The sequence below is a fragment of the Astyanax mexicanus genome, chromosome 17 (assembly GCF_023375975.1).
Source record: "Astyanax mexicanus isolate ESR-SI-001 chromosome 17, AstMex3_surface, whole genome shotgun sequence".
Classification (NCBI taxonomy): Eukaryota; Metazoa; Chordata; class Actinopteri; order Characiformes; family Acestrorhamphidae; genus Astyanax; species Astyanax mexicanus.
The window spans coordinates 34,482,258-34,554,346 of record NC_064424.1 but is presented as its reverse complement, the minus strand read 5'-3'; the positions used below and the strand labels follow the sequence as shown (position 1 = coordinate 34,554,346).

The following is a 72,089-nucleotide window of genomic DNA, read 5'->3' as shown; positions in this document are numbered from 1 at the left end:
CAGCGCCACCAGACTGTCTTTCAAAGCCGTGAGTAATGCCCCCAAGGTCCGCAGACAGAGAATGTGTGAATGAGGGGGTTTGCCATGCCCTGCTCTAAGTCTGCAGTCTGGTGTAGCTTTAAGTTTCCTGATCACCCTGTTAGTATACCCTGCTCTGTATTTTATACAGAACATATTTCATTTCAGAACAGTTTATCACAGTCTATCACAGGCACGTTTGCAGCTCAATGTCACTCCTGAACCATCCAGTGTTTCTGAAAGCCTTAAACACACTGGATCTTTAATTCAGGTTCAGCTCAGAGGTAAATCCGGGGTCAGCGTATCTCCTCTGAGTCACAGTGAGATCTGTTCTGTCCCCTCTGGTTTGGTGCAGATCACTTGGACATGTGTTTCTAATGACAATCAACTTCAACCTGGAATCAAAGACAGACAGATCACAAGTACAGGAGAACAGTGTAGCTCAGAATAAATAAACAAATAAATAAATAAATACAGACATACATACATACATACATACACTGCCTGGACAAAAAAGAAAATTTGCCACAAAAAAATCACACACTAATATTTAGTTGGACCGCCTTTAGCTTTGATTGCTGCACGCATTCACTACATTGTTTCAATAAGCTTCTGCAGTGTCACAAGATTTATGTCAAACCAATGTTGCATCAATTTTTCACCAAGATCTTGCAGCAGCATTGATTATAGTAGAGTCTGATCGCTGCACAAAACCTTCTCCAGCACATCCCAAAGATTCTCAATGAGGTTAAGATCTGGACTCTGTGGTGAACAATGTATGAAAATGATGATCTCATGCTCCCTGAATCACTCTTTCACAATTCCAGCCCCATGAATACTGACATCTTGGAATATGCTCATGCCATCAGAGAATAAAAAAAATCCATGGATGGAATAACCTGGTCTATATTCAGTATATTCAGGTAGTCAGCTGACCTCATTCTTTCAGCACATACTGTTGCTGAACCTAAACCTGACCAACTGCAGCAACCCCATATAATGTTACCTACATACATACCTACATACAGTGCACCCGGAAGTATTCACAGTGCTTCACTTTTTCCACATTTTGTTACGTTACAGCCTTATTCCAAATTGTGTTATATTAATCTCTTTCCTCAAAAATCTACACAAAATACCCCATTATGACCATGTGAAAAAAGTTGGTAACACTTTACTTGGATGGTCCATTTTTGACACTAAAGTAAGTGTAAACTAACTATCAAAAACATGTCACTGAACTGTTCCATGAATATCAGGTTCCATTGTCAATAGTGGCATCACATTATATCATATAGATGATCAGGTGAGTGTCATCTGCATCTCAACAACATGTCAACTGCATGTCAACAACATAAAAAGTAAATTCTCAACTACATCTACCAAAGATTTATCTACTAGCACCTTAGTGTAACATGACATCTCTATGTTTTGCACCACCTAGCAACAATTAGTGAAATTAAAACATAGACTGTCAACTGCATGTCAGTTGACTCTCAATTGAGTTTGTTTGTCCACTGATGTGCGTGTATGTTGAATACATGTTGAAAGTCAAGGACATACCTTTTACATGTATTTTAAGTATCATTTGGACCATCCAAGTAAAGTAAAACCATGATGGTCAACTTTAACTAAGTTAAATAACTTCTTTGTGTCAACTGCATGTCACTTGACTCTCAACTTCATGTCCATTACATTACCATAGATATGCAATGAGGAATAAGTACAAGTGATTTGAAAAAGAAGAGTTATTACACCTTTTTTTCACATAAACACAAATGTTATATGAAACATTTTTTTCCAGGTAATTGTGAATAAAAATGGCTGATATAAGTGACCGTTCAACAGGTCATTAACGTAAGTTAACATTTTGACACAAAATCCAACAAGCAAATGATTTTGGCTACTATGCTAGAGATTCTTACTGACAAACCTAAAAAAAATCTACCAAAACAGATTTTAAAGAAAAAAATAAATAAATTTAAATGTTTGGGCCGGCTCTTCTTATGACTACATTCACCTATTGCTGACCCAGATGTGCAAATTTACACATGCAGCTTGTTTAGTCCCCTTAGAGAAATAATGCCAACAAAAATATCTCCCTAGGGCACATTAATAAACAAAGCTATTGGAACCATTTATTGCCAGGTGTGGGCTAGAGGGGTATAAAGTTCTGAATAAAGATTATAAACACAAAAAAATAATAATAAATAATATATATATATATATATATATATATATATATATATATATGAAACTATATAGAAGTATTAAGAGTGATATATTTTAAGTGTTTATTTATTTTATTGTTGATGATTTTGGCTTACAGCCAATAAAACCCAAAAATCAGTGTCTCAGGAAATTAGAATATTATATAAGACCAATTGGTACTTTTGTCAGTGTGGGCAGTGTGCCAAGTCCTGCTGGAAAATGAAATCCGCATCTCCATAAAAGTTGTCAGTAGCAGAGGGAAGCATGAAGTGCTGTAAGATTTTGTGGGAAAACAAAACTGCACTGACTTTAGACTTGATAATAAAACACAGTGGAGCAACACCAGCAGATGACATGTCTCTCCACACCATCACTGATCATCAGTAAATTCTACATTTAATTTGTAAATCAAGAGACCAGAGTCTGGAGGAAGAGTGGAGACACACAGTCCAAACTGCTTGAGGTCTAGTGTGAAGTTTCCACAATCAGTGATGGTTTGGTGAGACCTGTGCAACATCTGCTGCAACATCTCCTCCAAACTCTGGTCTCTTGATTTACAAATTAAATGTAGAATTTACTGATGATCAGTGATGGTTTGGAGAGACATGTCATCTGCTGGTGTTGCTCCACTGTGTTTTATTATCAAGTCTAAAGTCAGTGCAGTTTTGTTTTCCCACAAAATCTTACAGCACTTCATGCTTCCCTCTGCTGACAGATTTTACGGAGATGCGGATTTTATTTTCCACACTGCAGGACTTGGCACACTGCAGAAAGTACCAATTCGTCTTATATAATATTTAAATTTTCTGAGACACTGGTTTTTGGGTTTTCATTGGCTGTACGCCATAATCATCAATAATAAAATAAATAAACACTTAAAATCACTTTATGTGTAATACATCAATATGATATATGAGTTTCACATTTTTAACTGAATTACTGAAATAAAGTAACTTTACAAAGATATTCTATTTTTTTGAGATAATATATATATATATATATATATTACTATAATTACATTACTACATACATTACTAGTCATTTTTATACCATGTGGCCTTACATGCAGACCATGCCTTACACCACTTCTTCAGTATTCTTTATCAACATTGAAAGGGATCAGTTTTTCTCTCTTTTCATTGTGACCACCTTTGCAGCAAGAGCATCATCTCCTTGAATTTTGGTGGCACAAAGGTGGGCCAGGCCTCTGAGTGTCTTGTATTGTCCTTTAAAACCACTGAGAAGTGGCCTTTCAGTAAGATACAACTCTGCAATGGCTGCCATCCCCTTCACAGCATTCCTCGATACTGCAACCTTTTTGAATGCATGAGCCATTTTCATTCCCTTCTGGATGCAGCGAAGAACCTTTCTGTATCTCCGGACAACTTCTTTTATGCTGCTCACTAGACAAAACAAAACAGAGATTAGAGATAAAATGGGCAAAGTGTTTCTTAATACCAATACCAATATCCACACAACTAAATGTCTTTAAAAAATTGGTTATGAAAAAAGTTATGGTAGGCTAACAATCATATAACATCCAGGGTTGTTGGTAACACACTGTATGAACTGTGCCCACATAACCCTTTTATAACTCCTTATTTAAAGACTGCATTATGTGTCCCTAAATGTGTAAAATATTCAGCTCCAACGAAAGGCCTGTTATTTCCCCTTCACTGCAACAGCATGTCGATTACTGACCAAATATTCACTCATGATCCCCTGAAGATGAGGAAGTAGGCCTGTCGCAATAACTTCCTTATCGACTTTTTGTACTTTCCTTTTTTTTAATCGTGATCATTTTTGCCGATGTCGATAACAGCCAGTAGGTTTCCATGTGAGCGAGGATAACCATCAATGCGAAACAGCCAGTATGTGGACTTCGTTTCAAAACAGTGGCAACAAAAGCTGGCAACACTACTAACCTGAGATCTTATTTAAAGCACAACCATCCAGCCCAATTAATCCAGCTGAATATTAAATACTGTTCCCCCAGAGAAATCCTGCCTCAAGCCCCTCACACTAAAAATGTTGGTGTTCCTGCTCTTAATTTGTCCGACAGTTACATAAAAAAATACATTTATAGCAAGAGCTCTGACCTGCTGTGCTATTTGTGTCTTTGATCATATGGACACGTGTGTTAATGTGTGCTAATGTGTGTTTTATAGCATATACATATATAATCAGAAAAAGGTGTCTGCAAGTGCCTTTGTGTCAAGAGTAAAAAAAAAAAAAACGCTTACTTTATTTTTTTTTATAAAGGTCTGTTTTATATTTATTGCCGTTTTCTTAGAACCAACAGAGCACCAGGGTGGGTGTACTTTATTTGTTTTATTTATTTAGGATATTAAAATATTTTTATATTAGAAGCCCAATATCTGCTCTTAATATAAAGTTAGTTTAACTGTAAAATGGTGTAATTGTATTATTATGCTAGAATGTTATTAGTGTGTCACATTGTCTTAAAGCTCCTTTGGGGAGCCCAGAAGCAGAAAAAAACATTTTCTTAAGTGGCATTTAGAATGACAATATTATCGTTTATCGCAATAATTTATGGGACAATATATCGTCCTGAAAATGTTGTTATTGTGACAGGTCTACTGCCAATTCATCGTGGGGCAAACACAAACTAAATATGGTTCATAATTTAAATATGTTAAGTAGTTACACATTAATTTATTCTTACATTCAGCTGTTCCATATTTCAGGTTGTTACATATGTTACAGGTTTTGATACGGACAATTGAAGCAGTATATCCAGTGTGACCTGCTATACTGTTCAAATCAGTACAAAAAATATATGCCAATAATGTGTAATAATAATAATAATAATAATAATAATAATAATTCCAAATAAAAATAATTTTCACTAACATTGTTTTACTGAAAATAGTATAGTGCAGTTGTACTCAACCTTGGTCCTGCAGTTACACTGCACAGCAGGTTTTAGAGTTTATACTAATTACAGCACTCCTTACAGACTAATTACGGAACTTAGATGTGTGACAGCAGGAAACACTAATACCTGCTGGCTAGTAGTGCCCTGGACCAGGACTGTGAGCCATTGATACAGACTCTGGAGCTTTTAATTAATTATTTTTTTAAAAGAATCAGTCAGTTTTAATGTCATGTAAAATCTGGATGCTTTATGATTTTTGTTTTTTAACAGACATGTGTTGAAGTAGTTACATAAGAGGCCATTAATGCATAAAAAAACATTCAGTGTTTCTGTATTATCTCTGACAGAGCTATTATCACATTATGATACAATGTCAGAATATATTACCTACCCTTTTCTTTTGGGAAGGTTTTTTTCTCCTTTGTCTTCTTCTTTTCTTTTTTCTTCTTCTTTTAATCCCTGCCCCTTTTTATATGCTTCCACTTCATATGCTTTTTTCATCTGAGCTTGAGTCAGATTCCAGGCTTGATTCAAAGTCTGAAGTAGTCAGAGAATCAGAGGTAGATTCTGAGCCAGAGTCTGACTCTGTCATGGAATCCTCACCAGAGGGTCCTGTCTCTCTGTTGGCTTCATCAGCTGAAAGACAGGCAGGAAAAAAACAGCTATAAAATGTACAATAAACAGTTACTTTCAATTTTCAGAAATAGACCACCTACAGCTGCACTGATAGGGCTTGATATGAAACCCTAATCAAATGAACTATACTGTAGTTCCCCAATGGTACCACCAATCAAAATATGAATATATTCTCATTATAAAACCACAAAACATGAATACTGTTACGCCCTCGCTATGTTTTCTGGTGTCTTCCCCGTTTCCTAGTGTGTTTCTCTTGTACTTTTCCATTACGTGTGTCTAATTTGTAACTCCGCCCCTTCCCAGGTGTTCTGTGTTTCATGTTTAGTATAAATAGTACTTGTTAATCTATGTTTGCTGTCGGTCTTTGCACCTTCCCCTGTTGTCTGTCTCGCCACGTTTACGTTATTGCTCTAGTTCTCGTTCTTTGGTTGTATGTAGTTTCTCGCTCTTGTTTATATTCTAGTCACGTTTGGTTCCTGTTTGTTTCCTTTGTGTATCTTGTATATATTTACGTATTATTCCCTGTATATATATCCCTAGCCCTGTTTTGTACTTGTCTGTTTAGTTTAGCTCTTTGTTTGTTTTCCCTGTTTGTTTATGTACATATATTTATTCGTTATTCCCTTGTTTGTTTACTTGTTTATTTGTTATTTATTAAAAGTCATGTCTTACCCGTTTAAACGTCCGCCTCCCGTCTCACCACGCGTTACAGAAAGACCGACCGCCAAGGACGTTTATTCGGGAAACCCTTGGGTTGGATCCGGGCTGGCCATCCGTCATGCCCCCTTTGGGACCTCGGCGCAGGAAAATCCGAGGCCTCGAGGCCGGAGAAGGCCTCGGGCTGGGCGTTCTAAGAGGTCCCAAAAATCGGAGGATTTTCTTGGGGGGGGGCTAACGGTTGGGGCCATCGGCCTCGCTCCAGACCGCGAGGTAGGCAAGGCGGGCAGAAACGCGGACTGCGAGGACTATTTCTGGGATTACGTGGACCTCCTCGCAGCCGCGTCCAGTTCGGAGGACGAGTTCTACCCTCCGACGAGAGCCCGCTTGCCGCCGCTTGCGGAGGCTATCCTCCACCCGCCTCCCAGGGCGCGCTCCACCTCGTCGGCTCCGCAGCTAGCTTCTGAGGCTAACCAGCTAGCTTCTCCAGCGGCTGCAGCTCCAGGCATCTCCACGGCTACGCGGCTAACGCAGTTAGCATCTCCAGCGGCTGCAGCTCCAGGCATTCCCACGGCTACGCGGCTAACGCAGTTAGCATCTCCTGATTCCACGGGTCAAGTTTCTCTGGCTGCTTCGGTGCTCGCATCTTCTACGGCTGCAGACCCAGCTTCCACGGCGACCGCCGAGCAGCGCTTCCAGTCACCCGTAGCGGCAGCAGATCTTCGCTCCGGGGTTCCCATGACAACGGCGCTACACTGTACTGCCACTGCCACCCCGGAACCTGAATACGCTGCGGTGAAATTAGGTCAAGTCTCCGTGCAGTCTTCAGCAGCCCGAGTCGTCACACAGACACCTACAGCCCAAGGGTCCAAGTCTGTTCATGTGAGTGTTCCTGTGTCAGCGGTGCCCGCCACCGCCAATGTTCCTGTGCCAGCGGTGCCCGCCACCGCCAATGTTCCTGTGCCAGCGGTGCCCGCCACCGCCAATGTTCCTGTGCCAGCGGTGCCCGCCACCGCCAATGTTCCTGTGCCAGCGGTGCCCGCCACCGCCAATGTTCCTGTGCCAGCGGTGCCCGCCACCGCCAATGTTCCTGTGCCAGCGGTGCCCACCGCCAATGTTCCTGTGCCAGCGGTGCCCACCGCCCATGCTACGATGCCAGCGGTGCCCACCGCCAATGTTCCTGTGCCAGCGGTGCCCACCGCCCATGCTACGATGCCAGCGGTGCCCACCGCTCCTGCTACGATGCCAGCGGTGCCCACCGCCTATGTTCCTGTACCAGCGGTGCCCACCGCCCATGCTACGATGCCAGCGGTGCCCACCGCCTATGTTCCTGTGCCAGCGGTGCCCACCGTCCATGCTACGATACCAGCGGTGCCAGACACCGTCCATGTTCCTGTGCCAGCGGTGCCCACCGCCCATGTGCCGATGCCAGCGGTGCCCACCGTCCATGTTCCTGTGCCAGCTGTGTCCACTGCCCATGTGCCAAAGCCAGCAGTGCCCACCGTCCATGTTCCTGTGCCAGCGGTGTCCACTGCCCATGTACCGAAGCCAGCAGTGCCCACCGTCCATGTCCCTGTGCCAGCGGTGCCTACCGCTCCAGCGCCGACCACGCCGCCAGCCCCAGCTGCTCAAGTCACCGCGCCGTCAGCTTCTGCTGCCCGAGATGCCGCACCGCCAGTGTCTACTGCCCGAGTCGCCGCACCGCCAGCTCCTGCTGCCCGAGTCGCCGTGCCGCCAGCTCCAGCTGCCCAAGATGCCGCACCGCCAGCTCCTGCTGCCCGAGTCGCCGCACCGCCAGCTCCTGCTGCCAGAGACACCGCACCGCCACCAGCTCCTGCTGCCCGAGTCGCCGCGCCTCCAGCTTCTGCTGCCCAAGCCGTCGCGTCGCCAGCGAGGCCCGTCACCACACCCATGCCAGTCCCGGCGCCCAGGACTAAGTTTTGCCCCAAGCCTCGTGTGCCCAGGTCTGCCCCAAGGCCCCCGGACCCCAGCCCAAGAACTTTGCCCAGGCTGGCTCCACGAACTACCCCTATGACTTTAGCCAGTCCTGGGCATCCCCAGGTCTTTCTGGTCCCCATGTCGCTCCCCGTTATGGTTCCTGTGTCGGTCTATGTTCCTGTTCCTGTCTTGTCTGGTTTCTGTGTACCTGTTCCTGTCACCGTCTTCGTGTCTGTTCCTGTCAATGTTTTGGTTCCCGTTCCCATGTCTAGTCCTGTCCAGTCACCTGTCATGTCTCACGTCCAGTCATCGTCCCCTGTCCAGTTCCCCGTCCAGTCTCGTGTCTCGCCCAATGTCCAGTCTCCAGTCACGTCCCCGGTTCAGTCTCCTTTCTTTGTCCAGTCTCCTGTCCAGTCTTCAGTTCAGTCTCCAGTTCTGCCCCATGTTAAGTCTCAGGTCTCGTCTCTTGTGTTTCCCGGCCTCTCCCCGCCGCCGGCCCCCGGGGTTCGTTTTTACGCGCCTCGGGAGCTGCGCGTTTAGGGAGGGGCTTCTGTTACGCCCTCGCTATGTTTTCTGGTGTCTTCCCCGTTTCCTAGTGTGTTTCTCTTGTACTTTTCCATTACGTGTGTCTAATTTGTAACTCCGCCCCTTCCCAGGTGTTCTGTGTTTCATGTTTAGTATAAATAGTACTTGTTAATCTATGTTTGCTGTCGGTCTTTGCACCTTCCCCTGTTGTCTGTCTCGCCACGTTTACGTTATTGCTCTAGTTCTCGTTCTTTGGTTGTATGTAGTTTCTCGCTCTTGTTTATATTCTAGTCACGTTTGGTTCCTGTTTGTTTCCTTTGTGTATCTTGTATATATTTACGTATTATTCCCTGTATATATATCCCTAGCCCTGTTTTGTACTTGTCTGTTTAGTTTAGCTCTTTGTTTGTTTTCCCTGTTTGTTTATGTACATATATTTATTCGTTATTCCCTTGTTTGTTTACTTGTTTATTTGTTATTTATTAAAAGTCATGTCTTACCCGTTTAAACGTCCGCCTCCCGTCTCACCACGCGTTACAAATACCTAACAATGTCATATAAAGTATATAAAACATTTAATTATTTAATTTAAATGCACATCTACAAACAATCTCCTACAAACCTACATCAAATTAAATTAATTGTTTCAGTTATTTTACAGAAGCAAGCCCAACTAATAGAAACCAATTTGCATTACATTCTTAATTCTTGAGTATGAGGTTACGAAGTCCTTATTATTAATAACTGGACACTGAACTGCATTCTTCCATCATAGTCAAAACTGCATTCTTCCATTTAAGAAATATAGCTAAAATCCGCAGTATACTCTCTCTGGAAGATGCATTCATAACCTCCAGGCTGGACTACTGCAACACGTTGTTGGCTGGAAGTCCACAAAAATTACTCCATAAACTCCAGCTAGTTCAGAATGCAGCCGCAAGAGTGCTTACCAGAGCTAGAAAGTTTGATCACATTACACCGATTCTTTCATCCCTACACTGGCTACCTGTTAAATTCCGTATAGATTATAAAATACTTCTCCTGATGTATAAATCCCTCAATGGTCTGGCCCCGCATTATCTACAGGAACTTCTTACACCTTACAATCCGCCACGTTCACTCCGCTCCCAAGACGCTGGCCTGTTATTAGTCCCGCGTATTAGAAAAAACTATGCAGGAGGAAGAGCGTTCTTTTATAAAGCTCCCCAACTTTGGAATAACCTCCCTATTAATATACGGGACTCAGACACACTCTCAATCTTTAAATCTAGACTCAAAAAATTTCTATTTGCTCAAGCTTTTGAGTAATGTCTCATTACAATTTTCTTCCTCTTACAGCTTATCCAGCAAATATAAACCCTGTCCTAATCATCTGCTTTCTCTTTCTCTCCCCATGTCCTGAGCTGCTGCTACCAGTGCCCATCCCACTCCAGCAGAATTTTATTAAACCATTCTAACCCCTTTTTCTTCCCTCCCCTCTCTGTTCTCTCTCTCTATCTTTCTCACATGTGCTGAGATGCCTGGCCGGCCGGTCGGCCTGGATGTGTCCGTCTGTGGTTCCAGCTTTCCGGAATCAGCCCTGTCCTTCTACTCATCAGAATTATTACACAACCCTTCTAACTTCTGCTTTTTTGTTTCTCTTCCTTTCCTTTCTGTTTTCTCTATCTCTTCTACATGTATGGGGATGCCCTGTTCCTGATGTTCCCAGCCTGGCTCTCCACTGCCCGCTGTGTTGTTCTCCAGCTCTGCAACCCTGCACTGATTACCATTAACACACTCAGTATCTGTTTCTGTATTAGCCATAGCTCTATAGTTTGTGCCCATCACATTCTTATATTCATAAATTAGTACCTGTTATATTAGCCATAGTTCACATTAATTCTCTGTACTGTTTTTGTTCTGTTATCTGTTTGTTGTTTGTTTGTACTGAGCAGGTCAACCCGAGTAAGATGGGTTCCTCTGACTGAGTCTTGGTTCCTTCCAAGGTTTCTTCCTCTTAAAGGGATTTTTTTTTAAATTGGCATCTCTGTGGGGCTGCTCATAAGAGGCGTGGACCTGTTTTTCCTGTAAAGCGGCTTTGTGACAACCTTTGTTGTAAAAAGCGCTATAGAAATAAAATTGAATTGAATTGAATTTAATTCATAAACACTGTGTCACCATTCAAATACTTATGGCCTGGCAGAATTTGTGATTTATTGTCCATTTTTAGACTAAGAATGTTAATGATAAAAAAAAAAAAAACTTTTATTTTATTCATGGTTTATGGTTGGGTGAAGCTATTCATCCAGCCAATTGTAGTTGTGTTGGATATAATTATATTTTATAATAAGTAATTTATATGTAATTATATGTTAATAATGACACTGCTTTCCACCTTTAGCTCCTGAAGCCCCACACTCTCTACCCACTGCAGATCAACATCATGGCCAGAAACCTGCTGATCTCACCTGGAGGGGTTTTCGATAAGGTATGAATGTTCATGAGTAATACACTATATTGCAAAAAATATTATATCTGTGCAGAAAGTTGGTGATCTCTGCACACTATGCTACTCAGCATCCGCTGACCCTGCTCTGTTATTTTACGTTGACAGAGTGATTTGCTGTCATTTCTAGTCACTTCCACTGTAAAACTGAGAGTTGAGTGTGGAATATTTAGCATTGATGAAATTTCTAGACTGGACTTGTTGCACAGGTGCTGCATCCTATTACAGTGCCACTCCGAAATTTACTGAGCTCCTAAGAGGCTCATTCTTTGTTTGTAGAAGCCATCTGTATGCCTAGATGCTGCTTTTACTCCTAAGGCCATGGAAGTGATTGGAATACAGAGTATAGTGTATGTAAGAAGAGTGCCCACCAACACATTGTAAGGGCTCTGAGGACTGATTGGCTGATTTCAAACACCTACTTATACCTGTACTTAAGGGAAGCCGTTTAGTCACTCAGTGCTGAATTTTTGAAGCTTGTGAAAGCAAATCTATACCGTTTTCTCAAGCAAGCCTCTGCGCTTTCTTTTCCTACCTCTCTACCACGGCAAATTTCATTTTCCTGTCTGCCCTTGGAGCAAGACTGAGCGGCATTGCTGTCACACCCTTTTTTTCCCTTTCTCTCGCTTACGTTAGGCATGATTTTTGTTTTCCACCCATTTTGTTATGCTGCCTGTTTAAGTTTCTCCGACCATTCTCGGCGGCTCCTTATAAGGGTGCTTAGCCCTTCGATCCTCCCTGGGGTGTTTTTTTCCTTTTTCTTGGGTTTACCTTCTTAAGGATCTGCTGTTCTGCAATTGGATTCAAAAATCCTTTGGACTGGAGAGCTCCTTGTCAGTAACCCTCCTCCCCATTACAGAAAGATCCAGCCCAAGCATGGATCCAGCAGAGCAGTCAAATCTCAAACAGGTAAAGGCCTTAGGGAATCAGAGGGCGGCCGTTGGGAGACATGAACAGACCCTCCAGCATATTGTAGCTAAGCTGCAGGGCTTGACTAACATGCTGACCCAGAACCATCCGCAACCCATACAGCTACCTTCTTCGGGGAGGTTCTTCTTGGGGGGTGGGTGATCAGTCAAAATAAACTCCCTCCAGTACCAGACCCACCAGTCAGTCGGGCCCCACTGACGTCCGATCAAGAACCCTCCTTGCCAGCCCCAGAGCGCTATGGTTGTGAACCCGGGTGCTTGTATTGGGTTCCTTTTACAATGCTCACTAGCATTTGAGCAACAACCATCCCAATTTCCGTCCAAGTGTGCAATGGTGGTGTACATCATCTCCCTTCTCTCCAGTCAGGCGTGAACGTGGGCCACACTGATGTGGGACAACCACCCTTATGTCTGCACATCAGCTGACATGACTCTTGTATCTTTGACCTTCCAGTTCTTGGAGAGGAGGCTGGGTCCCGACTGTTGCACTTGCGTCAGGGAAGAAGATCAGTTGCGGATTACGCCATTGACTTTCGCATCCTTGTGGCGGACAGTGGGTGGAACAGCAGCGCTGCCATTTACGCTTTCACATCATGGCCTCAGTGAGGACTTTATGGATGAACTAGCCTGTCGTGACCCTCCCATCTCTCTTGACTTGATAGACGTGACACAACAGGTGAACAATCGCCTCAGAGAGAGATGGAGGGGCAAAGACACTCTTAGCCAGTCAACCCACAGTGCTAATCCCTCCTGGGCTCATGATAGAGTTGATGAACTAGGGGTGCAACCCATGCAGTTAGGACACACTCATGCCTGTTGAGGGCATAAATGGACAGCCGCTGGAGCCCAAACTGGTCTTTTTTCAGACCTCTTACACTGCGAGTCAGGGACCACGTGGAGCAGATTATACTGTAGCTAATCAGGACTCCTGACTTGTAGTTGGTGTTGGGCTTTCTTTGGCTCCAGCAGCACACTCCCATGTAAATTGGCTGTCCCGATCAGTGCTGACCTGGGGTCCCGCCTGTCAACATGGGTGTCTGAAGCCCTTAACACCTCCAAGGACTTGGATGCTCTGTCTGATGACCAGATGCATTGGAAGGTCCCTAAGGCCTTTTGTGATCTCCAGGCTGTTAGTAAACAGCAGGGCAGCTGCTACCCCCATTGCCTATACGACAGGTACCTATCCCCCTAGGAGGAGCCTGTTTTTCTCTTTCTGGGCCTAAATGATGGGCGATTAAGGAGTACATACAGGAAGTGCTAGGAATAGGTTTTTTTCTTCGTTGAGAAGAAAGACAGTGAGTTAAGGTCCTGTATAGACTATCCCCTCCTGTCCTCGGCATTCAAGGCACTGCAGCAGGTGTCCATCTTCACCAAGTACTGTGTCGCCCTGCCTACTACTCTTCATGTCCACCCGAAGTTTCACGTGTCCTGCCTTAAACCATACCTCCGTTCCTTGGGTCACTCCAGTACAGTCGGTCAGTACAGCCCAGGTTACTTCTCTGTATAGTTTTGAAGCCCCTTCTGTTAGGTTTCACCTCACCATGTCATTAAGGGTAACTGTGCTTTCCAGGGAGCTTTGTTTACCCTTTTCACTCTCTCTCTCTCTCTCACTCTCACGCTATACATGATTTTTGTTTTCCGCCCGTATTTGTTTCGCCACTCATTCTCAGCGGCTCCTCATAAGAGTGCTTAGCGCATCCCAATCCACTAGCTGGTTCAGGGGGTAGAGCATTGGGCCGTGACCGCGATGGCCAGGGTTCAATCCTCCTTGGGGTATTTTTTCAGTTTTTATTTTTTCCCTTTTTCTTGGGTTTACCTACTTTGAGATCTGCTGTTTTACAATTTGATTCAGCAATCCTTCGGGCTGGAGAGCTGCTTGTTATATGAGACATGGTGAAATACTTATGCCAGATTTTTAGCTACCATACCAAAAAATCAATTATTTTCTTTGCTTGTTTCTGCCAGTTCACTTCAATAGGTCAGAAAGATGCAGTCGGGGTATGCCTGCCCAAAGCCTTCTCCACCCTAACCTACAGCTCCCTTTGCCTTCCGGAAAATATCAAGGAGAGAGGTCTGGAGGACATCCCCAACTACTTCTATAGAGATGAAGCCCAAAAGCTCTGGAACATCATCAACAAGTACAGCAGAATACAATGCCTGTCCAATTAAAGTATATAGAGTATATACACTGCCTGTCCAATTAAAGGTCTCCATCTGGACTTAAATAAGCAAATATGTAGAAACCTTCTATTGGATAATTATTGCATGGGTAATTTATGGTCCTGCTGGCAATAAGTTCTTTAACCCCAACTAATGCAGTAAGTAGCTTGTCATTTGTTAAGCAACCATGGAGAAAAGCACATCCTGTGGTAACATCTGGAAAAGATGTTAATCTTAATATTGCTAAAACTACTAAAATCTTGAATGATCGTGATGAAACTTTTGGTGAATTAAAAAAAAAAACAACAACACTAAAACTAAAAAAAGGGATTGGGACTAAACAGCTATTTAGCCTTAAAAAAATCACTTATCAGTGAGGCTAACCTGCAAAAAAACGGCTTCAGTTTGCTAGAGAGCAATTGGACTCTGGAGCAATGGAAGAAGGTCATGTGGTCTGGTGAGTGGAAATTTACCCTGTTCCAGAGTGATGGAGCATCAGGGTTGGAGGAGAGGCATGTGAAGTGATGCACCCATCATTCCTAGTGTCTACTGTACAAGCCTGTGGGGGCGGGGCTATACATCTAGGGTTGCTACTGTTGGTCAGGTTCCAAGAATAAAGTCACCTGGCTGACTGAATAAACTAAATGAGCAGGTTATTTCATCAATGGATTTTTTGGCACAGACATATTACAAGATGCCATGCCAGGATTCATCGGGCTGGAGTTGTGAAAGAGTGGTTCAGAGAGCACAAAGTAATTATTTTCACTCATGTATTGGCCGCCACAGGGTCCAGATCTGAACCCCATTGATAATCTTTGGGGTGTATTGTATATGCATTACTGTACAGAGTACTGTTTACTGTTTAAGTTCATGTTTACTGTACTGTAAAAAAATAATTACAGTAAAAGCTACAGAAAAGCTATAGAAAAGCTCTCTTGTGAGCTAGTCTGAAGAACAAAGCTCAATTCCAGATTTCTCTAAGATACTACTAGGTTGCATTTATGCATGCATTTATGTCTGAGGCAGATATCTAAATGATTAAAGGTAAATGTTTTGTTCAACTTTTAATTTATTTAATTTAATTTATTATTAAATTGCTTGTTACTAGCCAATGTCATTTTTGTGACATTGTTTAATATGAGTATGTAATGTCTGTCTGTATGCTTTAGGTATGTTGATGGAGTTGTGAAGTGCTACTATCTCAGCGCTGAGGACGTGGAGAAAGACTCAGAACTGCAGAACTGGATCAGTGAAATATTTAACTTTGGATTTCTGGGAAGAGAACAGAGTGGTATGGATTCTGCTGCATCTAATCATCACTGCACCTGATTTCAGATATTCATATTTTACACTGAGCTTCAGTCTTTTCCTGTTATGACTTACAGGACAGTTTAGGCACCCCTTGCCAAATTGAAAATTAAGTCAAATAATAATAATAATAATAATAATAATAATAATAATAATAATAATAATAATAATCAAACATTACTGCAATATTTTAGTAAATCACAAAGCACAGTCATTTCTTTTTAGTTGTTGTAACCCTAAAGGCTTGTATGTGGGCACATTTTGAAATTACATGTTTATTATTCACTGTATAATAGAGTCTGAACACAATTAGGTGATGTCTATGTTGCATAAATTAATAATTCAGAATAATTCTTAAACCAAATCATTAGCATTTATTAAATAACTAATAGAGGCAGAATAATTAGTGGATTGTCAGCAGGACCAGGACAAAGTGAGACAAGTGCTGATTAGAAAAGACAGGTTCATTGTAAACATTGATCCCAAAGGAATTGGTGTACAGGGTACAGCAAGTAAACAACAGGGCAGCAATAAATAGCAACATACCAGATCGTGGAGTCAAAACAAGGGTTAGTGCATGGTAAGACAAGCAGGTTAAACAGGGATAGGCAAGAGAGTAGTCACAGAAGTTAGCAAGGTCAGTAACTAAAGATCCACAACAAAACCAGAGGGCTAGGCAAGACAGAGCTCTTCAAAGAGCACTTACTCTCTTAACACCTCTAACAAACTAACTACTCTAACCTCATTTCCTTCTTCCCCTCCTTCACTCCTCTATCCCATTATTTCCCTTTGACCTCCTTTAAGCCCTATCTAAAGATGTACTTCATTATTGTAAGTCACTTTGGACAAAAGCGTCTGCCAAATGTAATGTAATGTAATGTAATGCAAGCGAGAGAACAACGTAGCAGAACTGGGTCGAAAACAAGAAGACAAGAGTAGGAAAACAAGTCATAACAGGGCTAGAAAACTAGTAAGTACTGGCCAGGGAACAGAGGACTATTTATACAGGAGAACACAGGTGTGAGCAATCTGAATTCAGAAGATGGGCGAAGCTAAACACTGCAGTGTCACGTGTTCAGCCGAGTTATTGTAGTTCATGGGCTGAGCTTGCTGGGAAATGGAGTCTTTGAGAAAATAATGGTCCAGATTAGGCAAACTGACAGCATCAGGGCTGACATAGATACTGAATAATTAGCAGATTCAATTATTAGTAGATACTGAACAATGGTTAGATACTGAATAATAATTAGGTAGGATATAAATATCATATATTTTATTGATAATAATACATATATTATATATAAATTTAACATTTGAAGAACATGCAGGATGTATATCATTGCCAGGCTGTTCTTAGGTTTTTACAAACTAATATTTGTTTTTAATTGATTTCTAGGTGTGGTTGCTAGATTGGTAGCAAGGTGATGTTTTGCCCAATGCATGATGCTGCTAAGGGACTGCTGTGGGGTTAATAGGTGGTTGCTATCTAATAAGTACTTGTGGTGTAGTTTTGAATGGATAATACTTAATAGATAATAAATAGATACTGAATAATTCCTACATTTTAAATTAGAAGTAAATACTTAATCAATTTTACATTTAAAATGTTAGTAAACACTAAATAATTACTTCTTTTTGAATTATTAGTAGGTACAACAGCAGGCTTCAAAAATAAATGAAAAATGCAGAAATAAGGCTGAAGGACTACAAATGTTCTATAGTGTTTAGTACAAGGGAATCGAAGGCCATTCCAGAAGCTCCTGTTTGGGTCTGCTCAGGTGGATTATGGTGGTTTTAAACTGTTTGTGTCCAACATTTCTGATGAATTCTGCTTTCCTCAGGAATTCCGAAGTCTTTCAGCACAGTGGACGAGCTCATCAAGTTCGTGACGATGGTGATCTTCACGGTGTCGGCTCAGCACGCTGCGGTTAACAACGGCCAGGTTCTGCAAACCCCATTTCTGGGTGGGTTTTTATCTGAATCTGATTAAAAGCTGGTTCTGATTCTCTCTCTGCTGTTCTCCAGTTTGATTTCGGGGGCTGGATGCCCAATCTGCCGACCGCCCTCAGACTCCCCCCACAATGCAAGAAAGGTGTGACCACAGAGAAAACCATATTTCAAGCCCTGCCTGACATTACCACTACCATCCATGGCATGGCTGTTCTGTATCTGCTGAGCAAGAAGTCCTCTGACCACGTGAGTCTACAACCAGAACGAATTAATTTAGTCCAGAAAAATCTGATACAACCTAAATGTATACAGTTTTAATACAGTGGAAACCTTCACATCAAGTAAAGCAGTTTTATCAATAAAAATCAGGTTCTTCTGTTATTGTTTGTTTTCTTTTTCCACTCAAGAGGAACCAAATATGTGACCCCTCTCCCTGTCTTTGTTTTCCTGCAGTACCAGCTTGGACAATTTAAGGAGGAGCTATTCAGCGAGGCTGTACCATGTGGCCATATTGAAGAATTTAAGAAAGCTCTCAAAATTTTAGAGGCTGAAGTTGAAAACAGGAACCAGTCCCTTAAACCTCCTTACCTTTACTTAAAGCCAGCAACTGTGGATAACAGTGTTGCTCTGTAGAATGCTGGACTGACCAGTGGGGGTCTCTGACAGTTTCTTACTCTTATATGCAGATGTGAGATATTTTAAGATACTTACATTTTTTTCCACTTTATCTTTTGTTGCCACTATATGGCATAAGCCTTGTACTCAAGAACATGTGAGCCTAACAGATTTGAGATTTAAATAAGAATTTTGTGTTCAAGTGTTTAAAAAGCAGTTCAAAAAGAGTTGAGGTGTGTGCTGTTCCTCATCCTCCCCGTGTCGGGAGCAGTGCGACGATACGAGGAGTCCTAATGAGTGGGTGAGAGGATTTTTTGATTGGTGCTTCCTTCCTTTTGTTTACTCTAAAACTGTGCAACACATCAACAATATTTCACTTACGCTGATTGAAATTTTAAAAAGAGTATTTCATCTTTACTTTATTGTGTTGGATATCAGATCATTAAAAAAAATTAAAAACAGTTGATTTGTCCAGGGGTGCCCACATTTTTGCATTCCAGTGGATTGATGTTATTAAAAAAAATAATGAAACTTTCCTGAAGTGAGTGTAGTTTGATTGATTGATTTATATGCAAATATATTTTAGTTATGAGTTTGTATTAATTTGCAGTGATTAGAATATATTCTTAGTCATAATAATTGAAAATTAAATTATGAAATCATAATTGAAAATCAGAATCATATTCAGGGTAAGTACTGCTCGTTTACAAAAGCCTTCTAAGATTATTAGTTTAGTTTGGGTGTAAGATAAATCATATTACGCCTACGTTATAGAACTGTGGGGTTTATCAGGGCAGAAACAGAATGAAGGCCTGATAAAGAGAGATAGAGGTGAGTGTGATCTGAGGTGACAGTAAACAGAGGTGAGAGTGGCCTGGATATACAGTAGACATAGGTAATCAGTAGATGGAGAGGATCTTGGCCGAGGTAATCAGTTGATGGAGCTGAGAGTAGATGGAGGTAACAGTAGACATGGTATCTTTATTCTTTTATTTTAATATTTTAATCACATTTTTTACTATTTCTTTAATTGTCTTTCTTTTCTTCATTCCTTTTCTTCATTTTGCATCAAGAAAACTGTTTTTGGCTTGATTGTTCTCTGAATAAATCTGGCAAAAGCAAATTAGATCTCCGGACTGGATTATTTTGCCAAATCTATGATGAACATTTAGTTTTGTATGTAATTGAATTACTTTAGCTTTTATCAAATGAATCCAGGAATAGGCCAAAACACAGGTATACAAACAGACATGTTAAAGGTGATCAGAGATGCACATATCCTTATAAATATTATGGTGTGAATGCCAAAGCACACAATGCATCCCCAACAGCAAAACTGCCTCACCTGGATTGGGATGAGAACTCTTTTCAAAGAAAACTATAACTATAACCATGGCTCCAATCCCGCCTCCAGTGGCAATCATTTGTGATCAGATTACCCAGGCTGCATGTTAATGCCAGGTGTGAATACGTCAATAATAATATGTTGTATTTTATACAGAACATATTTAATTTCAGAACAGTTTATCACAGTCTACCACAGTCTGTCACAGGCGGGTTTGCAGCTCAATGTCACTCCTGAACCATCCAGTGTTTCTGAAAGCCTTAAACACACTGGATCTTTGATTCAGGTTCAGCTCAGAGGTAAATCCAGGGTCAGCGTATCTCCTCTGAGTCACAGTGAGATCTGTTCTGTCCATTTTGGTTTGATGCAGATCACTTGGACATGTGTTTCTTAAGACGATCAACTTCAACCTGGAATCAAAGTACAGGAGAACGGTGTAGCTCAGAATAAAAAAGAAATAAATGATCAAATACGAACAGTTACAACGTTCAGGTACAGAATAAAAAAAGTATTCTGTATTTTGTTTTAACTAATAATTAGTTTATCTAATAATCCTCCTCAGAACTGATCCAATTGACTGGACAGCTTCAGTCAACTGGAACAGCGTTCTAAGAAGGATAACTAGTTTCTGAAACTAAACATATCCCCCCCCCCCCCAGCAGTTTAGAGCAGTATTAAAATAAGGTGTGAACACTGCTGCAAATAAAATACGCTTTATTCATTATTACATTGCAAATATAAAAGAGGGATTGGCACATTATTTACTGGTCAAAATGGCAATCTAAAAGCTGGTAATAAACAGATAATTCATGTGTTTCACTAATGCAGATTTTTATCACACCTGTTTTTCTGTCTTGTTAAACAGTTTCCAGAAAAAAATACAGGGCTAATATAGTAAAAAAGAGTCACACCTGGTGCTGAAAGTGCTCCTGTCTCTCTTACACTCAGCTCTACCAGTGATCTTCAGTCTCCAGACTACACTACCAGAATAAACCACTCACTGACATCACACCCATTCACAATCACATGCCACTGCACAGGGCACCTCCAGGAAGTCAGTCACCGGAATATATATATTGACATATATATTGACTCCCACACCACAAGCTCATTGCAGAGTATTGATGGATTCATCCCATATTGCTGCTGTTTACTTCTGTTGGCCTTGCTCGCTCTGACTATCCCATTGTCTTTTTTTAATTAATAAAGTATATTTTGATTTGTATTTTTGCATTTGTCAGAGTACTTCCTGATCTTAACAAAAAGTAAAACTGTGTTTAATAATTTAGTTTTTATTTTACAGTTAGTTTTATTAAACCCATATTAATTATATGTAATTATTGATCAATTTGTAAATGCACACACTCTTACCTGCAGCGATAGGCGCATTTTCTTCTCCTCGTCCAGTTCGTTCATCATCAGTGTAATCTCTCTCCTGAAACACAGAGTTCCTGATCAGCTGAGATCATCTACAACTCCACCAGATACATCCTGCATAATTATTAAACTACATCAGCGAAGCCTGTCCACATTCTATTAATATACACACAGCTTAATATAACAAGCAACAAGCCTGAAATTAGATGTGCCCCCGAATCATTTGTTTTATTTTTAATAAAAATGTAGTTATTACTAAAATTATCATTTTGATCACAAATAAACACGAACTAAATATCCGTATAAATTATTTACATTTAAATAAACTAAAAAATGCCTATAAAATCAAATATCAGACAGAAAAACCTCATCATAATACTCTGAGTACACTGAGGTAACTTAGTCTGAGAATACTCACCTTTATTTAACAAATCCTGCATTTTACAAAATGTAGTTTAAAATTTATATATTAAAAAGTATACGTTAAAATAAGTTAAAACAATGATTTATATGTAAAATCTATAAATCCATTTTGATTAGTTACATGACCATCACCACATATAATTCTGATTTTCTTTTACCAATGATTTTATATCTATAATTACATTTATACTAGTAAAATCTCTTGTTACAGCTATCTATAATTACTTTAAGATACAGATGTCTCCACTGTCTAAATCCACCTTATGCAACCACCCTTACTCTAAATGAATATTAAACACCTGGTGAAGCTGCCTTTTAGTATAGTAAATATGGTAAAGAATGGTGTTCTGACTTGTGCTGATTCTTCAGCAGCTCCAGTTCTCCTCTCATGTCGTGGATCTCGTCTCTGAGCCCCTGTAGAGTAGCCGGGCCGGACGGAGGAGGTCTGGGCTTTAGTGCTGGTCCAGAGGAGACTGCAGGAGATGCAGCAATCGCAACAGGCTCCTGTAAATATAATTATAATACGTATTACATTATTAACTACAGCTTACATTCATGTATTATTCAGTGTGTCGAAGTAAACGTATAATTATTTTACTACATTAGTATTGTATTTTTTATGTTTTATTCTAATCACATATGTCTTTAAAGTTTGCATGTTTGGTTCCATATGATAAATGGTTTCAAAGTAACAACCACTTGGTCTAATTTGTTCCATAGGAGTAAATGACAGATTTTGTGTGCAAAAGAAATTATATCAGGATGGCAAAATTCAGTACCAGTCAAAAGTTTGGACACACCTTCTCATTCAATGTTTTTATTTGTTTCTTTTTTCCTACATTATAAATGAATACTGAAGTCATCCAGACTATGAAGGAACACATATGTCTGGATTCCAGACTGGAAGGAAGACATGTAGTAACTTAAAAGTGTTAAACAAACTAAAACACTTTGTAAAGTATTTAGGTGCTCTTATCTGTGCTTCTGTTAACTTGCGGATTCTGAGGCTGGTATCTCTGATGAACGTATCCTGTACAACAAGGTAACGCTTGGTCTCCCTTTCCTGGGGCGGTCCTGATGAATGCTAGTTTCATCATAACCTTTTTGATGGTCTTCACAACTGAACTTGAGGATACTTTCAAAGTATTTGAATTTTTTCTGATTGACTGACCTTCATTTCTTAAACTATTTTTTTGCTTTACTTAGTTGAGTAGTTCTTGCCATAATATGGGTTATACAATTACTCAAATAGGGCTATTCACTGTATACCAACTCTACCTCTTCACAACTTTACAACTGATGCTCTCAAACACATTAAGAGACAAGAAATTCACGTAATTAATTCTAAGTTCAGCACAGCTGTTAACATGTCTACTATCAGCTACTTTATTTGTGTTAAATATTGATATGACATTGCAATGGCCAAGGACTTAGTAATCACCCCTGGATATTGCAGTATACCATCAAAACCACTGCAAGCATTTGAGATATTAAATAAACACCTAGCAGCATCCTAGCAACCACCTGGGATACCACACTGATTATCTTAAAACCACGTGCAAGAAACACCTTAAATATCTAATCTATCTACAGAGTAACTGCGTGTATATGGTGATCAGTAATGTTTATAAATATATATATTAAGTTGTATGAAGGTTTGGATGTTTTGGTTGGAGGTTATGATCAGTATTTTAGATTTAGCAGCAGTGCTGTGATTCCTTATCGCCACTAGAGGGCAGCACACACAAAGTCTTTACCTCATAAAGCTGGATTTGAACACAGTCATTTGCAATGCAGACATTTTAGTCTAACACAGGGGTGTCAAACTCATTTTGGCTGAGGGCCACATTTGCATATTGGCTGTCCTCTGAGGGCCAGATGTAACTTATAAATATAAGAAAATGTAACCAGATGTAATATAAAATGAATGTAATTACTCCTTAATGTTAAATAACTCTCAATATATTATTTATTCAATCAAAAATTACAGTTGCATGGAAAAAATGCTTGCTGCTCTATTAAAATAAATCCTTTTAATTTGTCATGTTATGAAATCCAAAAACTCCATCAATCAAGAACCAAACTAGTCAAGTGAATAGAAATGACATAAAATACAAGTTATATTAACTTTGAACAAAAGTTAATATATGGCCCGCGGGCCGGTACTTTGAGACCCCTGGTCTAACGTATAAGAATATGATATAAATAAGAATATATTACTTGTATTTTACATGTTATAATGTATGGAAGCCCATTCCTGCCACCTAAAAAATAGAAATAATCCAGCACATTCTTTTTTATTATTATTAAGTAAATTGCTATCTCAATATTTTGACATAGTAAGTCATTATTTTGAGACACTATTTCAATATTTTAAGATACTATCTCATTATTTTGAGATGCTATCTCAATATTTTGAAATACTAAGTCATTATTTTAAGATACTATCAATATTTTGAGATAGTAAGTCATTATACTTATACTTATACATTATACTCATTATTTTGAGATACTAGTAGACTGTACAGAGACAGAAGCAGGAGAGACAAAGACGCAAAGTGGATACTATTATTGAGGACTGCTTTAGACATGCTCAATTTATTAATGATTTATATAAATTAATGAACTAGTCATAATATATATTTAAATTACAATAGAATGTAATATATACTGTATTTTTCACACTATAAGGTGCAATGGATTATAAGGAGCACTATCAATAGACAGACGTGTGTTTTCATACATAAAACACACGGGATTATTTTTAAAGTACAATAAGCGGTGTGTGTTAATCTACACAGATTTAATTTTATTTTGGCGAGTAAAGGGCTTCGGTTTATTTACAGTAAGCTTAGATTTTTAGATTTCCACAAAGGCTAGCCAAACAGAGCTACACTGAGAAGCTAACAGTTTTTCCCACGTAGCTTGTTGTAACATGGTAAATACACAGACTACACTCCAATATTACTCACCTCTGAACAGAGAAAGAGCTAACTAGCACTTAGCGCAGTGAGTGGGTAATGCTAATGCTGCTTCAGCATTGCTAGCCGGGGTTAGCGGCAGGCTACAGGCCGATATACTCACCTCTGAACGGCAAAAGAGCTAGTGTTAGCGCGGTTAGCAGCTAAAGCTAATACTGCTCCAGTCTCAGTGCTGGAGAACTAAACTATATAATTAACTATAACGCTGTACTTCAGTGGAGTGGTTTTACTGCTCCTTAAAACCTGACTGGTAAAATGTATACATAAAGTGCACTGTCCTTTTCTGGAAAAAATTAAAGAATTATAAGTGTGCCTTATAGCGCGAAAAATATGGTTTATGATAAGTCAGTAAAGTTTTTTTGTTGTAGTGTTATTGTTGTTCTTACAATAGTTTTTATGTAATTGATGTTTTAAAAAAATATCAGCATACATCTAGTAAGAATGTGTATGTTGTACATGTTGATTGAATTCAATGTATAGTGTAGTATTATGTTTGTTTTACTTACTGAAACTGGAGTCCTAATTTCAAGTATCTGTGAATTAAAATATTAAAAATAAAGAAAAACACTTGGTTTTAATATCAACAGAAACGGTCAAAATAAACAGAGAAAAACGCGCGCGTGTGTGTGTGTGTGTGTGTGTGTGTCTTACTGGCTTTCCTCTGCGTGGTTCTGGTACAGTATGGAGAAATTTGAGGGCAGCCAGGTCAGGTACATTCTCCTCCCAAACTACTGACTCCTCAGCACCACCTGCAGGACACAGAGGGAGCAGCAACATGAGGAAGAACTGTACAGGCCCCAATACCATAAAAATATATTATATTCCTATATATTTCCTCCAATAATACAGTGTGATAGCTCAATCCACTTAGTTTACAACAGTGTATCTCCGCCTATTTAGTTTATACACAGCAGTGTATAGGCCAAATAGATTGTGTGTGTGATATCTTCTATATTCTATAGTTTGAGTGTAAAATTAAAGGTGCAACAGAGGCTGTGTGTGTGTCATTTAAGAGAATGCAGTTCTCCAGAAAGCCATACTCTAATGGCAGTACTTGTCTTCTACAGAGACAAGACAGTGTATTGTCTGTGTGTGTGTGTGTGTGTGTGTGTGTGTGTGTGTGTGTGTGTGTGTGTGTGTGTGTGTGTGTGTGTGTGTGTGTATGTGTGTGTGAGAGAGAGAGAAGATGCAGTGAGAACAAGCTAAAAATACTTTGACAACAAAATAAGAACACTCTGACATTTTGAAAACAAACTGAACTCTAAAAGAACACATTAAGCAAACACTGAGAACACTCTTAGAACAGTGAGAACCCATTAAGAACACTGAACATACTCTGAGAACACACTAAGATCAGACTAAGAACACAGTGAGAACAGTTTGAGAACAAACTGAGTAATTGAGAATATATGAAGAACACAAATAGAACACTCTGAAAATATACTGAGAACACTCTAAGACCTCACTGAGGACACGGTGAGAAAGCAGTGAGAACACTCTGAGAATATACTAAGAACAATCTAAGACCTCACAAAAACACAATGAGAAAGCGGTGAAAACACTGAGAATATACTGAGAACAATCTAAGACCTCACTGAAAACACAGTGAGAAAGCTATCAGAACATTTTAAAAAATATACTGAGAAGACTCTAAGACCTCACTGAAAACACAGTGAGAAAGCTGTCAGAACACACTGAAAATATACTGAAAAAACTTTAAGACCTCACTGAAAACATAGTGAGAAAGCTGTGAGAACATTAAAAAAAATATACTGAGATCACTCTAAGATCTCACTGAGAACATGGTGAGAAAGCTGTGAGAACACTCTGAAAATATACTGAGAACACTCTAAGACCTTAATGAGAAAACAGTGAGAAAGCCATGAGAACACTCTAAGATCTTAATGAAAACACAGAATAACACAATGAGAACACACTGAAAATGCTCTAGGAACTGAGAATATCCTGAAAATAACTGAGAGACACTCTAAGAACGGACTGAGAACAGTCAGAGAACACAGTAATGAATGGCAGATTCACTTACTAACATGATTATAAAGGCTGGTGTTCTCCAGCATGTGCTGTTCAGAAGTCACTCTTCCTGGGGAAGACACAATGCCTTTAAAATGTTCCACATCTGTCAGACAAATTAAACAACAATTGCAAAATACTGTTAGAATAAATACATGCTATAAATATCTAAAAAGAGTCAGCATGCACTGTTGCTGATTAATAGAAGAAAAAATAATGTTTTAAACACTGTTTGGACTTACTTTTGCCACACTGACGGTAGCTGGCTGGCTAATTGCTAACTAAACTGCCATGGTTATTTTACGCTTGGCAAAAAAATGCAAAGAATTTTGTACAGAGGCACAAAAATGAACAGCACAACATCACATGATCAATAATTAGTATAATTAACTAGCTAGCTGCCTGACAGCTCAATTACAACTCATCTATCTCACATCTAATAAAGATGACCAGTCTGTTCCCGCCATGACTGGTAATCACTTTATTACGACGTTTAGCTCACTTCTTAAAATATAACACAATAGATTTAAAAAATGATTTTTTGGGGAAAAGGTGGCAATAAGCACAGGGGAAACTAACTGTCAAAAAATTAGATGAAAAATTGTCGGGGCTGTTTGGCACAAAAAAATATATGCACCCAGAAGACCTCTTGTCCTGGAATAATGGTGAAATAACTGCCAAGTTGCAAAGATCATGTCATGATCTTTCGCAGAGGATCATAAGTGACCTTATTGATTTGATGCCATGCCGTGTTTCGGCTTGTATAGCTGCCAGACGTGGCTTAACTACTTACTGATTTGTAAAATTTTCATGCCATAACTTCTTAATAAAACAATCTTTTGATCTGAATTTGTAATCATTTGATTATCTCCTCATACATACTTTACATACATGTTAATTTCTGTGATAGTAGCTTGTTTCCTTCTGGGTGCATATTTTTTTTTGTATAATAATACTGAAACCAGCCAGCAGAGGTGCTAGACCTGTGGTGACATTACTGTTGAAAGATGTTGTACAGTTCAGGATTTTTTGTTTAGTTGTTTTAAACTGGCTGGTAGAAGAAAGTGAGGTGTTCTCACCAGCGTACAGTCCAGAGTTGTAGTTCCCCATGGTCAGCTGAGGAACTGACCAGGGCAGACCGATCCAGCAGAGGGCGTCAAACTGAGAGCTCGAACACAGTGAACTAAAAATAAAGAGAAAAAAAAAAACATAGATTGGAAATCATATATTAACCTCTGTTTATTTATTAGGTCATAGAAGACAATACCACCCCCAGTAGACAGTGATCACAGTGGGTGGTAATAATGGTGATTGCTTGAAGATGCCCAAAAGGACACTTGACGATTTACAAGGGCACACTTGGATATGTCAAAAAGGACACCTGGAGATGGCAAAAAGGACATTTGGAGATCTAAAAGAGGACACTTGAAAATGCCCAAAAGGACAGTTGGAAATGCCAAAAAGGACACTTAAAGATGTACGAAGGGACACTTAAAGACGCAAAAAGGGACACTTGGAGATGCCCAAAAGGGCACTTACAGATCTACAAAGGGACACTTGGAGATGCCAAAAAGGACACTTGGAGATCTACAAAGGGACACTTGGAGATGTCAAAAAGGACACTTGGAAATGTCAAAAAGGACACTTTTAGATGTCAAAAAGGACACTTGGAGATCTACAAAGGGACAAGTGGGACATCAAAAAGGACAATTAAATATGCCAAAAACAACCCATGGAGGTCTACAAGGGAACACTTGAAAAAGCACAAATGGACATTTAGAGACCCCTAAAGGACTCTTGCAGATGCCAAAAAAAACAAAAACAATTGGAGATGCCCAAAAGGATATATGGAGATGCCAAGAGGACACTTGAAGATGCCCAAAAGGACACTTGGGGATCTACAAAGGAAAACTTGGAGATGCCAAAAAGGACACTTGGAGATATACGAAGTGACACTTGGAGATGCTCAAAAAGACACTTGGAGATGTCATAGAGGACTTGGAAATTTACAAAGGAACAGTTGGAGATGTCCAAAAGGACACTTGAAAATGTTCAAAGGGATACTCAAAGAGACCCAAAAGACAACTTGGAGATCTCAAAAAGTGTCTTTTTGAAATTGCCCAAAGTAACATTTCGAAATACTATTAGACAGCCACCCAAAGGATGTGCTTTACAGTAGAGAAAATGGGATGTGGTGCTAGATAGTGTTCCCTACAGGTAAGAAAACATAATGAAGTGTCCAGTTCGGTGCCCTTTTAAGTGCCCACCAGTGGATTAAATGTGATGTGGTGCCCACATTCGTATATAAAAATGAAGGAAATAAGTGCACAGTATACGCACAGAGATAACGCTCAGTCTATATCTGTATTTAATGATGAGCACAAACAAAGAATTTAGACCTCCTGAACTGACAACATTCTACATACCAATCAGTCCTGCCCACATAAGGGATGATGACAGGACATATTACAGTTCTTCAGTGTGCTTTGTTGCTAAACTACAGTGGTAATGTTTTTTTTTTCTTTTTGCATGTTTGTCACTCATGTTTTAGACCATCAAACAAATTTAAATATTAGTCAATACAAAATGTTTTTTCAAAGGTTTTTATTATTAAGGGAGAAAATAATCCAAATCTACATGGCCCTGTTTGAAAAAGTGACTGCCCCCTAAAACTAATAACTGGTTGAGCCACACTTAACAGCAACAACTGCAATCAAGTGTTTGCAGTAACTTGCAATGAGTCTTTCACAGCGCTGTGGAGGAATTGTGGCTCTACTCTTTTTTGCAGAAGATTTGTAATTCCGCCTCATTGGAGGGTTTGAGCATGAACGGCCTTTTTAAGGTCATGCCACACAGCATCTCAATAGGATTTAAGTCAAGAATTAGACTAGTGACTCCAAGTCTTCCAAAGTCTTTTTCAGCCATTCAGAGGTGGACTTGTTGGTGTGTTTTGTATCATTGTACTGCTGCAGAACCCAAGGTTGTTTTAGCTTGAGGTCACAAACAGGTGGCCAGAGATTCTCCTTCAGGATCTTTTGGTAGACAGCAGAATTCATGGTTCCATTTATTACAGCAAGTCTTTCAGGTCCTGAAGCAGCAAACAGACCTTGATCACAATACCACCACCATATTTTACTGTGGGCATGATGTTCTTCCAGAAATTCAGTGTTACTTTTATGCCAGACAAGTGAGGCCTGCAGTTCTTTGGATGTTGTTGTGTTGTCTTTTGTGACCTTTTGGATACGTCATTTCTGCCCTTTTGGGGTCATTTTGGTCACTGTTCCACATTTTCTCCATTTGTGGTTAATAGTTCTCACTGTGGTTCGCTGAAGTCCCAAAACAATAAAAATGGCTTTATAACCCTTTCCAGTCTGATAGATCTCAATTACTTTCTTTCTCTCTTGTTCCTGAATTTCTTTGGATCTTGGCATGATGTCTAACTTTTGAGTATATTTTGATCTACTTTACTTTGTCAGGCAGGTCCTATTTAAGTGATTATGTAAGAACAGGTGTGGCAATAATCAAGAGAAATTGAACTCAGGTATGATAAAACACCGTTACATAACTTTTTCACATAGGGCCAGAAAGGTTTGGATTTTTTCCTCCCCTAATAATAAAAAGCTTATTTTTTATGGACTGCAGTTTGTGTTCACTTGTGTTGTCTTTGTTTAATATTTAAATTTGTTTGATGATCAAATAATTTAAGAGTGACAAACATGTAAAAAAAAAAAAAAAAAAAAGAAATCAATTTTTAACAAACAAATTTTCACACCTTTAAAAATGAACCTCCGATCAGATTCAGGAACGTGTTGTGGAAGTTGAAGATACCCTGTAAGGTTATTGGTGATACAGGTACATGACTACAGGGCCAGGAGCCACTTTGTAATGATCTACTGCTGGGTCAGCATTACTGTGAGCTGTCGAATGTTCACCTAGTGCTCAGCGATCCACAGCCTTTAACACACTTCTATTAATAGGTAGGAGGTCTGCTATAATCCTACACCACTGCTGGGCTGACTATTGTCTGAGCTAAATTTATCTGAGGACAACACGGTGCTCAAGAGCACCCATACACTGACTGACTACAGCTTTATTATACACAGCTTTTACTGTACCATGCTATATAACATTTATTTTATATCAACATTTATTTGTACAACTTTTTTATAGCCCGATTTTGTTATACCCAGCCTTTATTAGCCACTGTTTTTTTCTTATATACAGCTTATTTTTACTCTATTAAAAAAAGCTTGTTTCTTGTTTTAATTTTGTTCTGTGTAAGTAGTTACTAGAACAAATTCCATGTATATTGTCCATAATAAATTTACTAAAAAGGGTTTTAGGGAAAACCTAATAGAACACTCAAAAAGCATTAACTACACAGCTACTTCAAGCAACGCTTTGTTAAACGATAATACTCACTGGTTTGATCTGATCCATCCACAAATATTTAGATGTGAAACTACACAATCTTGGTTTCAATACTTGATCAAATCTGAAGATGGAGCTCCTCCAAGGTATACAGCATTAAATCTGACTGTCCAATCTTCAGGAGTCTCTCCTCCTTATTTCTCACTTCTTCAGCTCCCTTCCCTCCATGACAGCCAGCTCTCTCAGTGAAGGGGCACAGCAGCTTCTGCAGCTGTGTGGTTAGTGGGCAGTGCCACCCCTGCTGTGAGGGTAAACAGGGCCAACCCCTGCCCTTACAAGGAGCCCCACCCCCACAGTTAAAATTAAAGGTGCTAAAAGGGTTCTGTGTGTCTGAGGTCAAAGAACAAGGGTGTCCAGTCCTGGTTCTTGGCAGTACGGGTCTCAGTAAGGGTCCCTTGTGTGTTTTGCATTCTCATGTTCTTGCCTGGCACCATCTTCCACTGCCCAAGCTGTATTCCAATATAATATGTTTACAAATTACTCTTAACGTTTCTGGATGTGTTCTTGCTCCTCCCCCTAAAAAACAAAGATGCATCAGTTGGTGGCTGATTACCTTTTCTCTAAGCGTTTTGGAACTGAGGACACTAATTGTTGAAGCTTTGTATGTGGAATATTTTTGTATTCTTGTTTGATGTACAACTTTAATTGGGATTGTAATAAGGATTGTATATTTTCACACATAAAAGCTGTCCGAGGGAATTCAAGTAGAATTCATTCAAGGTACATATTAAGAATTATTTTTCATGTTTTCCTTAACTGATATATGAGGGTTTTTTGGCACATTTTTCAATATAAAAGCTGCTTTTAAGGTTGAATTAGCTGCTTGCTATTCTAAGAAAATAGCTAAATTAAACGTACTTATTTGTATGATGGTTTTCTACAAGTTTTATTATGCTTGATATTGTTCTAGGGGGGCAGTGCCACTTCCACAACACAAATGGAATCTCCTCCTTTCTGCCAAAATGCGATAACAAAGTGGCACACTAATGTAAACACTAATTTTACAGTCCGACTCTTTTAAAGCAATATAAATGTACTGTTCAGTTAAGGACAGCAAAGGCCTTAAAACTGTGAGAATACGTTGATTTGTTGCAATTTATAGTACTTCTTATAAATCTGTAAAACCTGTAAGAATTCTGTCCGTAAGAAAACCTACAAACCAAGTAAGAAACTGAATAAAAGGGATAAATAACATTTTAAATCACAACAAAGTGCTTAATGCCCTCATAGCACTATCAGCTAAAATGAAATCGGCTCCTTTAACATGACCACTGGCCCTAGACTGGCCCCCCATTTGAACCACCACTGACATGGGTTTGACTGAAAATGAATATAAAATTAAAATTCAATTAATATTTAGTAGAAAATTAATGAGACTCTTGTAGAAAATATTTAATTATAATGTAAAATAATAATAATAATAATATAAGCAAGCTATCTATAAATGTGTGTGTGGGGGCAGGGTGGGGCGGTGGGGGGTACTAAGAACAGACAGTGAGAAGGTGGCTCCCCCTGGTGGCTGTGGCAGGAATAAAAAAATTCTAAAAGCAGCAAGTTGTAGCGCAGAAAACAAGCCAAAGAGTCTAAAAGCGGCGAAAGTGTTCAGTTTTATTGCAGAAAACGGGCCAAAGAGTCTAAAAGCGGCAATAATGCACAGTTGTAGTGCAGAAAACGAAAATAATGCAGAAACAAAATTATGTAGACTACAACATTAATGTTCCCTAGCTTTTGTGAGGACATGGCAACCCCAAAGAATACTAAACTAATACAAAATAACTGCTTTCAAACAGAATCCCACTTTTACAAATATATGGATTTTTTTTTTCAGATTTCAATATGCTACGGTACATCCCTTTTACATACAGTACTGCAGATCCATTTTTTTGCTCATTTTCATGCGATTTGCACTACTATGCTATAGCACAGTGACCATTCAGGGCTTAAACTGAAGTAGACACTTGGGACAAAACAGTAATTCACTTCCAAGAGGGAATTGTCATTATTTATGTTCTATTTGAGAACATTAAATGCAAAGGAAAATGTAAAATAAAAAAAAAGCGCCTGTTATATTTGGAGTTTATAATGTGTGTATGGATGTTGGTGATGAATAGTTAATCATTCTCTACATTTCCTGGTATCTTAGGGGTCTTGACAAACAAATTACAAAATTTGAAAAAATTACATTAAAACACTGAGAAGCTACACTGCATTATATTAGGTGTCCACCAGGCGTCTCCAAAGGCTTCAAAACCTCACCAGAGCGCCCCTAATCTAATACAAAGGTAAATCTGTCTCTGTACAACCACAGTTTAATGTTTTTTGTTTGTTTGTGATAAAATAAATTAATGTAAGTCCATCTGGCCACCTGTATTATTTATATTTTTTTGATGAAATGACACATAAAATCACATGTTTTCGTGCTGTGTGCACTATGGAGTTTGGTGTTTGGAGTGTTTTTTTTTTTTTTTTGGTGACAGCGCAGCACGTGGTGACGGTTTGGTATGCCCCTCCCCCAGCCATTAGGAGACCAATCAGGGCAAATTACGTACCAGTGTTTTCGTCTAAGGGTGGACTATTGGTTGAAATAGGTGTCAATCACTTTTGTGACGCTAGAGAAAGGCTATGACCTGTTTTGATTGGACACCCCTGAACACCAACGTGATCCAGCGCTCACGCCATTGGTTCAAAAGACGATCACTCAAGAAAAGTAGTTGTTTGTAGACCAATAAAAAACACAGAATCTAGAAGAGGACATGCTTAGTTTTGTATTCACTTACAACTTTACGTAAAAATATTACATTGTGTGGTCGCTAGGAGCTTGAGAATATTACGTTTCAGCTGCGCTGAAAATAAATGCATGTTTGTGAGGAGCAGTGAGCAGGCGAATAAAGGACGCGGTTCAGTGCTGTACTGTGGATGCTGTGATAGTAAGTGAATTTTCTATAATATAATCTGATGGTATTTCACATACTAATAATATTTTATGAGGCTATTTTGTTGGGGAGGCGTGTTCCCCGTGTAAACAATGTGAAAAAAACAGGCTGTTTTCAGTTGGAGATTTCTGGCGACTGGTTTCATGTAGACGGTTGTAAATTTGCATGCAGGTAGTTAAAGTAGTACTAATGAATATGAGTTGGTTAGTTGGTCGGTGTGTTTAGAATTTTTGACGCTTTTAAGCATTCTAATTTACATAGTCAGAACGGGCCCGCCGGCGGGCCGCTAGACTTTATAAGGTTATAAACGTAATAAAGAGGTTATAAACAGATCTGGTAGAAAAGTAGAATCATCAAACCGGTTTTAAGAATGATACAGTATGAGCCATTATTATAGTATACTGTAGTACAGGGTCACTAATAGGCGGACCGCGGTCCGGACCCAGACGTTGTCCAATCCGGACCCAAACCGATAAACTACTGAGAAAGATTTGATTCTGACCGTGTTCATTTAAAGCGGCGGAGTGTTTATTGTCTATGGTTTATGTGCTTTACAGCGCAGTAAATTTACAGACCAATCACGTGTGTTGTGAGATCACTAAACGCTCTCCTCTGCCAATCAGCTCTGTGCAGATGCGAGCGCGCGGAGCCACACAGGCGAAGCAGGCGGTGAGAAGTCGGAGAATAAAGCAAGAGAAGCTAATACAGATGGTGCGCACCAGAAAAAAAAAAAACATTAAAATACTACATTTATAAAACATATAGAATCTAGAACACCTTATCTTAACACTGTAAATGAGGGTCACAGGAAGTATTATGAGTTTAATCATCTCCTAAAGTATCTCTCTGTTTTAAATGTAAATAAAATAGGTACACATGGCCATTGGGTGGATTTCATACACACATTCCATTCCAAACATCACCATGGCAACCGAGCAGAACCTTCTTACTATGATGTCACACTGGAAGAGTTCTCTACAACAGCTTCCTGAGCTCCTAACTCTGACATTCTGTCTCAGGTCACTGAAGGAGAAGCATCAAAACAGTGCAGCTGTTATCAGAGAGACTCTAGTGTGCTGTAAGGAGAGTTACTGTTGATTCTGATTGTGCAGCAGAAATGAGTATCTGTAGAGATAAAGGAGGGAAGAGAAAGAAGTGTGAGGAGGCTAAAAAATGGAAAACAGGAGAGACCCAGCCTGAAAGAATTATGGAGAGAATCGCCCCCAAGCCAGGTTAGTTCAATGTTAGTTGGCCCCTGATATTATTTTAATTGCATAATAGGTGTGTCCTCACCCGTAACTCACCCACCACCAGTGCAGACTTTTTCAATCGCGTTGTAGGATGTGAGAACAAGTAACTATTTTCTCTACTGAAAAGGAGTAACTTTAAATTAAATTATTTTATGAAAATGTTTATCTATCTATCTATCTGTCTGTCTGTCTGTCTAAATTAGCATGGGAAGGTGGAAAACTAAAAGATCTTCCCAATACTGAAGCCAAGGTATATAAGAAAAGGAAGACAGAAGAGACCTGGCCTGAGAGACAGTGGCAGAGAAACACCCCCAAGCCAGGTAAGTTCATTGTTAGTTGGCCCTTAAAATGTTATTTCATTGCATAGGTGTGTCCTCACCCCTCTTGTCTATCATGGCTTCTTTATAATGAATCTATCTAGCTATAATAAACACTTATCTGGTCACAGTGTTGTAGGATGTGAGAGCAAGTTACTATTTTCTCTACTGCAAATGAGTAACTTTAAAGTTAATTATTTTATGAAAATGTTACACAATTAACTTGTGATATATTTACTAACCTCATGAATCACAGTGATCTTTAACATAGTTGCATCATAAGTCAGCTGTAATTACTGAAATGATTCGTGTTCAAGTTGGGTATATTTTACATCTATCTATCTATCTATCTATCAGTAAAAGATCTTCCCAATACTGAAGCCAAGGTATATAAGAAAAGGAAGACAGAAGAGACCCGGCCTGAGAGACAGTGGCAGAGAAACACCCCCAAGCCAGGTAAGTTCATTGTTAGTTGGCCCTTAAAATGTTATTTCATTGCATAGGTGTGTCCTCACCCCTCTTGTCTATCATGGCTTCTTTATAATGAATCTATCTAGCTAAAATAAACACTTATCTGGTCACAGTGTTGTAGGATGTGAGAGCAAATTACTATATTCTCTATGTCAAAGATATTTACAGTAAATTATTAACTATTCTTATTATACACTAATATGGTGTAACCTTCTTCCTTCACACCTTTTACACTCCTTTACTTACAACTTGTTTGATGTTACCTTACTGTAAAATTTACAAGAAACCTTTTTTTTACTTGTTTAATTAATACTCATGTTTTCCAAAGACACCTTTGCTGCTTGCTATGTTACCGGGTACAAACTGGGTGAAGGAGGTTTTGGAGCTGTCTTCGCTGGAACCCGCATTTACGATGGGCTAGAGGTTTGTAACTCAACCCCTCATTAACTTAATTATCTTATATATTCCTCTTTTTAATATTTGGTACTCAGATTGAAGATAATCTTATAAATATTGTATTGTCTTTGTGTGCAGGTGGCGATTAAATTTGTTATGAAGCAAAGAAATGACAAGTATATCCGGGATGTGAGTGAAACGTACAACCCAAATTCTATTTTCAAAACCCAATGGAACACCATACTAGTAATGACACAGAATCGAATGTTACATCGTCATTTCTTATTGGCTAACCTTGCTTGTTGTGTCGTCTTGCAGCCTGCAGGCAGGATTGTGCCTTATGAAGTGGCAATGATGATGAGGATGAGCAATCCACCAGTCAAAAACATCATCCGACATCATCCGAGCGCTACATTTTAATTGTTGAGCGCCCTCATCTTTGCGAGGACTTGGAGACCTTCATATACCGCTGTGGAGGTTCAATCAATGAACGCACAGCCAAAACCATCATGTTCCAGGCGGTGCAGGCAGCAAGAACATGCCACCAGTGAGGTGTCCTTCACAGGGACATCAAACTAGGGAACTTCCTAATCAACCCCCTAACCTTGGAGCTGAAGCTGATTGACTTTGGCTGTGCTGACTGGGTGAAGTATACCGGATATGATTATTTTGCAGGTATGACGGAGTTTAGGGCATTAAATTCACTACGAAATTCATACATAACCTTAGCAATATGATCCTAAGAGGACCATAGTGTTAAATATTGTGGCTGACCAATGAAAACAAATATATATCTCCGAAACAGCAGCTTTACAGGAGAGAAAGAATACAGGATAAAACTCACAATCCAAGTCAATGGACAAAATCATTTATTTCTGGTCATGTTGGAGGATTTCTATTGGTCCATTCATCAAGAAATGTTAAAACAGTGTAAATGACAGTTTGTGAGTTAAAATCATGTAGTAAACTAAAAATCAACATAAAGGAAGATATTTGTTTTTCATTGGACAATGTGCGACAATGTGCATTAAAACCAATTGCTAGTTGTGTTTGTTACAGTCATATCATTATGCTACATTGTAAAATGTGTGGTTTAGATGTTTCCCAAAAAAATTAAGTTACTGATTCATTGTGACTAAACACTACGTAAATCACATAGGAAAAAAAAAACATATTTCCTTTTGACCTCTGACGGCCTTCATTTGCATACAGTAAAGGGAGCTAGCTAAAAACTCTGTAAAAAAAAAAATCTGTAACACTGTATGTAATCTTTAATATTTTCCACAATGAGTTAATATAACATGATATACATGTTGCAAGCCTTCACTGACAAGGAATCTTTTTATTGCAGTGTACTGTAGAACATAGAAATGAAGTTCTGTGCTCAGCTCTGCTTCTTTTGTTTGTTTTTTTCTTAGGCACCCGATCTTACTGCCCCCCAGAGTATCTGATAGAGAGGAGGTACCACGCCAAGCCTGCAACAGTCTGGTCTCTTGGAGTCCTACTGTACAGGATGGTTTGTGGATTCCTCCCCTTCAGAAACGATCAGGAAATCTGTAAGGGCCTTACGCACATCAGAGGAGGCCTATCTTATGGTAAGATAAATAGTAACATTCTGATGATCAAGAACAAAACACACAATGTGTCTTCCCTCCAAACTCATATCTTAGTGAAAAGAAAAAAAACTGCTAGCAGGTATCTCCTAATGTGGAAGTTCATAGTTGTTATGTTCCATGATAGTAGACTTTTTGAAATACAGAGATCATGAAAAGACAAGATAAATTACAAACTGAATCATCTCTCTCTCTCACTCAATCCCATCAACCTACACAGAATGCAGGGATCTGATCAGCTGGTGTCTGCAGTACAGTCCAAATAGGAGGGCCTGTTTTGGACAGATCTTGTATCACAACTGGTTCTAGCAGGAAAACTCTAGAAACAAAGTGCAGCAAGAAAGATTTAATCCCAATAAACACGTATGACAATTAGTAATAGTGAATATAGTGTATATAGAGTCTTTGGCGAAAGCCCCGTCGAAGCCCAGGTCCGCAGCGTCTGGAACCTCGCAGATCCTGCCGTACTTGTACGGCGGGGGCGGAGCCTATCCCCAAAAATATAAAAGATATAATTACCCACAGGAGAATCCTTTACCTGGTTCACGTATTCTGGAAGGAAAACAGTTATAAACAAGCTTGAATAAGGTGTTCAAGATTAAAGTGTTATTTGCTGAGTACATTACAGTAGTTGCGCTCATGTTTTGATAGCATACATTTATTAGGTTCGTTGTAAACGAAGTACTTGTATACACTGCTTGAGGCTATTTTAGAAGCGTATGATAAGCGTAACGTTGACGTGATCAGCATGAGAAAACACTGCGGACTAACAATACATTAAGCCTTTCAGGGGCACAACTTTTGGACGCCGTCGTAGCAAAACGCGGACTACGAGTCCAAAGGGTATGAGAGCGGGCACGGCCCGCTGTGCAGCAAAACGCGGACTACGAGTCCAAAGGCTATAAGGGCGGGCACGGCCCGCTGTGCAGAAAAAAACTCAGACTAGGAGTCTAATGAGCATAGGAACGGGCACGGCCCGTGTTGATATCTAGGAGCATAAGGAGTAGGATATTTGACCGAGCGCGAGCTGTCGTGGCAGTACGTTATAACAGTATATTCATTTGACGTCTGTATAAAAATCTTACAACCGCCTCCAGTTGTTTGCAATTAAATAGATATATTAAATAGATATATAAATAAATAGATATATATGTACATAAATTACTTACTCAGACATCAGGTATCCCGAACAAGATGGGTGAGGGTATAAGAGCGAGCACGGCTCGCGACTGCAGCAGCGCGGACTACGAGTCCAGTGGGTATTTAGAGCGGGCACTGCCCGCGATCGCAGCAGCGCGGACTACGAGTCCAGTGGTTATTAGAGCGGGCACGGCCCGCGATCGCAGCAGCGCGGACTACGAGTCCAGTGGTTATTAGAGCGGGCACGGCCCGCGATCGCAGCAGCGCGGACTACGAGTCCAGTGTTAATAGAGCGGGCACGGCCCGCGATCGCAGCAGCGCGGACTACGAGTCCAGTGGGTATTTAGAGCGGGCACGACCCGCGACTGCAGCAGCGCGGACTACGAGTCCAGTGGGTATTTAGAGCGGGCACGGCCCGCGATCGCAGCAGCGCGGACTACGAGTCCAGGGTTAATAGAGCGGGCACGGCCCGTGATCGCAGCAGCGCGGACTACGAGTCCAGTGGTTAATAGAGCGGGCACGGCCCACGATCGCAGCAGCGCGGACTACGAGTCCAGGGTTAATAGAGCGGGCACGGCCCGTGATCGCAGCAGCGCGGACTACGAGTCCAGTGGGTATTAGGGCGGGCACGGCCCGAGAATTAAAAGACTTTCCATTATCATTGACTGCTATAACATTTTACTGATGATTGTTATTAGACACCTTGTAAGTCATGATGCGAACAAAGCAAATATAACAGGGGAAGCGAAATTAATGTCAAAACAAATGTCAGGAAGCACCAAATGCAGAACCAAGGACAGACTGTCCTTGGAGAACACCCCCAAAACCAAAGGACCAGGGAAAGTAACATCAGCACAAACCATAAGACATAAACCAACGACAAACCGGATCGGATACTTAACATCGAGGCACGTAATTTGCACAGCAGTACGTCAAAACAACCCGTGATCGGTAAATGCGCAAAACTTCGGCCACTAAAAAAGTTCTAAGGCAATAGCAACCGCTGCCCATGGCGTTGATTAATATGTGAAAACACGGCATCGTAAAAGTAGAAATTCTGCAAGAAGGTACATGCCAATCATGAAACAAAACATAGCACAGGCAACACAAAATTAACCCAATAAAAGGCAGCAAATCACCAGAATTAGACCAGGTACGGAGTCAGTGCAGTCCACGAATCACGTAATCGAGAACCTGTGCAGTACTGTACATCCGAGTGTTTCTTATACAAGCAGCATCGGACACGAGTCCAATCAAGCAGCGGAGCGGGCACGGCCTGAGACAATAAACAACGCGGACAGCGAGTACAGTAAAGCATGAGAGCTGGCACGGCCCGAGATAATAAACCACGCGGACTGCGAGCCAGTAAAGCATTAGAAAGGGCACGGCCCGAGATAACAAACAACGCGGACTGCGAGTACGGTAAAGCATCAGAGCGGGCGCGGCCCGAGATAAGAAACCGCGCAGACTGCGAGCCATTAAAGCATTACAGAGCGGGCACGGCCCGAGATTATGAACAACGCGAACTGAGAGTACGGTAAAGCATTAGAGCTGGCACGGCCCGAGATAATAAACCACGCGGACTGCGAGCCAGTAAAGCATTAGAAAGGGCACGGCCCGAGATAACAAACAACGCGGACTGCGAGTACGGTAAAGCATTAGAGCTGGCACGGCCCGAGAAATAAACCACGCGGACTGCGAGCCAGTAAAGCATTAGAGCGGGCACGGCCCGAGATAACAAACAACGCGGACTGCGAGTACGGTAAAGCATTAGAGCTGGCACGGCCCGAGATAATAAACCACGCGGACTGCGAGCCAGTAAAGCATTAGAGCGGGCACGGCCCGAGATAACAAACAACGCGGACTGCGAGTACAGTAAACCATTAGAGCGGGCGCGGCCCGAGATAAGAAACCGCGCAGACTGCGAGCCATTAAAGCATTACAGAGCGGGCACGGCCCGAGATTATGACCAACGCGAACTGAGAGTACGGTAAAGCATTAGAGCGGGCACGGCCCGAGACAATAAACGATGCGGACTGCGCGTACAGTAACCAGCAGAGCGGGCACGGCCCGAGATAATAAACAACGCGGACTGCGAGTACAGTAAACCATTAGAGCGGGCGCGGCCCGAGATAATAAACAACGCGGACTGCGAGTACAGTAGACCATTAGAGCGGGCATGGTCCGAGATAAGAAACAACGCGGGCTGCGAGTACACCAAAGCATTAGAGCGGGCACGGCCCGAGGTAAACAACGCGGACAGCGAGTCATTAAAGCATTAGAGCGGGCACGGCCCGAGGTAAACAACGCGGACAGCGAGTCATTAAAGCATTAGAGCGGGCACGGCCCGAGATAATAGGCAGCGCAGAAAGCGAGACATTAAAGCAGTAAGTAGAGCAGGCACGGCCCGAGACAATAAGCAGCGCGGAAGCGAGTACAGAAAAGCAATTGAACGGGTACGGTCCGAGATAAGAAGCAGCGCAATAGGCACTTGCGACGAGCAAAACAGCTGCATAACAATGCTTTACAATAAAAAACGTATTACAACCAATTATGAAATTTACAAAATAGCGCCACTTCGACAAAATAACTTAAAACAAATGAAACAGTCAATACAATCACCCAATACGAAAAAGTATTAAAGCAGCTCCATAACAAAAAAGTGCCACAATACAAATATCAAATACAGTGCCTCTAAATTAATGTGTAAAATACGAAGGTATATAAAATGGAGAAAACGGCACCCACAATAGAGCCGGTTCCAATAGGTGACTTCGAAGAGTCGGCTCCTGAGCCGGATCGATCGCGAACGACACATCAATAACATTCAGCAACAGTAAAGCCCAAGACCGATAAACGAACCATAGGAGCGTCGCGAGAATGAGATCACAACGAACGAGGATTAACCAAGTACACTAAGTTTATTTATCATCGATCAAATTAGGTTTTGGTGCTGCATGAACGAAACACTTTGCAAGCAGTGCCTGAAGGGTCAGCTCCACTGAGGCGTGGGCGTGTGTGTGTGGACAGTAGGAAGGGAGCAGGCTATCAGCGCCACATTGCTGGTTCAATAAAAAACCCAAGTTAATTTCGAGCACTAAACGTAAGCAACACAAGCAGGCGTGCGGAGCGGCAGAAACGTAAAAAACGGAGGGCGGGCGCGGGGCTAAAACTATCGGGTGCCAGCAGGAGCGGGTTTAAAAACAGCCATCCAGCCCAGACTTCTCGAGCGAAGCGTACAAACTCAGCCACAGGCACCGGACAGAGCCGTGGAAAACGCAGAAACTCCAAGCAACTATCCGAACACCGCCGAGAAAAGCCTCAGCACTAGACCAGAACGCCACAGAATCGACACTGTGCCGAAACAACCAGCACGATTCAGCACACGGCTGCGAGCCGAGACAAAGCATCGGAGCAGCAAGCCTCGAAGGCAAGCGCGACACGGTCACGTGATCCAGCAAAACAGGAACCCAGACCGCCAACAGCAAACACAGCGAGGATCCAACCAAAACGCCAGCGACAGAACAGAGAGCAATACAAACCAACATGGATCCTACGAGCAGGAAATCGAGCCAACTACGAACGAGCAGCCACGCAGACGGGCGAAAACGGCAAACTGAGAGCAAGGTAATGACAAATGGCAGAACCACCATGAAGCCACGCGGCAACGACCGGCGCCCGAAAACGTATGTCAGCGTCTGCAAGCAGGGGAGAACAGGTATGAGGGAGGTCTTTTAAGGACAGGTGGGAGTTGGTGATTGGCTGAGAAAAGTGGCGTGATTTCGAGTTTCCCGCTAGAACCTACGCGAAGCTTTCAGTTCAATGGAATCCATGCCTAGGATCAGATAAGTATGGAAAGAATTTTAATAAAAATATTATTGTGAAAGAGCAAACAGAATAAAAAAAATTGAGATGTTAATACAAGGCATAACCCATTTTAGAAAAATAGTAAATAATATATATATATATTTTTTTAGAATGGCAAATTTTCAGGAGTGTACCTGTACCTACTGCATATTGTTTGTTTTGTGTTTCAGGCTGTGAAAAGGGATCCCTGCAGTGACCTGCTGAAGGAAGCCACAACAGCATTTATGAAGTCAATGAGTGTAGAGTAGTGTAAAAATTAGTGTATAATAGGGGTGCAGGAAAAAAACAATTTGGGCTCGAATTGTGTTTCTAACATTGAACTGTCGCTTGGAGCTTTTTAACTGTTGCTTGGAGCTTTTTAACTGTCGCGCAGAGCTTTTTAACTGTCGCGCAGAGCTCAGCTACTGTTGCGCGGAGCTCAGCTACTGTTGCGCGGAGCTTTTTAACTGTACCACAGGGTTGTTGTTTTTTTACTGTACCACGGGGTTTTGGTTGTTGTTTTTCGCCCGTTCTCCAGGTACACGGTCAATTCCGTAATTGTAAATTGTTCCTGGGTTTCTCGAAAGGTGCTATATAGCTGTAGTACTTCCTGTATTCATTCATTAAGAAGTTAGTGAGAAGGGTAGAAGTGAGAGTATAAGCCAGAAAGGAGTTTAGAAAGAGGTGTGGAAGAAATGATATGTGTAGAAGTTGAGTTATCCGTTGTCGACCAGAGGAGGATGGGTTTCTCTTTGGAGTCTTGGTTCCTCCCAAGGTTTCTTCCTCTTGACTTGAGGGAGTTTTTCCTTGCCACAGTCGCCATTGTGCTTACTCTAAAGAGGCTCGGACACGGATCAACCAACTATTTAGTGTAGAAGAAAGAACTTGAAAGGAAACTGGAGACAACCACTCAGGAGGGCTTGGGCTTGTACTGTTTCATGAAGACCCAGAAAATAAACAATAAAACCCTGCAGCTCCCTATTGTCTGTTTATATGTTACATATCTATAATTTTTTATGTTACATTTGGCACTGTATCCATGAACTGAGGTTTACAGTGAGCTTATACACTATAAAAAATGTCCTTTTAACAGGACTTTACTCTTAGAATTTTCCGCTTAAATAGCACCGAATTGTTCCATTGAAATATAAATGCAGTACTATAAACCTAGGGTACTGTACGTTGTAAACATATTTTGTGGGGTAAGTTAATTGCGTAAATACAGAATACGGTGTAATTCTCAACATAATAAACATTATTTATATAATAATAAACCACTATTGTCTATATTACTGTATTTATACTCTAATAAACCACAACAATATATAGTAATGTATTTACACTATACTACTAAAACACTACAGCCTATAGTACTGTATCTATATTATACTAATAAAACACTACAGCCTATAGTACTGTATTTGCACTATAATAAACCACTATTCAATTAAATTCAATTTTATTTCTATAGCGCTTTTTACAACAAAAGTTGTCACCAAGCAGCTTTACAGAGAAAAACCTGTCCATGCCTCTTATGAGCAGCACCACAGAGATGCCAATTATTGTGGCACAACACAGCCGGCAGTGGAGAGCCAGGCTGGGAACATCGGGAACAGGGCATCCCCATACATGTAGAAGAGATAGAGAAAACAGAGAGGAAAGAAAGAGAAAAAAGCAGGAGTTAGAGAGGTTGTGTAATAATTCTGATGAGTAGAAGGACAGGGCTGATTCCAGAAAGCTGGAACCACAAACGGACACATCCAGGTAGAAAGAGAGAACAGAGAAAGAGAGAGAGAACAGAGAGGGGAGGGAAGAAAAGGGGTTAGAGTGGGATGGGCACTTGGCAGCAGCAGCTCTGGAGAGAAAGAGAAAGCAGGTGATTAGGCCAGGGTTTATATTTGCTGGATAAGCTGTAAGAGGAATAGTTAAAAGGGCAACAGTCAGAGGAAAATTTGCAGAAATTGCGATGAGACATTATTCAAAAGCTTGAGCAAATAGAAATGTTTTGAGTCTAGATTTAAAGATTGAGAGTGTGTCTGAGTCCCGTATATTAATAGGGAGGTTATTCCAAAGTTGGGGAGCTTTATAAAAGAACGCTCTTCCTCCTGCATAGTTTTTTCTAATACACGGGACTAATAACAGGCCAGTGTCTTGGGAGCGGAGTGAACGTGGCGGATTGTAAGGTGTAAGAAGTTCCTGTAGATAATGCGGGGCCAGACCATTGAGGGATTTATACATCAGGAGAAGTATTTTAAAATCTATATGAAATTTAACAGGTAGCCAGTGTAGGGATGAAAGAATAGGAGTAATGTAGTAACCACTCGCGCAGCTGCATTCTGAACTAGCTGCAGTTTATAAAGTAATTTATTATTCCAGCCAACAACGCGTTGCAGTAGTCCAGCCTCGAGGTTATGAATGCATGTATCAGCTTCTCAGCATCTTTCAGAGAGAGTATACTGCGGATTTTATATTTTGTAAATGGAAGGTTTCTCACAGTTTTATCAGGTATAATTAAGTGACCGTCTATGTCTACAGTATTAACATTTATGTTTTTATCAATATTAGGACCTAATAGAAGGACCTCAGTCTTATCAGAATTAAGTAAGAGAAAGTTCATCCAATGTGTCATCCAATTTTTAATCTCTTTAATACATGATTGATTTGATTTAGACAGAGGTCCTTGTTGGGTTTAGCAGATATGAAAATTTGATTGTCATCAGCATAGCAGTGATAATCAATACCTTGTCTATGGATGATTTTACCCAGCGGTAACATATAAAGATTAATGGACCCAGTATTGATCTTTGAGGAACGCCATATTTTACTCTAGACTGATAAGAGCATTCGTTATTTAAATGAACACACTGGAATCGATCTCAGATAAGATCTGAACCAGGTGAGGGCAGATCCTTTAATTCCTATAAGGTTTTCTAACCTATCAAGCAGAATAGCATGATCTATGGTGTCAAAGGCAGCACTAAGATTTAGCAGTTCAAGGATGGCAGTAATGCCCCTTTCAAGAGCTGAAAGTAAATCATTAGTTACTCTAAGTAGAGCTGTTTCAGTGCTCTGGTTTTGTCTAAATCCAGATTGAAAAACCTCATGAATGCTATTACTTTGTAGATACAAGCACAGCTGCTTAAACACTATTTTTTCTAGAATTTTCGCTACAAAGGGAAGATTAGAAATTGGTCTATAATTAGCAAGCTTGTGGGGGTCCAGTTTTGGCTTTTTGATACTGGGCTTAATTACCGCCAATTTAAGAGAATTGGGTACATAGCCCACGCTAAGGGATGAATTGACTATCTATAGGTAAGTTTTGGAAATGACACTGAATTGTTTGATGTTATTATGTTATTACTTCATGAAATCATTACTATTAATGTCGGCAGGGATAACGGAGCTAGTTTGTTTTTGATTGCTGGTGAGTACTGAGTACTGAAAAGGAATCTAGGGTTGTCTTTGTTTTCCTCAATAAGCGCTGATATATACTGGAATTGAGTTTTAATAAGGGCTTTTTGTAGTCATTTGCTATTGAGGTTATTATTTTACGCTCAGTAACAATAACTGATTTAGGTGATAGCGATCTTATATTTAATAGGCCTAGTTTAATACAGACATTGCTGGTACTTCGAGAGATGGATGCAGTTGTTTTAATTTTAATAAGATTATTAAAACAGATTTTCTGACTTTTTTGTTTCTGAGCTACACGGGGACAGACAGTCTCAATCCTAAACAGTATAGTTGCACTTTTGTCAGAAAAATGTACATAATTATAACTTACGGCCGTATGAACAGGAAAGTGGCAAGATAAATCATTAGAACAATGCATAATAGTAAACTGCCCATTACTTAGACCACTAACCTGGCCGGTATGACTGGTTAGAGCCAGTCAGTCCCGGCATAGCACTGCCTCAATGTTTCCAAATAGGACGGCGGGTCCCAGGCGGCTGGGGTGAAGCCCATCTCGGTGGAAGAGGGCTGGACGCTCCCGAAAACTCCCCCAGTTGTCCACGTAGCTGACTCCACTATCAGAGCACCAGTCCCGCAGCCAGCAGTGGAGAGCGTAGAGGCGGCTGAACGGCTGGCTCCCGCGGCAGTAGGTGGGCATTGGACCAGGGGCATCGGTGGGCCAACAGTACTCAGGGGCCGATTTAGAGGGGGGTGGCCCATTGGCCCATCTTCAATATATATGTGATATATATATATATGATTAATGGAGGTAACCTTAGCATTATTCCATGAGAATGATGAGCAATGGCTGATAAAATAGCAAACGGTCAAGACTGAGAAGTGGTGGATGAGCAGCAAGTGTATATTTTAGGCTACTTCATAGCATTTTATATATTTAAGTTAAAGGTGTGATGAAAGGCTGCATAGTTTGAGTTTGTAGCCTCTATGCTGTGGATCAATGTGTTTTAAAAAGCACTAAAACAAGTGAAATAACAGATTTTAAAACTGATAAATGATCAGTTTACTTAAAAAGTAAGTGTAAAAATATAAAAGTAATATTAGCAAAAGGTATGCCCACACTGAATGAGAGTAAAACAGTGTCAAATGCTTTTAAGACATAGGTGTGTTGCATGAATTCATAAAGCAGCCCTGTTTGTAGCCTGATGTTATAGCTGTTTAAAGGAGGAAGCACCTTCAACCTGAAGAATTAGAACTGAGCTGTTATATCAGATAAATTCAGAAAATACATGTTAGAGATGAATTTAATAAAAACGATAAAGAATCAATTGAATTATGCAAAGCAGACAAAAGTGGTGGAGTTTACAATAGACAAAACAAAATACTCAACTTTTTACATTTAACATGTTGATACATTATGTTTCTCTGTAACCCACAACATAAATTAAAAGTGCTCCGCTAATTATGAAGGGCCGGTCTAAACCAAAAATGCCAGGTCCGATTTTTTGTCCCAGTCCGGCCCTGACTGTATGTATACTATAATAATCCCTAAAACTCTAAACCTAAAAACTATAATATACTGTAATAAAGCCTAAAAAGTTTTTAATAAATGATTGTAAAATTACAGTAATTGAATGTGAAGAAAGATTGCAGCATGTTACCATATAATAAGAATAATAATTTACTGCAAACTAATTACAGTGTATTACAGCTTTTTTTAAGTTTTGGCATAAACAAATGCATTATAATACTGTAATTATTCTTTATAATAACCCTACATACTTTAAAGTTTTGGGGCCCTTAGTTTTAAGAGAAGTACTATAAATTTATAGCTAGCCATACACTGCAAAGAAGCTTATTGTAAATGATTAGCAGGACGTCATAGTCTACAGTACGCTAAAAAAATGATGAGTAAAATTTACTTTAAAAAGTTTCACAACTTCATGCATTAGCTTTTTTTTAAGTAAATTTAGTTTCAGATCAATTTAAGTAACTTTAAATCGGTTTCAAGACTTAAATGTTACATAGAGTAAATAAGTGAACTGAACTTCAGTGAATCCTTTCTTTTAGTAAACTTTACTTCATTTATTTTTGCTGAATCAATCCTTTCTTTTGGTAAACTTTACTTAATTTCTGCATACAATATTACCTAATTACAATGACTTAATGTATATTACTCAAATAAATTATGATACATAATATATTATAATTCCTGAAACTTAATTATTTTCAGCTAAAACACATATTACACTGTCTTAACACATGGATGGCATGTAATACATTCTTACATATTATCTGTTTACAAAATAAATCTTTGAGATTATGTAAATATTTGAATGTGTGTTTTAACTAAAAATATTAAAATTTCAGTAATATTGTATAAATTAATTGTAATTAGGTAATATGTTATATTAGCCGCATTTAAGGTGGAATAGTAAATTAGCCACATTTAAGGCGGAATGGTAAATTAGCAGCATTAGCCGCATTTAAGGTGAAATGGTAAATTAGTCGTATTTAAGGTGGAATGGTAAATAGCCGCATTTAAGGTGGAATAGTAAACTAGACGCATTTTAGGTGGAATGATAAACAGCCACATTTAAGGTGGAATGGTAAATTAGCAGCATTAAAGGTGAAATGGTAAATTTGAACAATCTAAAACCTATGTGAGTGGTTTAGTGAAGGCAAGAGCTAGATAGCAGCTATATTACAACTAGTGCTGTGGCTTGTGCTACCTTAATTAAGATTTAAGAGGCAAGTGTAGCTTGTCAGGAACACTCTTTTCTAGAACATTAGTCCCATTGGTATTGAGAAACAACACCCCTGAACATCGACCAGCCAATGGAGTTTGGAGCCAACCCTGATTAAACACATCTGATTCATGTGATCAGTGGCTTTGGTGGAGTCAGAGCTGTGTTCTGATTTCTCCAGCACAGTTTACACCTGCCAACTTTACAGCCAATGCTAAAACAAAAGAATGTGCAGGCTGTAATAGCCGCTACTAACCATACCGCTGTAACCCCTTATAGCAACACCACAGCAACTACGAGTGCATGTCAAATAATTAGAATATCGTTGAAAAGTACATTTATTTCAGTAATTCACAGTGGACCAACATTAGCAGATGACATGTCTCTCCAAACCATCACTGATTGGTGGAAACTTCACACTAGACCTCAGACCGCTTGAGCTGTGTCTCTCTCCACTCTTCCTCCAGACGCTGCTCCCTTGATTTACAAATGAAATGTAAAATTTACTGATGGTCAGTGATGGTTGGAGAGCCATGTCATCTGATGGTGTTGATCCATCCAAATCAATCTATATTAAAATTAAATCTGCAGGCACCTAACAGTATTAGACGTTATGCTGATGTAATTTTTTTTCAACTGATGCCATGACCAACATTCAGCCTGAAATTACATTCTATTGATGTTGGTGGCCAGCTGGTTTTTCCCTCACTCTGCTGACAACACTTATGGAGAAGCAGATTTCATTTTCCAGCAGGCACACTGCCCACACTGCCAAAAGTACTAATAGATCTTATATAATATTAAAATGTTCTGAGACACTGATTTTTGGGTTTTTATTGACTGTAAGCCATACTCATCAACAATAAAAAATAAACCCTTAGGTCACTTTGTGTGTAATACATCTATATAATTTATGAGTTTCACACACAACTGAATTACTAAAACTTTTCAATGATATTCTATTTTTTTGAGATACACTAGTATACTGCACCATTTATTGTATGTTTTCTGTAAGAAATGCACTCTTTGAACATACACAATATGAGGCAGGTGGTTTTAATGTTTTGGCACATGCAGGTGTGCATATAATGCCAGCTAAACCAGTCTAAGAACAGATAGTGAGAGGGTGGCTCCCTCTTGTGACTGTAATGAGAACTTATTATTGTTAAACAGGTACACTGATTAGAGAACATCTATCTATCTATCTATCTAGCTATCTATCTATCTATCTATCTATCTATCTGTCTATCTGTCTGTCTGTCTGTCTGTCTGTCTGTCTGTCTGTCTGTCTGTCTGTATAGTTTTTAAGTGTGCTCTAAAGAGAGCTAATAACAGATTTTCTATATGACATCCAGTTGGACCAGTAAACAGTATCCATTGTTCCAGTATTGAGAGAATGCGTTGTTTGAATACTGTATGGCTGATGTTTCTATCTATTTTTTTTATATATATTTATTTATTCAGTGTGGAGTGTAAAGATGATCATATTGCAAATGGTGATGGGGAATAATGTGTGTTACGAGGTGTAAAAAAAAACAGTCAAAAGCTTCTCAGTCAATGTGTTTCTTTTTATGATTTTTTACATTGTAAATTTAATATTAAAGACATTAAGTTTGTTTTATACTTTAGATTCTTCTAAGCAGCCACATTTAGCTTTGATGACACTCTTGGTATTTTCTCAGTGGATTCACACACAGATTAAATTTTAGTTAAAGACTATACTCAAAGTTTTAGTTTTAATTGGAAATAACAAATAGTGTGTGTGTGTGTGTGTGTGTGTGTGTGAGATGACGTCACAATGCTGATTCTATGCTGCTGAAGTTGCAGTGGTGGTCTTTTAAAGATGAAATAACAATGCTGGCATTGTGATGTCAATACTTATGACATTGACATCACAGTGCTGGTGTAAATGTGACATCCCAACTCCGACATCTGAAATCTGAGATAAATGGAAAGCAGCAATAGCACTGTAGTAAACTCGGTCCACACAGTATATTTATTTATATTAATAAATAGGCTTGTCAAAGTAAATCAATTTTGTTGGACAGGATATTGTCCCAGAAACAATTGTGATAACATATAACATAAAGATTTCTAAAGAATCTTTAAAAAAAGGTTAATAAAATATGAAAATAGTTTAATATTCTAAATAAATAAGATCCAATGAGTCAGTCATGTTAATTAACTATTCTCAGACTAATAGTGAGGCCAGGACCCAAAGAACCAAAGATTCAATTCATATGTATATATATATATGTATGTATATATATATATATATATATATATATATATATATATATATATATATATATACATATATATATATATATATATATATATGTATATATATATATATATATATATATATACGAATGAAAACAATAAGCCAAACGTAAGAGCCTCAGAATACATATATATATATATATACTCTTGCTCTGCACTGTTGCGTGCTCGTGGATTATTTACATATTTACAGGCTTTTCGACATGAAAAACACACACACACACACACAAACATATACTTACACACACTCTCTCTCTCTCTCGGCCTGGTCTCCCCCCGTGGTGTCAGTCTTCATCAGAGTGACGGGGAGCAGAGCTCGGCTGAGGGTTCCATCAAAATCATTTCTTTCACAAACAATCAGATCCTTAACCCGTTTCATCTGTCCCACAAACCACTAACTCTCCATATGTTCCTCCAACCTCTCTCTCTCTCTCTCTCTTTTTCTTACACACGCTCACTCTCTCCAGCGGTTTTACATGTTCCAAACCTCTCTCACTCTCACTGACTTGCACTCTCTTTCGCCCCTCCCTTGCTCACTCTTTTACACTCTGTCACTCCCTCTCACACTCTGTCCCACAAACCTGCTCAATAACTCTCTCTTTACCTTTCCAACTGTTCCATAGGTTTCTCCAACCTCTCTCACCCACTCTCATTCTCCACCACTCTCTCTCTCTCTCTTTCTCTCTCTCTCTCATACACTCACTCGGTGTGTATCTGTCTCTCGTCCATTGTTGTTGTTTGTCACTGGTTTGGAACAGATGTGTTCATGTTTGTCTCTGGCATGTTTTTTTGGTATTCCCTTTGATTGGAACACAATAGAGTAAGTGTGTGTGTGTGTGTGCTGTACAGAATGAAGGCAATGTCTAGCTGTATCTGTGTAAAAGGCTTTAATAAAGCTGAGAGAGACTGAGATTAGAGATTTGAGATTGATTAGTGAGAGAGGAGAGGTGTTGCTATATTAGAGTAAAGTAAGTCATATTTTTTAATTATTTACTAGCATTTTCAATTGAAGTTGGACTTATTTTGCGCATTTTAAACTACACAAGAGACTGGACCTAGTCTAATAGTGTACAGTGATCAGTAACTCATCCTGACTGCTCCCCAAGTATGAAAGTGCAGTTAACCTTAACCTTTAATCTAACTACATTTTGGCACAAGTAAATGTCTCATATAGATTCACTGTTTAAGGTTGAATGGAAATTCTTGTAATTAACATCAGCCTCATATGTAGCGTAGCGTCAACAGACTGACGTGTTCCCACCTAAAGTACCCCCTGCAGTCTGTACAGACCATGCTGACCCTGTCAACCTGTTTTTGGGTCGTGTTCAGCTCAGTTCAGCAGCAGATTTTAGTTGTGTTGTGTATGATCTATCTAGTATGTCCTTTAGTATGCAATTATATTTTTTTTGTTTGCAATACAAATCAGTAAAACTTGGTGGGGAAGTGTGAGACTGATTATAATCTAATACTACTTAAAAAAAAACTTTTAAAAAGTCTACCAAAGTCAATACATACCCTTATTTGTAATATAGCAGTTTCACTGGTAGCTAAGTTGCATCATTCATCCACCACCATGCTTAACAATTGCCACAGTATTCTTGGGGTTGAATACCAAAAAGTTTTGCCCCATCTGACCATAAAATCTTTTTGCTAAACACTTTTTCTTTGCCTATGTGGTTTAGCTCTAGATGTAATAAATGAAGCTCCATCAGTTCAAACCAGCTTAAGCCTGACTGTTAGCATTGCAGCTAACACTCTTTCCAACCCTGCTGAGCCTGGTTGGTAGCATCACATCTAAACTGCTCCAATCCTGCAGATCCTGCCTCAGTCCCTGATAGCACTGTGGCTTCAAACCTGTTTAAGTTTGGCTGTTAGCATTGCGGCTGAGCACAGCTATTAGCACTGTGACTAACCTGCTCCGTACTGAGCCTGACTGTTAGCATCAAGGTTAACATGCTCCAACCTTGCTGAGCACTGCTGTTAGAATTATGACTGTTTATGAGCTGTTAACTGCATGTTAATATCTAAAGTGTCCTATTTAGCACCTTTTAAGCAGCTTTCACTTTTTAAAGGGCCCTTCAGATACTTTTAAATCGTATTTTGTAATGGCAGTATCTAATTATAAGTATCATAATTACACTAACATTATGCAATAAAGAAAAAAAAAAAACCCTCTAAACTAGATAAGTAGGTTTCTGGTTTCTGGTGGAGCATCCAGAGTGGCGGTGGTGTTTGAGAGGAGTGGATGTATGGTGTGTGGATCATGTTGGGACAGGTCGTTTCTGTACACTCCTATCTCACTGTTGGAACAGCAGCTGCTGAAATGCGTCCAAATATTGCTGTGGTTAAATTACAGTGTATAGCGTTTCAGCACTCTGGTGCCTGTAATTGTATGTGGTTATGATTTATGGAATGTAGACATAAGGAAATCAGACTCTGAGTCCTATACTGTCTCATTTCTCTAATTGGAATCTGACCAAGAGAGTATTACTGACTTTCACTATTCTTTCTGTATTGTTTACAGCACACAGTCATCTATTGTTTCCTAATTTGAGAGTATCCCTTATCATTTGACAAGATTTTGTATTGTGTCCCATGAATTTTGCCAAGCTGCACTGAACCTAAAGAAAAATGCACTGATTTGTGCGATATGTGTGGTGGTCTCCTGCATCAAATGTGGATGGAATTTTTGCCAGAGCCACTTCTCTGTTCACATGGGCAATTCTAGCCATGGCTTTACTATGAGCACTTCTCAGTGTAAAACCTCATTCACAAGGAAAAACCTCACAACTTACACAGGTGTGATAGTTCCCAAACTGTCCCAAAGGTTATCCAAAGATAACACTTCATGACTAATTTACATGCTGCTGTCCCATGATTTTTAAATATTTTAAGTTCCTTAAATTCAGATTCAAATACTTTTGTCAGCTTTTGAATTCAGAGTTTCTCGGCACTTGTGAAGAATCACTGCAACAGTCTGAATGATGTTGTATATTAATCATGCACAGTGTGTGTGTGTGTGTGTGTGTGTGTGTGTGTTCAGGGCGGGTGTCCTTAAGCTTCATTGTAAAACGATCTGTAAATAACAGACATGTGTTAGAGAAGGGGGCCGTGTTTGGGTGCGGGGGAGCTGTGCTCCAGCATCCAAACCACCCCGTCCAATCCACCTTGTCCAAACCGCCCCTTCCACAGCTTCAGAACAATCACTGTAATAGCCCCAAATGCTCTAAAGTGGCGTGGAGGGAAGCACTGTGTGCCGGGTGGTTCTGATTATTGAGCTGGAAGCCTGCGGTGTGTCAGCTTAAATTAACCCAATCCTGACAGACTGGAGAGCGGCCTGGCCCGGCCCAGCACACCGAGCACCACACTCTGGAGGTAAACAAAATAAACCTCCAGGACAACGGGCCTTGACCTGTTTTTACTGTGGGTCAAAGGCAGGGGTTATAGTCCTACATAGGGTGTGTCCCAATTGTGCACTAATTAGTAACACTAACTAGTTTTTGGGTATGCATTATATATCGTTCTCATCTGTACCCTACTCCTTGAACTGAGTTTAAAGAGGAAATGGTTAAACTTCCCTCCAAGAAATGGGACAACTCTTTAAGAAGCTGATACATCACCAAAATAAATACATAAAAGAATGCTTCTACATGCCACACTGATAGGGGCTAAATTTGTAATTTTCCTATTCCACCATAAATCATTCAGGTGCACCAAGTGTCAAAATGTAAATGCTGCTGCACCAGTTAAGGTGGAATGAGAAATATAGTTAGATAGCTACAGAAATGGACTGCTAGCAATTTGTTTATGCTTTTTATGAACTTTTTAAAGGGCCACAATACAGAAAAACTACATGAAACTGAGATAATGCAATGGTTATTATGCTTTTTAATAATGAAAATACTACATTTGTGGGTTTCCTTGGTTCCTTGTGCACCATCTTGCCATGTAGTTGTAACACTTCACCACACCTTTCTATCCCAACAAGAATCAGGAGAATCACACCTGAGTTCAGATATAATCTGTTCCAGAGTGATAGGAGCATCAGGGTAAGAAGAGAGTTGGCAGAAGTGATGCACCCATCATGCCTTGTGTCTACTGTACAAGGTCTAGGTTCAGTAACATTATGTGCTTAAAGAATGAGATCAGCTGACTACCTGAATATACTGAATACAGAGCAGGTTATTCCATCAATGGATTTTCGTCTTCCCTGTTGACACGGCCATATTCCAAGATAAGGATGACAGGATTCATTGGGCTCAGAGTACGACAGAGTACAGGGTTCAGGCAGCATGAGATCATCATTTTTACACATGGATTGAGAGTTCAACACAGATCTTAACCTCATTGAGAATCTTTTGGTTGTGCTGGAGAAGGCTTTGTGCAGTGTTCCATATCTCCCATTATCAATACAAGATCATGTTGTAAAATTAATGCAACACTTGTCAAACATAAATTCTGTGACTTTGCAGAAGCTTGTGAAAATGTTATAGGTATGTTATGACAACATTCCTTGGACTCATCAGTGAATGTGATTTTACTCCAGTCCTCTATGGTCCAATCCTTATGATCTTTTGCAAACTTCAGCCTTTGTTCTCAGTGATGAAGGGCTTACTTCTAGTATTACATGACCTGAGCCCTGCCCTAAGGAGCCTGTTTCAAACTATTATTTCTGTGCCCTTTACACCAGCTGCCATTTGCCATTCTTCTTGTAGGTAACTCAAAGTTATCATGTGGTTGCACAAGCCTTCAAACAAATATAAACTAACTAAATGTTTGGCACAAGCTCACCCAAAAGCAGTGTGAAAGACTGGTGGTGAGCATGCAAGACGCAAGAAAGCTATGATTAAAAAGCAGGGTTATTCCACCAAACATTGATTTCTGAACTTGCCCTGAATTAAAACTTAAGTTTTGTTGTATCTAAATGGATATAAACTTGTTTTCTTTGCATTATTTGAGGTCTGAAAGCGCTGCATATTTTCATTATTTTGACCATTTTTAATTTTCTGCATTGAAGTGTTGTAAATAAAAGTATTTTTTGGAATTTAAGAAAAAATATTGTCAGTAGTTTATAAACCAAGAATGTTGGTTCATTTTACTCAAACATAAACCTACAAATAGTAAAATCATTTTACTATTTTCCTCATTTTGTCGTGGTCTCTTAATAACTTATAACTATAACTTATAACTATGATTTATAACTATAACTCTTAATAACTGTATGTCATTTTGGGAAACACGAGTAGCTTGAAGGTGGTTCGAAAGTTACCAACATTGTAAGCTGGATAGTTCCAAGTACAGTTTAGGAGTATGGTATACTCAGGGTATACTCAGTTGTTAATGTGACTGGTTCTGTCCGAATTTACTGTTCACACTCACCAGCAGGCCAAGTTCAAGCAGGACAAAGGAAACGTTTAGCCAGCAGTGACCCGGACCTGTTCTTTAATAAGGTTAAATCCAATGTTCTTAATGAAAGCTGAGAAAGAGCAGACTCGCTGTAATTGGCCGCGGGGTCGAGTTGCAGGAATCTGACAATTATTTTAAATTGATTGCACGACGGTTTCCTTGATAGCCGATCTGATCGTGTTTCTGATCGTGTTACATCGTGTGTTGGAAATTGGTTAGAACACACTAAAGGCTGCCAGCAATTTCCTGCCGTGAGTGCCGCTGCGTCGCTGTGGCAGTCGGACGGACGGGCCGGCGGAGGCGGGCGGCGCACAATGGCGGTTCAGTTGATCTAATTATCCGAGGAAGTATTTAGAGGCTTAATTGAGATTGCAGTGGGAAATTGCTCTGAAATAGCTGCAGCGCTGTGCTCGGTGAACATGGCGAGGGAGGGATTTTCTCTCTTTGTGTGTAATTAGAATACAGATAATCACACTGTGAATGGCCTCTGATTGGAGCACGTGTGTGTCGGAGTGTGTCGGAGTTTGTGGGTATTCCCCTCAGAGCTTCCCTCTGCCATTTCATTATAGTGTAGGACAGCAAAAGCTTCAATTTTAATATTGGACTGGTCATCCAGTTCATCACTGGCTCAGTATAAAATGTGTTTTCACTGTATACACTAGGGCTGAGTTATATTGTAAAAGAAAAACTGTATATTCTTAAAATTTTGTATTACATTTAATTTTTTTCCATTTTTACAATCGATCTTATATACTTTTTTCTAGATCTAGAACAATGTAATGGTCCTGCTGTTACCTGACCAGCACACTTGCCTGAAAGATTGTCTGCTGGCCACACCCACTACAACTCTTTTTAATGAGTTAATTATTTTAATCAAGTGTGTTGGGTCTAGAAAAGCCACACTATAACACATTTATTTAGTTTTTGCTGCAGAACCTGTATATAGCTTGCTGCTGCATATTCTGCATAACATTTTTCTTCTGTAAATTACAGTACAATAAAAAAAAAATTAGTAAAATTTACTTAAGAATCATTTGCTTTTTTTAAGTAAATTTAATTTCAGATAAATTTAAGTAACTTCAACTCAGTCTCAAGACTTAAATGTTACATAGAGTAAGTAAGTCAACTGAACTTCAGGCTTTTTATTAAACTAAAAAGAATGTATTACATGCCATCCATGTGTTGACACAGTGAGAGTTGGTCTGTTTACAAAATAAATCTTTGAGATTATGTAAATATTTGAATGTGTGTTTTAACAAAAAATATTTAAATTTCAGGAATTATAATCTATTATGTATAATAAATTATTTGAGTAATCTTGTATAAATTAAGTAAATGTAATTAGGTAATATTGTATGCAGAAATTAAGTAAAGTTTACTAAAAGAAAAGATTGACTGAAGTTCATTTCACTTATTTACTCTTGTTACTTATTTAAGTCTTGAAACTGAGTTGAAGTTACTTAAATGTATCTGAAATTAAATTTACTTAAAAAAAGCAAATGCAGTGTCATGTCTGGTGCTGAAAGCACGTCTGTGTCTCCCACATCCAGCTCTATCTGCGATTCTCACAGTAACAACTACAATACCCAGAACGCACCACTCCATGACACAACACACACTCCCGATCACATGACACGTCACATGACGCCACCAGGAAGTCCCGAGTACTGATTACTCAGTGTATTTAAGGACCATGCTCACACTCACACCTCGCCGAGTATCTGTTTGGTAAATCCTACAATACAAAGCGTTTCTCTTGCCCTTGCTATTCTCCGTGTATGATCTTGTTTTTGTTTTCTATCGACTTTGATTTTTGCCTGCTCCCTTGTGTTGGATTACCGTGTATGACCTGGACTGTTTATTGTACTCTGGATTTTTGCCTACCCTGTGATACTGCCTACCCGTGTATGAACTCTGGACTGTTCCCCGGTTATGGTATGGTTTCTCTACACTGTGCATTTTTGGTACTGACCCTGTTTCTGTTGACTACCCCTGTCTACTCTATAACTTTAATAAAAGTTATTTTATTGTATCTGCACCAGTCTCATTCCTGTCTGGCCCTGACAAGATACTCGGCCGTAATGACAGAGACTGCGGATACAGAGTCTATTAAGTCTGGTTTGGCTAACCAGGGTCGGCTTTTAGGTCAACACCAGCAAACGCTCGCTGGTGTGACCCAAGCTGTTGATGAGCTAGCACGCCACCAGGTTAACCAACAGCAGCAGCTAGCCGATATTATGAGTCACCTCCGGGGTTTGTCCACCCAGAACCCTAGCCCAGTGGTTAGCCCTGTAGCCAGTCCTAACAAACCCACTACTCCCGTTTTCGCTGTGTGTAAACCAGAGGTCTATGACGGTAACACTGAGAAGTGTAATGGATTTCTGCTCCAGTGCTCCGTGTTTTTTAGCAACTCACCTCCTGCTTCTGATAAAGCTAAAATCGGGTTTATAATTTCTCGGTTGTCTGGCAAGGCTTTGGACTGGGCTACAGCGATTTGGGAGAGCATTTCTGAATCCAGCTACGACACTTTTTTGTCTATTTTTCGCAGCGTTTTTGATCATACACGCTATGGGCAATCTAGTGGAGAGCTTCTGATTTCCTTGAAGCAAGGTAAACTATCTGTGACAGCCTTTGCTCTGGAGTTCCGTACGTTAGCCGCTAGCAGCGGTTGGAACGACCCTGCTCTCATCTCCATGTTTCGACACGGACTTAACCCCGAGATTCAAAGAGAACTTGCATGCAAGGACGACTCACTCACCCTGGATCAGCTGATCGCTCTGTCTATCCGTCTGGATCAGCTCCTCTCCCGTAAGCCCAAAGCTGTTAGCCACACTCCTGTGGTTCGCCCTGCACTACTCCAGTCCGGGAATCCAGTTCCGGAATCTGTGCCTGCACCCAGTTCCGAACCCATGGACATCACACGATCCAGACTATCCGTCGCTGAGAGGCAGCGTCGCATACGCCTTCACCTGTGCCTCTATTGTGGTGGTCCAGGTCATCTAAGGGCTAACTGTGAACTCCGGCCCAATTCTGCTCAAGCGTCTGCTCTGGGACAGCGCGTGGAGAGTGCTCCACGCGCTAACGTGGTATGTACCCCTGTTTCTACACTTAAAGAAAAATGTTTTGTGTTGCCTGTTATTATTACCACTCCAACGGATGTTTTTTGTGTCTCAGCGCTTGTAGATTCTGGGTCGGAGGGGAACTTTATCAGCCTGGATTTGGTGGAGGAGCACGCCATACCCACGAAAGTTCTCCCCAAGTCGATCTCCATCCATGCCATCGATGGAGAGACTGTACGCTCCAAACCTGTGACCCTGCAGACTCTTCCTCTCACCCTTCAAGCCAGCGCTCTACATGTGGAACAGCTCTCTCTCTATGTGCTCCCACGCACAGAACATCCACTGGTTTTGGGAGCGCCATGGCTAAAGACACACGACCCCGTCATTTCATGGAGCCTGGGAGACATCACTGCCTGGTCTCCTTTCTGTCGTGAGAACTGTTTATCTTTAATTTCACTCTCTTTGCAATCTACCTCTGTCGAAAGCCCTAATTCTGTAGATACCCCTGCTATTCCTTCCGAGTACTATGATTTTTCTGATGTGTTTAGTAAAGCTAAAGCTACCGAGTTACCTCCGCATCGCCCCTATGATTGCTCTATTGATTTGATAGAGGGTTCTGTACTGCCCAAAGCTCGTGTATACCCATTGTCTCGTGATGAGGAGAAGGCTATGGAGGAGTATGTTAGTGAAGCTCTTGCGCAGGGTTTCATTCGCCCATCCAAATCCCCAGTTGGTTCAGGTTTCTTCTTCGTGAAGAAGAAGGATGGGGGTTTGAGACCCTGCATAGATTACAGAGGCTTAAACGACATTACGAAAAAATTCGCTTACCCGCTCCCGTTAATCCCAGCAGCACTCGAACAGTTACGTAATGCTGTGTACTTCACCAAACTCGATCTCCGTAGCGCTTATAATCTCATTCGCATCAGGGAAGGTGACGAATGGAAAACGGCGTTTTCCACCACCAACGGCCACTATGAATACCTGGTCATGAGCTACGGTCTCGCTAACGCCCCAGCCATATTCCAGTCATTTATGAACGACATATTTCGCGATCTTATTAATCACTCTGTTGTCCTTTTTATAGACGACATCCTTGTCTATTCCCCAGATCTCCCCACACACATACAGCATGTTCGCCAAGTTCTCCAACGCCTGAGAGAACATAGCCTGTTTGCCAAAGCCGAGAAATGTGAGTTCCACACGCAAAGGGTCACATTTCTCGGCTACGTTATTAGTTCCTCCGGTGTCCTTATGGACGATGAGAAAGTAACTGCCGTTACTAATTGGCCAGTGCCCCAGACCATTAAAGAACTCCAGCGATTCCTTGGCTTCGCTAATTTTTATAGGCGGTTCATCCGTAACTTTAGCTCCATTGCTGCGCCCCTGACTGCTCTCACTAAGGGGGCTGCTAAAACCCTGAAGTGGTCACCCGAAGCGGATCGCGCTTTCTGTGAGCTGAAAGCTGCGTTCACTTCAGCCCCTGTACTTAGGCACCCTAATCCCGAGTTTCCCTTCGTAGTGGAAGTGGACGCTTCCGAATCGGGTGTTGGCGCGGTTCTCTCTCAGCGTAGTGGGTCGCCACCCAAATTGTTTCCTGTAGCCTTCTTCTCACGCAAGCTTTCCCCTGCGGAGCGTAACTATGGGATAGGGGATAGGGAACTTCTTGCTGTGAAGTTAGCTCTAGAAGAATGGCGTCACTGGCTGGAGGGGTCCGTTCATCCGTTTACTGTGTATACTGATCACAAGAATTTGGAATACCTCCGCACGGCTAAACGACTTAATCCGAGACAAGCACGTTGGTCTCTTTTTTTCTCTAGATTTAACTTTTCGATCTCGTTCCGTCCGGGAAGCCGTAATACTAAAGCTGATGCGCTGTCCAGGGTTTACAGCACTGTGGATAGCGCATCCCAGCCCCAGGAGGCTGAACGCATTCTTCCTCCCTCTGTTCAGATCGCAGCCATTCAATGGGAGTTAGACGATCAGATTCGCCAAAGTAACGCTAATCAGCCCGATTCTGAGGACTGTCCTCAGGGTAAAACGTTCGTACCCGTCCAGTTTCGAGACAGGCTCATCACCTGGGCTCATTCCGCTTTAACCTCTGGTCATCCTGGTGTCACACGCACGTTACAATTACTCTCTGCCCGTTACTGGTGGAATTCTATGCGTGCTGATGTTCACTCATTCGTTACCTCCTGCTCTGTTTGTGCGCAATGTAAAACACCTAAAACCCTTCCAGCCGGTAAGCTACTACCTCTCCCTGTACCTGAGAGACCTTGGTCGCATATTGCTGTTGATTTTGTCACTGATCTGCCTGTATCTGAGGGTTATACTACAGTTCTCACTGTTGTTGATCGTTTCTCTAGAGGGGTTAAATTTATTCCATTCCCAGCTCTGCCTACTGCCTTCCAAACTGCTCAAGCTATTTATATGCATGTATTTAGACACTTTGGTATCCCCGAAGATATTTTGTCTGACCGTGGTCCTCAATTTACCTCTCGTGTGTGGAAGGCATTTTTTGAACATCTCGGTGTACATGTCAGTCTCACTTCTGGTTTCCACCCTACATGTAATGGTCAATGTGAGAGGGTTAATCAGGAACTCGGGAAATTCCTCCGCACATACTGCTTCAAACATCCCACCGATTGGTCACAATACCTCGTTTGGGCTGAAATTGCACAAAACTCCCTAGTTAATACTACCTCTGGCCTCACCCCCTTTCAGTGTGTTCTGGGTTTTCAGCCTCCTCTAGCTCCCTGGACAGCGGTGTCCACTGATGTGCCGGCTGTGGATGAATGGATGAAGCGCAGTGAGCAGGTGTGGGAAGACACGCATCGTAAAGTCTCTGAGGTACTGCGTGTGTACAAGGAGCGTGCTGACAAGCACCGTGGTGACAGCCCAGACTACCAACCAGGAGATCGGGTGTGGCTTTCTACCCGGGACTTTAGGTTTGAGGGTAGTTGTAGAAAACTCCTGCCTAAGTTTATTGGTCCTCTTAAGATTTTGTCACGTATTAATGAAGTTACTTACAAGGTGGAGTTACCCCCTCAGTATCGTATTAATAATTCTTTTCATGTATCTCTCCTCAAGCCTATGGTCCCGGGTCCGCTCGCTGACGCTGCACCGGCTGATGTTCCACCCGCGGCTGTGGAGGGGGAGGGGTCGTCCACGTATGCTGTCCGGGAGGTGCTGGATTCACGCAGACGTGGGGGTGTGCTCCAATACCTTATCGATTGGGAGGGGTATGGTCCGGAGGAGCGTTGTTGGGTGGCTGCCAAAGACGTGCTGGACCCTGCCTTGCTCGTGGAGTTTCATGCTCGTTTTCCTGGTAAGCCTGCTCCTAGGCCCCGTGGACGTCCCAAGCGTCCTCCGACCTCCTCTGCTCCAACTCGTCGGGTTTCTCGCTCTGGTGAGCCCCGTCTGTCTGGCACCTCCGCTCCGACACCTGCACCTCCCGCCGGTACTCCCTGTCCGCCGGGTGGTCGTCGCCGGGGTCGGCCCCGTTCTGCCTCCGCTCCGGGCCCTCAGGGGGAGGGTACTGTCATGTCTGGTGCTGAAAGCACGTCTGTGTCTCCCACATCCAGCTCTATCTGCGATTCTCACAGTAACAACTACAATACCCAGAACGCACCACTCCATGACACAACACACACTCCCGATCACATGACACGTCACATGACGCCACCAGGAAGTCCCGAGTACTGATTACTCAGTGTATTTAAGGACCATGCTCACACTCACACCTCGCCGAGTATCTGTTTGGTAAATCCTACAATACAAAGCGTTTCTCTTGCCCTTGCTATTCTCCGTGTATGATCTTGTTTTTGTTTTCTATCGACTTTGATTTTTGCCTGCTCCCTTGTGTTGGATTACCGTGTATGACCTGGACTGTTTATTGTACTCTGGATTTTTGCCTACCCTGTGATACTGCCTACCCGTGTATGAACTCTGGACTGTTCCCCGGTTATGGTATGGTTTCTCTACACTGTGCATTTTTGGTACTGACCCTGTTTCTGTTGACTACCCCTGTCTACTCTATAACTTTAATAAAAGTTATTTTATTGTATCTGCACCAGTCTCATTCCTGTCTGGCCCTGACATGCAGAAATTTGTGAAACATTTTTAAAGTAAATTTTACACATAATTTTTTAATGTGTACAGTGTTTTTAAAGTGTGATTATTTTTTTGCAGTTTAAATAAAATAGTCTTTGCTAACGTTACATTTCCATTATTTCATTATTTCCATTATTACATACATTGTGTCTGGGTCCTTAAAAATAGCAACAATGCTGGAGAACACACAGTATCTACACTGATGGGCATGGTAGTCTCGAAATGAGGTGTGTTTAGGTACATTTCTGGCATATTGCTATCTTGGCAACAGAAAACACAATTGCACCTCTGAACAAATATAACCAAGGCAGACATTACCAGTCAGACATACATCGGCACTGAATTTCACAGACCCATCCCCGACACGCTTATTCAACCACTTGCTATGCACACATGGACACTGCGCCATTAAAATAGCAATAGTTCAAAATTAGAGAGCACCTGTCTCCTAAAGGTAATTACAAATAACACACCCATGAATAATTAAGAGAATTAGTACATGCCTTTTGCGCATTTTGAGCCAAGCAGTTTTTTTTTCTCTGTTATGATATGACCCACTGACACGCTCTAAATCAAGCTGCACTGTGCGTTGTTGACAGCTCAAACAGGGCCCATAGGCTTTTTTTCTTAATCAGGGACAAGTTGGTTACTAAGGCCATGCCATATCATTCCCATTTGACTGGCTATGACTTCTTTTTTCATGTATGGTGTTGCTAATTTAGGAATAGGAAGTGCACTGTGTTGAATGAAAACTATGCAACAAATTTAAGGTTGAATTGCCCAGCAATAGCATAGTGTATAATACAAGAGGACACTTATACAGCATTAGGGCAAAGGGGCGGTGGTCTTCTTGTTCTTTTTTTTACAGTACTGCTGTCATAATAAAGTGACTGATCATTTTTATCCCAATATTTTAACTTTAAATTTAAACAGTGAGCATATGTGGTCATAGCGAGTGCTGCTAACATTGCTGGGCGGTGTGTGTGATTTTGTTCAGTTTTGGTAAATGAAGTGTTTGCTGCATGATGAAGCTGCAGGTCAGAATAACCGAGCTATTCCTCTTCCCCCTTGGCCCGAATCCGTTCTGTTTTCTTTTCCGCCGGCTCTTGGCTTTGGGTCTCGAGTGTCTCGGCGAGCAGAGAAGATGAACCATCATCCAGAGTGGTTTAATGTTTATAACAAGGTAATAACTTCCACTGAGCCGCCTCTCCGCGGCCCCGGGCAGTTTATAATGCCTCTCGCCGTGTTTAACACCGATGTGGAGTGTGTTACAGTGTGTAGAGTGTGTGTTGAGAGGCTTTAATGCAGCCACTCTTCTGCGGCCTACTCAGAAAGCGCTGGGTTTACATTGCTAGCCATCACGCTAGTGCGCTAGCTCACGTTTCCACAGTTCTGAGGGCCGGTGGGGGGAGGGGGGAAAAGATTGGACAATAATCCTGACATTTTCTGGTGAAAATCTTCCTTAAGAACAACTTTTTTTCCAGTCTGTGTGAAATAAGTAGCCGTGGATATGACAAACAGAGCCTTAAATCTGCAGAAATCTCACTTTAGCCTTTAGCTTCTGAGTTACTGTGTGCTAGCTCCGCTACGCTGTGAGGAATTCAGACATTAATCCTCTCTTTATTAAAGTGTCTGTAGCTTTCCACTCCGGCAAATGGCCACATGACTGAAATGTGAGTGTTATTCCTTGTGTGATGGCCTTTTTTCCCCTCAAACCGTTGGATCTTTTCGCTTCTTTTGGGTCAAGATAACTGAAACCATGCGTGACTGCCGAGCAGCGTCCAAAAACAGCATCCGACTAACTAAATTTATTGATTAGAGCTGCTGTGTGAAGCATCCTGAAGCTAATTTGTGCATTTTTTCTGAGACCCAGCAGCATTTCTTCTACACTATATTAGTATTATTTTTCTTTACAAGTTTAAATAGCCTGATAGTGATTAAAGGACCACTGTTGGCCCCCCAACATCAAATCTAGCTGTCAACCAGCATTTTGCTTAGCATTTTTTTCATTGTGCTGTGGTAAATGGCACTTTTCATTGCTCTTGTAATAATTGTCTTTTAAACAATAAAAAGTATCTGCATTTAAAATATGTTTGAGAAGATTTAAATCGAGTTAGTTTGTAAGTTCAAAACAAAATACAAACATAAAAAAGGCAACCAGGGTCTTTCTATTCACTGTTTCACAACACAAATAACTCATCTGTGTCTGAATGCTTTACTGTCTCTTCCTTTCCAGTCTGAACTCACTGATTTTGTTGATGTGGATCTCATGGTCTCAGTAAATCTCACTTATGGATCCACATGAGTACCAGATCACCAGAGTCTAGGATAATATTTAGGAAAAATTCAGTAAAGAATTCAGATGTGTCTTCACTATTCACTATTATTATTGCACTGCTTAGTGCAATGAATGGAGACACAGCAGATCTCTCACTTAATAGCTCAGTTACAGATGTTTAAAGTCAGATGAATCAGATGATTTATGTATGCATTTCTTTGATAAAAACAGTCCGTTTTTTATATCACAAAAAGACAGCCCTATCCGGACGGGATTTGTTTCTCAGGAGGTCCTGGGGTCATTTTCTCTTTTATGGGGGGGTCCACAAAGATCCACGTAAACGCAACAGCGAGGGGAAATAGAGGAGTTACTGAACCAATTTCTGAAGTAATAATGCGATGTCATTCGACCAAGAAAGCTAAAAGACTCAATGGTCCTCCTGATAGGGCTTATGTCTTTGTTTTTAAAAACAGAATTTGGAAAAACCTTGAAGTTTATCATTGGCTATTTGTACCAAAATAATTTTGTTAAACTACCTCCACCATGTTTGAAAGGTGTATTTAGATGTCGTCAAGAGGATTGTGGAGAAATATCTGTCCCTCTGCTGGGAGGACTGATAAACACCAATTGATGCAGAGGAAGGAAACTAATGCATGTTGTACTGCAACCAGTCTAACCTGTAAGGAGCACCCCTGACTCTCCAGTGTGTTTAATGTTGAGCTGTTTTCAGAATTTACCACAAACTCTCGCTCTCAGCCACCGCTGGGCTTCTGGGTTTGCTCCTCAGACGTTTGGCAGATGCAGGATCCAGATGTGGCCCCCGGTATAATTGGACCCAGCTGATGCTCCAGAGCTGTGGATGGCTCTGACCTGTCCTCTGCTCTAATTTGATCTCTCTCTCTCTCTAAGGGCCAGTTTAACAGACCTGAATTAGGCCCTAACTGAGACAAAATAGAAGATCAGATGTTCTGGTGAAACAACATCGGCTTTAAGGCTCCATTAATGTCAGATTAAAAACTGACAGTTGAGCATTAGATAGATCTGTCATGATAACATGTGTTTTTGTCCATTTGTTGTCCAAGAAATCATTGTGATAAATGAGATTTTCATTTTAAAACATTTCTTGACTACAGATAAACAGTACCAGTCAAAAGTTTTGACACATCTTAAATTTAGTGTTTTTCATTATTTCATGGCATCCAAACTATGAAAAAAAAATGAAATTAATGAATGAAATTGTAAAATCCTAAGCAAACCAGAATGTTTTATATTTTTAAATTCTTCAAAGTAGCATCTCTTGCTTAGATGACAGTTTTGCACATCTTGGCTGTAGAGTCACCCGGAATGGCTTTCAGTTTATAGCTGTGTTAATTGCTCGAATGTCGTGCCCCCTTAATGTATTTGAGAGCACCAGTTGTGTTGTAAAGAGGTAGAGAAATGTTCTAATCCATATTATGGTAAGAACTATGGTGCCTCCATGTCTATGTTACCTTCTGGCTCTCTACCTTTAGTTAGGCTGTTTTATTTAGATCTGCCGGAGTCATTAGCCACACTCTGATAATGTTTTATATTCTCTGTTTTACATAAATCCTGTCAAAACTAATTTCATCTCTCTGCCTTCCTCCGAGTTACTGACTGCCCACCTGTCTAACCCAATACTGATGGATGTTGGACCCTCAGGCTCTCATGTCCATTGTCTGGTAAGACTGGAAGTTTCTGAAGTCAGCTCTTCTCCATCCACCACAACAGATCAGCTGCTCATCATCCATCTTACTCTCCACTACAGATTACATCCAAGCCATTAGTGGCGCTATTATACTCCTGAATATATAAAACCTATGTGGATGTATGAAAGACTTTTTAAAATTAATTATAAAGCCGTTTGACCAGTGGTAGGATGGTCCCCCCTAAATGTGAGTCTTGGTCCTCCCAAGGTTTCTTCCTCCTCCTGCAGCTCTGAGGGAGTTTTTCCTTGCCTCCGCGCTCACTGGGGGTTCTGATCATGTTTCTGTAAAGCTGCTTTGTGCCAACACCAGTTGTAAAAAGCGCTATACAAATAAATTTGTATAAAATATTTTAAGAAGTTAATCCAAAAACTTTTAAGAACTTTGAAATTATCCTCTAATGCAATGCACAAAGACCATCAAAAATGGTAGGCTGAATGCAGCAAACATATTATATAGCATAAACAAGCAAGTACACCTTGCTTTAAATTATTAATATCATTCAGATGTTAAAATTGGAATATAAAAATGGGCCTTGCATTAAATGTTTAACATCATCCTAATGCTAATATTTTACCTAATATTACTGCCTGAATATTATCAATCAGTCTGTCAATCAATACACATATGTACCCAACCTCATTCCCAGCCCCCGACCCCCCCTCTAAAGTATTGGACAGGACTGACATTAGACTTAATGGCAATAGATTAATGTTTGTAGATCTGCAAGAGATTCCTATTCTATTGTCAATACTTTTCCACAGAAAACGTATTATAAAAAAAATTATAGAGATTGTTATATGAGTTAATAATGCATAATTATACAAAAATATATATATTTAGTTATTCTATTTTTAATTTAAATCTTGAAGAACATGAAGAGGAGCTATTAAAGATAAATGCATCCAGTGGTACTCTCCCCATATTCAAGAGGAAATGCTGATAAATACAGACACTCTCTGTCGTGCTGAAAATGCTGTGTTTGGAAACATATGGTTATTTTCATGTCTTTGTAGACATAATTGAAGAAGAGGAAGTATTTCAAAGCCTTTTTGGCCCAAACCCGAACTGAGTGTTCTGATTAAAGCACCATTTATCTCTGCTTTCGGTTACACAGTCTGTTCTGTCTGACCTAATGCCAAACAGCATTCCACCCAACTGCTGGAGACGGAGCTGCCGAGCGACAGAGGGACATCGCTGAACATCAAGAGGCACATCATCAAAGGAGAGGAATACAACAGGAAACAGCAATACCTGTACAGGTAGAATCAGGCAAGAGAAGTAAGAATACTGGTAGTCTAAAAGTAGTGCAGGTCGAGTCAGGTAAATACAGGTAGTGTAAAAGAAGTGCAGGTTGAGTCAGGTAAATACAGGTATTGTAAAAGTAGTGCAGGTCGAGTCAGGTAAATACAGGTATTGTAAAAGTAGTGCAGGTCGAGTCAGGTAAATACAGGTAGTGTAAAAGAAGTGCAGGTTGAGTCAGGTAAATGCAGGTATTGTAAAAGTAGTGCAGGTCGAGTCAGGTAAATACAGGTATTGTAAAAGTAGTGCAGGTCGAGTCAGGTAAATACAGGTAGTGTAAAAGTAGCGCAGGTTGAGTCAGGTAAATACAGGTAGTGTAAAAGTAGTGCAGGTCGAATCAGGTAAATACAGGTATTGTAAAAGTAGTGGAGGTCGAGTTAGGTAAATGCAGGTATTGTAAAAGTAGTGGAGGTCGAGTTAGGTAAATGCAGGTATTGTAAAAGTAGTGCAGGTCGAGTCAGGTAAATACAGGTATTGTAAAAGTAGTGGAGGTCGAGTTAGGTAAATGCAGGTATTGTAAAAGTAGTGCAGGTCGAGTCAGGTAATACAGGTATTGTAAAAGTAGTGCAGGTCGAGTCAGGTAAATACAGGTATTGTAAAAGTAGTGCAGGTCGAGTCAGGTAAATACAGGTATTGTAAAAGTAGTGCAGGTCGAGTTAGGTAAATGCAGGTATTGTAAAAGTAGTGCAGGTCGAATCAGGTAAATACAGGTATTGTAAAAGTAGTGCAGGTCGAGTTAGGTAAATGCAGGTAGTGTAAAAGTAGTGCAGGTCGAGTTAGGTAAATGCAGGTATTGTAAAAGTAGTGCAGGTCGAATCAGGTAAATACAGGTATTGTAAAAGTAGTGCAGGTCGAGTTAGGTAAATGCAGGTATTGTAAAAGTAGTGGAGGTCGAGTTAGGTAAATGCAAGTAGTGTAAAAGTAGTGCAGGTCGAGTCAGGTAAATACAAGTATTGTTAAAGTAGTGCAGGTCGAGTCAGGTAAATACAGGTATTGTAAAACTAGTGCAGGTCGAGTCAGGTAAATACAGGTATTGTAAAAGTAGTGCAGGTCGAGTCAGGTAAATACAGGTATTGTAAAAGTAGTGCAGGTTGATTCAGGTAAATACAGGTATTGTAAAAGTAGTGCAGGTCGAGTCAGGTAAATGCAAGTAGTGTAAAAGTAGTGCAGGTCGAGTCAGGTAAATACAGGTATTGTAAAACTAGTGCAGGTCGAGTCAGGTAAATACAGGTATTGTAAAAGTAGTGCAGGTCGAGTCAGGTAAATACAGGTATTGTAAAAGTAGTGCAGGTTGATTCAGGTAAATACAGGTATTGTAAAAGTAGTGCAGGTCGAGTCAGGTAAATACAGGTATTGTAAAAGTAGTGCAGGTCGAGTCAGGTAAATACAGGTAGTGTAAAAGTAGTGCAGGTCGAATCAGGTAAATACAGGTATTGTAAAAGTAGTGCAGGTCGAGTTAGGTAAATGCAGGTATTGTAAAAGTAGTGGAGGTCGAGTCAGGTAAATACAGGTATTGTAAAAGTAGTGGAGGTCGAGTCAGGTAAATACAGGTAGTGTAAAAGTAGTGGAGGTCGAGTGAGGTAAATGCAGGTAGTGTAAAAGTAGTGCAGGTCGAATCAGGTAAATGCAGGTAGTGTAAAAGTAGTGCAGGTCGAGTCAGGTAAATGCAAGTAGTGTAAAAGTAGTGCAGGTCGAGTCAGGTAAATACAGGTAGTGTAAAAGTAGTGCAGGTCGAGTCAGGTAAATACAGGTAGTGTAAAAGTAGTGCAGGTCGAGTCAGGTAAATACAGGTATTGTAAAAGTAGTGCAGGTCGAGTCAGGTAAATACAGGTAGTGTACATGCAGAGTTAGGTATGGGCAGTTTGGGTTCTTCATTTGTACAGGTAGAGTTAAGTAAGTACAAATAGTAAGCACAAATAGTGTATAAATAGTATAGTTAGGAACAGGTAATTGCAGGTTGAATTCCAGCAAACACAAGAAGAGAGTGCAGGCAGAGTCAGGTTAGTACAGGAAGAGTAAATAGAGAACAGCTAGTCAGGTGAGTGCAGATAGAATAAACCTAGTATACGTTCAGTCATGTTTGTAAAGGTAGAGTAACTGGAGAGCAGTAAGTCGGGTGAGTGCAGGTAGAGTAAACTGAGCATTGGTAGAGTCAGGTTAGTACAGGTAGAGTAAAAGAGTGCAGGCAGAGTCAGGTTAGTACAGGTAGAGTAAATTGAGAACAATTAGGTAAAACAGTGGGTGCCAATAGTCAGGTGAGTGCATGTAGTGTAAAAACAATGCAGGTACAGACTTACGGTGGCCCTGAAGTGCAAAACAAATTAACATGTCAGAAAACAAAATTACAAAAACTAAAACACATTTACAAAACTTAAAACAAATTTACAAGACGCAAAACACTTTTACAAATACTGAAACACTTTTACAAACGCTGAAACACTTTTACAAACGCTGAAACACTTTTACAAACGCTAAAACACTTTTACAAACGCTAAAACACTTTTACAAACGCTGAAACACTTTTACAAACGCTGAAACACTTTTACAAATACTGAAACACTTTTACAAACGCTGAAACACTTTTACAAACGCTGAAACACTTTTACAAACGCTAAAACACTTTTACAAACGCTGAAACACTTTTACAAATGCTGAAACACTTTTACAAACTGCGATTTCTGACGGAAAGGGAGGGTCTAACACACAGGAAGTGCTTGATGCGGACCCTCCTTGTCAGTCAAGCTGCGTTACGATGAGAGAGTTGAGTTATGAACACCAAACTATGTTTTGTGGCACGTATTTTAGCAGCAGCAGTAAATACTTAAACTATCCCTGTCCTGTTGCTACCCCCGCCGCGGGGTTCACCTAATGCCCGGCGGCC

General features: G+C 40.4%; 1 protein-coding gene, 1 long non-coding RNA gene and 1 pseudogene across 4 annotated transcripts; 2 read left to right on the top strand and 1 right to left on the bottom strand.

The window, feature by feature from the left end:
- Positions 1–19,810: 19,810 nt before the first annotated feature.
- On the bottom strand, positions 19,811–31,171 carry si:dkey-71d15.2 (SH3 domain-containing kinase-binding protein 1). 3 transcript variants are annotated; one of them, XM_015600994.3, is made up of 8 exons: positions 30,914–31,171; positions 27,571–27,674; positions 26,505–26,561; positions 25,112–25,209; positions 24,967–24,993; positions 21,832–21,983; positions 21,051–21,114; positions 19,811–20,089 (listed from the first exon to the last, which is right to left on the bottom strand). In XM_015600994.3, the coding sequence occupies exons 2-8, from the start codon at positions 27,599–27,601 to the stop codon at positions 20,051–20,053; spliced, it is 468 nt and encodes a 155-aa protein (XP_015456480.1). In that variant the 5' UTR covers positions 27,602–27,674; positions 30,914–31,171; the 3' UTR covers positions 19,811–20,050. The 3 variants fall into 3 exon arrangements, with proteins under 3 accessions (XP_015456480.1, XP_015456477.1, XP_049322063.1); XM_015600991.3 differs by having other exon boundaries at positions 26,505–26,597; positions 30,914–31,170; XM_049466106.1 differs by lacking the exon at positions 30,914–31,171 and having other exon boundaries at positions 26,505–26,557; positions 27,571–27,644.
- Positions 31,172–34,288: 3,117 nt separating this feature from the next.
- Positions 34,289–38,517, top strand: LOC103039319 (serine/threonine-protein kinase pim-1-like; annotated as a pseudogene).
- A 4,342-nt stretch (positions 38,518–42,859) lies between these two features.
- LOC125780478 (uncharacterized) lies at positions 42,860–43,861 on the top strand. The gene is made up of 2 exons (XR_007424997.1): positions 42,860–42,891; positions 43,080–43,861. It is a non-coding gene; the product is annotated as an uncharacterized LOC125780478 (long non-coding RNA).
- Positions 43,862–72,089: the final 28,228 nt, after the last annotated feature.

Bases quoted from the DNA above. Each gene is read 5' to 3' on its own strand.
- si:dkey-71d15.2 (XM_015600991.3), bottom strand. From the start codon at position 27,601: ATGGGGAACTACAACTCTGGACTGTACGCTG. The intron at 26,598-27,570 runs GTGAGAACACCT...TTTGTCTGACAG, and splicing joins CAACTCTGGACTGTACGCTG to ATGTGGAACATTTTAAAGGC. The intron at 25,210-26,504 runs GTAAGTGAATCT...TGTGTCCTGCAG, and splicing joins CAGCCTTTATAATCATGTTA to GTGGTGCTGAGGAGTCAGTA.